The sequence below is a fragment of the Dreissena polymorpha genome, chromosome 10, assembly GCF_020536995.1.
Source record: "Dreissena polymorpha isolate Duluth1 chromosome 10, UMN_Dpol_1.0, whole genome shotgun sequence".
Lineage (NCBI taxonomy): Eukaryota > Metazoa > Mollusca > Bivalvia > Myida > Dreissenidae > Dreissena > Dreissena polymorpha.
Genome location: NC_068364.1, coordinates 45,872,841 through 45,944,929, shown reverse-complemented (window position 1 = coordinate 45,944,929; position 72,089 = coordinate 45,872,841). Strand labels below are relative to the sequence as shown.

The following is a 72,089-nucleotide window of genomic DNA, read 5'->3' as shown; positions in this document are numbered from 1 at the left end:
TTACACAGTGCTAAGAACCTTTACATTTAAAATATTTTCATAATTTTTTCTGTTAAATATTTATCGTAGTTAGCGGATGCAGGTAAAACAAAAATCCGTCATGACGTAGTGACAGTCCTATTGTATTAATTAGTTTACATAACAACATATTTCAAACAAGCATTTTCGTTGAACAAAAAAAGGTTTAATAATGTTATCGAAAAATAATAACAGTAGAGATTTATGCTATAAAGTGAAATATATTTATCAATCATAATCACGTATGAAGAGATAGCAAAATGCATACATACACAGTTCAGTCTGCACCACGTCCGGTTTTTCACTTGTATATAATAATTCTTTACTGTAAAAGAACATTAATTCAATGTTACAGAAAATTAACAGAAATATATATCTGGGTTTTGTGCAACGGACTATGTTTAGTCTTTAGGCCACCTTTACTTTTATGTTACTGGGTAACTCGTACTTTATCAGAGTAAAATTAAAATTAAAAATGCACACTTATTGTAACAGATATTATGTCGTTGAATTGGGTGTGTGTGTTCTGAGGAAAATAATTTGGCACCAGCCGTGGTTGTGAAAATCGGAGTTCAAGAGGTAGATGACGTTGACGACACGGAGACTATGAATGAAAAATGATATAGTACCGAAAATGTGTTTTAACTATTTAAATTTTATTAATTATCACCCTCGTATATTTTATTTTTCAAACTTAAGCAAATGTGTAAAATTAAAATTGTAAGAAAATCATTATCTTGTATTTTATTAATAAAACATAAATGAACGTCAAATAATTGCAGTTTTCAGTTAAAGAATATCAGAACATGATGTGCTATGCATAAAACATAACCAAACGCGAAATAATGCCAGTGTAAGAATATCAGCCTATGATGTGAAATTCCTCAAACATACCTAAACGCGACAAAATGACAGAGTTAGAATATCAGCCCATGATGTGAAATGCCTCAAACATAACTAAACGCGAAAAATGACAGTGTAAGAATATCCGCCAGTGATGTAAAATACCTAAAAATAGGCATCAGTTCAAACCAAACTGAACGTAACACAATGACAATTTAAGAATATCCGCCCATGATGTAAAATACAGAACAGAACGTGAAAGAATGATGGTGTAAAAATATCAGCGCATGATGTGAAATGCTTCCAATAGAACAGAAATTGAAAAAATTATAGTGTACGAATATAAACCCATTATGTAAAATGCCTCAAACAGAACTGAACGTTAAAGAGTGTAACAATATCAGCGCATGATGTTAAGTTTGATGTTGCATCTTTTGATGATCAGAGTTATTACGCGCTCGCATTTAAGAATGTATCGCTCTATTGACAGCAATTATTTCCGTCCTTTAAAGCTAGATCGAAAACAGTCCGATAATTCAAAAAGTCGATCTAAGCAATCGAAGGTTTAAAACGGCGAAAATCGATCGATTTAAAGTCGACAAGGTAAATGTAATAAGCAGTACATTTATTGATGCTTTCTATAAAAAAGTCTTAGACTGTGTATACAGCGTTTGCTGCTTTTCTAGTATTGCTATTGATTTCCGATGTTGCTCAGAACATTTTAAGAGAAAAAATATAACAAATGTATAAAGGTGTGAATAAGCCGTAGCAAACAAAGTTTGTGATACTTAAAGATGCTGAATCTGTATTTTTTACATTTTCTTATGTCTCACGTTTCATCTGATTAATTTGGCTCTGTTTATATTCTAGAAAGGACAGTTTTAAACGTTTAAGCATAAATTGAAATTAAACGATAACATGCTGCCCACTAAACATACATATATCATCGCAAAAATTATGATTTTTGTCCCCACTCTATACTGGGGGACATATTGTTTTTGCCCTGTATGTTTGTTGGTTTGTTTGTTTGTATGTTTGCGTCAAACTTTAACATTGGCCATATCTTGTGCATTATTGAAGATAGCATCTTGATATTTGGCATGCATATGTATCTCATGGTGCTGCACATTTTGAGCGGTGCAATGTCAAGGTCAAGGTCATTCTTCAAGGTCAGTGGTCAAATATATGTGGGGGGGGGGACATAGTGCTTCACAAACAAATCTTGTTTATTATTTATTTTAGCACGTATGACTTCAGTCCAACGTTGTGATAACGCTTCAATATAACTTTCTTGGAACGTTGTAAAGTAACGTTGTCCTAAAGCTTAAACGAACTTAATCATTAAGTTGTAACAAAAACGAAAGACATACAAATAGTCTGTTTGGAATGGTAAACCAGATTTTACTTTTCCTAGATTTTTTTAAACTGGGTTTATATCATTCTATGACACGTAAGGTCAAATAATTTTATTGAGCTCAAATTTTCATGTTAATATTTTGGATTTCAAAATGGCCGCCACGGAAATTCGTAGCACAATTGTAAAACGCTCGTTACTTGGACATTTGTGGGTATAAAATGTCAAAATGCTCATTATAGAGTGTGTAACATTTTCGTGCAAATTGGCAATGTTATTGATTTGGCGGCCATCTTGAAATTCAAAATGGCTTCCACGAAAATTGGTAAAATAACAGAAAAACACTCATAACTTGGACATGAATGGGTATAAAACAACCAAAAAAATGTCAAAATGCTCACGAGACTCTTAGGAACATTTCTGTGTCAAATTTGAGTGTCAATGATTTGGCGACCATCTTAAAATGGCCTCCATGAAATTTGGTTACAAAACAGAAAAACTCTCACAACTTGGACATTTGTTGGTATAAAATGACCAAAAAAGTGTCTCATTGTTAATACCACACTGTATAATAATTATATGTCTTTGTTATGATTTAATAATTGATTTTCATATGAAATAAATTAGATATTAATATAATTGAATTGTCACGATATAACAGTATAAGAAACAGTATTTCTACAATATTTTGTAGTTAATTTAGAGTGTCAAATGTCACTGAAATGGAAAACTAGATATACATGCTTTGGATAAACTTGTATTGTGTTGATTAACAATATGTAAACTAGAGTTTTATCTCTGTTTGGTTAATACTGTGAAAGGTAAGACACACATTGGTTAATAACTTAATGTATAAGTCTTCCTCCAATATTGCATGTGTGTTCAAGCAGTCCTCATTACCAGAACATTTACACAGCTCAGTACATGTATAATTGTTTTGTCGACATGTGCACCTTCTTGCCCATTTGCTGATATCACAACTACATTTTACTAGCTGTGCTAGAGTGTTGCAGCAATAGAATCAAAAGACAAAACAGGCCGCAATTTATCATCAGACACTTCCCAACCACACTTCAATGGGTATAAATATACTGGGTCGACACTTTATCCTGAAGCCAAACATTAGTCCTTTAGGGTCATAGAATGAAATAAACACTGTTTAACAAAATCTAGGAAAAGTAAAACCTTTGACCTAAAAATTAACCATCTTAAATGGACTAAAAGAACAGTATTCTATTTTACAAAACATTTATTATATCAAATGCTTCTTTATTGTACAAATACATATTTCTTTCAATGAAGTTGTAAATGGTTGTGGTCCAAACGTTTCTACAACGTCTTTATGAGGTTATTTCTAAACCTGGTAAGAATAAAACCACATCGCACAGTTGTAATACCTGTATGTGCTTGATGGGTTGATTAAAAGTGGGTTGCTTATTGCACTAAATAAAATATAAACATTTTTAAAGAAAATAAAAATCCTAACGACATCGACATTATACGAATAAATATTATTACATTTTGATTGATAACAAATTGATAACAAATACAACAATCTATGTATATGAGTATTTAATATTCAACAATATGTCCGAAACCTGACAAAATCGTGTATCACATGGTGTGTTAGAGAATAGAGATGCGAACAAATCAAACAAATAACGTTTTAATTCAATTTCCCTAATGCCATGCAGATGTCACTTATATTGATCCCGGGTTAAATATGGGGTAACACCTTTAAGTTGCAGCTGACCTGGATTTGTATCAAATTTGTTAACCTTTGTTCATCAAGAGACGGGTATTTCAACTGAGATATCAATATACCATTGACAACTATTGTCAACAAATTTAAATAGAGCTTTAACATATTCGGCATTTAAATGGACGGCTACCAAGTCCGGTAAACAAAACAATTGCATACTAGTTAATGAACATTACATTTAACATCGATGCCTATGAATATATAGAAGTGAAACTCCAGCTGCTGGAGCAGTATTGCATTCTCATTATATACAATTAGGGGTAATTTACTTGAGGCAAGTGGCCCATTGCCAAAACAGTATGAAACAGCACAATACGAAACAACATACATCATAATAAAGCTGGGGTCGCCGCCTTGGAACGGTCAATGCAAAGCATTAGGGGTTTAAACCGGTTTTAGAGCGCTCAACCTCACACTTGGCCCAGCAATATTCATGATACATACAAGTGTAAAAAAAATTTAACCTCATAGCATTGCAAATCAAATAAAACAATAATAAAAAGGAATAAAAACGCATTCAGTGTTATTACCATTTAATTACTCAATGGTAGGAAGGAGACCAGAACAACAGAGTTTCAGCTTTTTGAGGAACGATGCAATGAAATTACGAACAAGTGTCAACTACATCCATTCTTTTTAGAAAAAAGATTAGGAATATAGCATCAAATAGTGAATATTTCAAATCATCATCGTGCAAATGCAAGTGTTCATTATCAATGTTAATAACGAGCGTAGGTCGCCATATAACGTATTAACAAAAACATTTCAATGGAATGCTAAGCATGATCAGAAATTAAACTATGCTATGATTTTTAGTAACTTGTCTGTTAGAATAAAAAGCTATGTCTTATATTTGTTGAACGTTCATTCATACACGTTTCCAGATGTTTTATGAATACAACAACAGGAACTGATTCACGTGTACGTTCACTTTTCTAAATAAGGTTAAGACTTAATTTAGCTTTGGATGACACGTTTGCACCAAAGCTAAAAATAGCCGAGGATAAATATTTGTAACACATCAGATAGCAGAAAACTTCAAAATTGCAATGGGCATCAAAGAAAACTATTCCTAGCCATAACTTGATATAAACATTTTGTTCACAATCAAGGTATTATGTGTTGACACATTTGCAGCAGCCAGGGAAGGAGAACAAATCTATCTCCGTGTCGTCAAGGTGAACCGCCTTTTGAACTCCGATTTTCAAAACCACGGCCGGTACATACATTTTCTCTTGAGAACACACACACCCACGGCAGCCTATCAACGCCCTTAAAATAAAATTATCACAGCTTAGTTGTTAATAAACACTTTTCGGTCAGAAGGGAAACAGGGCTTATTGTATGTGCGTACAAAATCTTTTTCCAGTGTTTAATCTTACGCTTTGAACGGTGTATGAAAACATTGTATGAGTCACATGTCGAAATTAATACAACAAGTAAGGTAAGAGCGTAAGGTTGACTATTAGAAATAAAATAAAGTATAAAAAGAGTGTTTATAATGTGAGAGCAATCTAAGTTTTGATATAAAGCTACGCGTGATCCAATTGAAATTGAAGAAATATTTTTGAATTTGATGCGGCCGACAGTACGAATCTTTTGTACTAAATAAACCATATAGCTGTTTTTAAAATACTCACGTGCATGATTGATTAGTGAAAAACTGTCTCTGTTTCTCGTACTGCAGGAATGAGCGAACCTGTCCTTTATGGTTGGTGTGATTTGTTGGGACATAGAACGTGGCCCTGCTGTAAGTGTAAAAATTGAATACATTTTTAAGTGTTATAAACATTCTTTGCTTATGAAATAATTAAGCATACATATGAGACATACTTATGCTTAAGTTATGTATTGCTTTAATTTTAAATTATTTATGTTTTAATATATAGGGATTATTTGTATTATATCAACATTGAAAACATACAATGTTAAAGTAAGATATTTGTTTTGTTTATGCAAATCTTTATTTGTTTGATACGAGAAGATTTTCTTTATTATAAGTTATATTGTGTACTTTATCTTGAAAACCACAGAAAAGCCAAAACGTCGTTTTTAATGTTTTGTTTGGCTGCTGGGGTTATTGCTAAACATAATATTGACAATTCTGATATTTATAAAAATATATCGTAGATACGTAAAGAATTAAAAAGAACAAGAACACATTCAAATTATTTAGTCTATAATTCATTTATGCTTCAAAAATTGAAGCAATTAGATCGTTCGTCCAGTATATCTAATTGTAAAGTAAACCAAGTATTTGGTATGTCACTGTTGCAGTATGGCATTAGTGTGTGCACTTATAAACAAATAAGTCGGGTTGTTTTTTTCGTTTGAATTGATTCCATATTTGAAATGTATTCTGATAAAATCAATGCCCTTTTTGCTGCATTTATGCCTAATGTATATGTTCCGGTAACGTTTTTTTATTAAGCAATCGTACTGAGCTGTAGACAGATAAAAAATGCTAAAATTATATATATAATTAATATTATGAATATTCAAAATAACCGTCGACATATATATTAATCATCATATAATGGCTCAGATTTAACTATTTTTTTCCTGTTTATGAATGCCTTTCTTAATGTCAGTGTAAACCTTAAAACTGAGGCTCATCTTGCAGTGTTAACCGGACCATGCCGTTAAATACACCACGGAAAAGGTTTAATAGACAGGAACAATTAATTAATGGTGCTCTCAATCCGTGAAGTAAGTGTACTTACGATGTACAACATCCATGCTTTAGTTCGATAGTGCTCTGCCGTTTTTTTCTTCCCGTGGAGCCGGGAAAACACGTGAATGAACATGTCTAATTACTGTTCACGGTCGGTTGTATAACCGTTCTATTGAAGTAGAAAGACTGCTGGAATGATTCTTTGAACACGCGTTGCTCTTCTTGACTCCGGAAGAAGGCTGGGTAAAGATCCTTAACGGTGTTTTCGTTCAGCTCTGTCCACATGTCCGCATGTCCACCCCTATAAAATGTTTTTATTATTATTATTAAACATTCAATGTATGTAAAGTAGGTTAATATGTCCGTGATTTTGAATAACTGGGTCAAGCACTAGTCAATCCGCATGTGGATTAAAAGTATGAACCATAACCTAATGAACATTATTTTTATTGATAATGCGGCTGCCCTTTAACCTTTTTCAAGATTCGAAGTGGTCGTCGATAAGCTGTATTCAACCGTTGCAATATGTTCGTGGAAAATCCATTTATCGATGCTAATCGGTTCCCAAACGGACACTTTGTATAATTCGCTGCGGCAGTGAACTAAGCTCGATTTCAGTAGAAAAACTTGTCAAACTGAAGTAACGATACCATTATTGAAGAAATAGTAGTGCTAATAACAATTTTTATCAATCGTTCACGTGTCCATTATTGCAAAAACCTTACTAGCATAAGTAATGAATGTTTATGTGAAGTACACTAAAAGTCAGTTTTAGCTTCAATTTAAGATATTGTTAAAAAAGACACTGATCGAATTTGCCAAATCTTTGGAGCTTCTTATAAGCCCTATTACGTTAACATCAGAAAATAACGTGTTTTTAAAACAAATATTATGATTCTCAATGTGTTCATTATTATTTTGTACTTCATATTCAAAATAATTTTAAACGGCAATAAATTTTGATTAGCATGTTCAATAATAATTACATAATGGCCTTTTCTTGCTGTTAACTGTAAATATAATTACAACAATAGCCCGGAACATTTTTCATTTTTGGATGATGATCACTTTCGTTTCTCGATATATCATAAAAACGAATTATGTGTGCGTCTCAAAGTTTATACCTGCGTCTACTTAAAATATGCAACCTACATTTGATCGTTTATGCTCCTTGTCTCTCTGTAAATGAACGCAGCAACAACGGCTGCCAAAACCAAGACAAGCGCAGCAACCACCACTGACTGAAACGATATTAAATATATATATATATATATATATATATATATATATATATATATATATATATATATATATATATATCTATATAAATATATATATATATATATATATATATATATATATATATATATATATATATATATATATATATATATATATATATATATATATATTAAAAATAACGAATACTTTTTCTTTATTTTAATTGTTGTTTTCGATTCTGAAAAATTATTCGGTATACTTTATACAATTACATGTATGTGACAAATTCAACTGCCTTATATATATCGTTACCTATTAATTGGTTTTACATGTTTCACTTGTAATGTACTACTAATATACTGTAACATATTCATTATGCAATCGATGAACATACCAATTAGTGCCTGATGCATTTAACGTGTGCCTTAAAATGCCAACATGTCTGAACATTAACGATGAAAACTTTGGATACAATCGAACGCGTATTATTTTACCTGCATTTTATAAAGTGTAACGTTTTTGATATAAAGCTCTGCATTTTAATACATTTTTCAAACTGTACACTTTCATTTTAAATTGTTCTTATTTAAAGTAAATGCATGATGTTAAAATGAGTTGACATTAATTATATTTTAAAACGAGATAAAACATAATTACCAGAATTCTTGTCTTGTGACACGTCTCGCCCATTGTTTAATTAACCTGTAACAAATAAGTATATCCTAAACGAGAAACCAACACGATTCAGTTCAAAACAGACGCTTTTATGTCGATCTTATTGTACGAACAATCTATACCTTGGTAACACGTAATTTACCTACAAATGTTTATATTATTTTGACGATACGATTGGGTTTTTAAAATATTTAATTAATCAATGTTGTTGTTAAGTTGTTTCCACATTTGTCTATAAATGGTTAAGTTAAAATGAAACTGTCAATAGCCTAACTCCCATACACGTTGACACTGAAGAGTTGTATTTCCAATGATCTGAATACGCTTTTATATAGGAAGTTGTATAAAGTTTGAGCTCATCGCTCAAATTACTCGTTTATATATAACCACTGTATTAAGGAATGCGTCAGTTAATTGAGTTCACTGGTGTATACCCTGTGTGACAGCAAGATATGGTTGATGATGCAAAACAAGCATCTTTTTTAATGTAACACATTAAAGCAGCCGCAAACTAACCAATGATCAGCGCTAATGTTCAGCCAATCAAACACGGAAGTTCACTAGGATTCCTCAATGCAACCGTTGCGCAATGTAGATACTTATGATTAAACAGCGATTGCAAACAAATTACTTAATACAACATTATGTCTTCTTGCATACTCGTAGCTAGGGGGGTGGGGGGGGGGTGCGTTGGGTGCGTTCGCACCCAATCTTTTTTGACGAGTAAAAAAATATTTTAACTACACGATGCACCCAACTTTATTCGACGCAAAAACAATTATTTATCTTTTCTCGGAATCCAGTGAGTCTTCGTATTTAAGCGTTACACCAAGATAAGTATTGATGCAAAGCATCAAAGGACGTCGGAAATTTCAGTGTAAAAGGCACTCAATGAAGTTACATGGAACGATTTTTTTTCTACTGTAAATATTCATATATTGGCCGATTATGTTAGACAAAATAGAAAAAGATACTGGTATAACCATTATCTATGATTTTGTGTTATAACCCCCAACTAACCATTATCTATGATGTTGTGTTATAACCCCCAAATAACCATTATATATGATTTTGTGTTGTAACCCCCACATATTTCACAGTTCATTTTATTTAAATTGGTTTCCTTGTTTTACTGGCATACGTGTGCAGTTTTCATTAATGGAACAGAACTGTGTAGGTTTTAACAAATCTGCTTCATCTTGTAAGCGTAATTTCATATTTTTCTCAACTTCAAGGGAAGATGATTCTGAACTTATTCTTACGTTGCTCATTTACGATAGGGGTTGAGTACTCATTGATATGAAAACAGTGTAAAAGTTTTAATGCGTTTACGAACCCTCCCCCCCCCCCCGACCCTCTCACACATGGGCATTATAAAAACAAATAAAAATGGTTACAATAAAACAGCATATTTACTTAAACTCAAATGTCTACATCAAAACAAAAAGTTAACATAGAACACAAACAAAATAATTTGATTCTACTGGGGCTCGAACCTTGGGCCTCTCACATGTGAAGCGAGCGTGTAATCACTACACTACGGAACCGCTTGCAAAATCACCTAACTAAGATATTAATAAGTGACTGTAGTGTAACGGTTATCAATAAAGCGTAAAATTGAAGAAAATACGCGTTAACCAAAACTCGAACAGCAAAAGTCTGCGCTTTTGTTAGAAAAACCACAAAATAAATATATTTTGATTATGTTTTGTTTTAATACAAAACCAGAAAGTTTCACCGGTTCGCGAATTTCCCAGTCCCTGTGATCTTTTATTATTGCCCAGTCCCTGTGATCAGTTATTAATTAAAAGAATTAGCTTTGCGTTATTGGCAATAAATGTTGGAGTAAATGTAATAGGCACAAATGCAGTACTTATTTACACTTATTTACACAAAAAATCACCACTATGCAAGATATTCTGACAACAAAAATATATACATTGATCCTTAAAATAACTTCTCCTCCCATAAGCGAAAAAAACGTATTACATACGAGTCGACGCCAATAATGTTGAATTTAATATGCTACCGACAGGAAAGAGAGAAAATTTAAGATTATTATTAACGGAATGTTATGCCAGCTTCCGAAAATGACGGAAATCAAAAGACACTCGTCGACTATTGCCAAAGACTAATGAGTCACTGGTTAATAATAATAATTGCATTCACCACGATTTATAGCAATTAACGATTGTACACGGCATTTTCGACAGACTGCATTGTCTTTTTGTTATATCCCCGTACAACCGTTTTCGGATCATTTTAAGGGTTTTCAGACAAAAAATATCAGCTATGCTCAAGACAGGATAACTTTTTGTTGTTGTATGGCAAGAAAACAAAATCATTTCTACAAAGCAATGTACCTTTTTGTAGTTTACCAACACCTTATGGCATCTATTCTGCCCCACAGACAGGACTGCCCACAATGTTTTAATTATGTCAAACTTGGCACTAGGAAATATGCCATACTCTGAAACAGTTGTTATAATGAGTTTAAAACGTTATAACATATATGATCAGGTGGACGTTATTGTTATATGTTCATTAACTCTGAAGGATCTTGAACTTACGGGCAAATAAGTCCATATTTTTTCTTCAGCGTCCTGTTAATTAGACAGTAACACACGACAGAGCTGGGCTGGGCGTCTAAAATCGGCCCGCTGCCGACATAACGGCCCGAGGGCCATTATTCGGCAAGGGCCGATTGTAGACGCCCGGCCCTGCTCTGTCGTGTGTAATCGTTTAAATATCACATATAATACTTGTTTGGTCCTTCACGCACATTTATACAGAAACAGCTTTCCGTACTTTTATTTTCATTCAATTGATTACGCAGTTTATGACGTACCTCATGCGACGTCATTTCAATGACGCAACTACCTAGAGTCTCTGGATTTTAGGACAGCAACAAATCGGACTTGGAGTGTTTTATTTAACAGTTAAATATTGTGTTAAGCATCGAACGATTAGTGTGTGTGTTTACGATGGATTAATATAATATTTTGAATGTGAATAACAGTGTTGGGATATAAAACTGGAATGAAACTGGTGAGACTGCATTTTCGATTTCGTTAAAATGTCGACTCGAATAACGCGATGTTTTGTTGAATAAATTGATGGATTATGCCCAAATTTAAGATAAGCGTCAGTGAATGGTTCTTTAACTGTTTGAAGGAAATCGATGTTGAATTAAAAGGGTAATTTCTTTGATGAAAACGTCCTTCCTTTGTCAGTCGATTATTGCCTGCTTACATCCAGTCCTTTTAAATGGAAAAGATGGATGGCGATGAAGAAATGTGTCCAGAATTTACTTCGTCATGGAGGCAAATTAAATTTTACGAAAATAAGCATGGTTATAACACAACTTCGGTGAGTAGAACAATAACCAGTAGATGATGTTTTACTTCTTTATGGCTAAGACTGAATTAGATTGGTTAACTCCCCTTATCTTTCGCTACTCTCTATATTATAGTCAACGAAGTCAACGGTTATATGCAACGGGGGACCAGTTAAAGACTGAATGTGGACGCCATATTGTTCAGTATTATCCGCGCGATCCCATTCTTTTCTGATATGAAAAATCGGCCCTAGGGCTGATATAATTTATATTGGCCCGCTAGATACTAATAACGGCCCGCTCGCGACGTTATTTTGTTACTAGTTATAGTAACGATATGTGATATACATTTATAAGGGCTTTGAGACGATAGGACCAGTTGTTTGTGGTTAAAGGGTCTTTATGAAGCCTTAAGTGTTGTACTCTGAAATTCGTTTGAAAAATAATAACAGATTTGATAAAAATAATTTAAAAAAAATACAAGTAACCAGTTATAACATTTTTTATTTCTGTTCAGTATTGATGCAGATTAGAGAAGACCCAGTTTTGTTAATCAGTGTTTGTTGTTCAAAACACTATTATCACGTTTAGAGCAATGCTAGACCTCAGGTACTATCTATAGTAGCAGGCAAACAGTTGTTTTGAAAAAAGTCAAAATTTTCCTTTTAATTTGCTTGATTTAGGTATGGTAGAATTTTGGAACGGTGAAATACACCAATGTTATCAAGATTCCAATAAATAATGATATTGTATACCGTTCTTATTATTGATTTTATATTCTATCAATGTGTTGTTGAATATGTAAACAAAGTGTGTGCTCGCATACTAGCTTCGGGTATAAAATAATGTATTTCCGTGACTGATCAAAAAAGGTGGTTATTGAAAAACGGCTGTATGTATGTTATATCATATTCATGTCGATCAATCACTGAGTAGAGTCAATGAATGTGAATTTTCATATAAAAATGCTCTATAACTCCAGTCTCTGAATTCAGATAAAAAGCAACCAAAATGCAGGATTTTACTTTTCCTTTTCAAAATTTTCTAGAGGGAGGACCTCTAAACCCCCGATTGCAGGAAGGCAAAACCCCCGATTGCAGGAAGGCAAAACCCCCGATTGCAGGAAGGGGACAACCCCTCCCCCACCTACCGCTTCGCCACTTCGTTTCTCAATAACACTCGTTGATAGGAAAATGCGCACCCCCCTTTTCAAAACTCTGGCTACGGGCCTGACTTGCAAGGGGAAAAAGATTTGTTCTAAATATATTAATATGTGTCTTGCTAGTTGTATTGATTTTTTTTAAGTTTTCACTAAATACTTAAAGTTATGGTGCACTCAATTTCTACATAAACTTGTATAATATTTGCTGATATCAATAAGTTAAAACCTTGCACATAACACTCAGTATGTGTACCGAACACATGAACATACACAAAAATTTCGTGTTAAAGAAAAGTGAATGAGTGTATGCTACCTCCATCATTTAATTTAAAGTAGTCACATGCGAGACTCGCTTCCTCTAAATTGTATCGTGATCAAAACATATCTGTTCAGCACATCTACTTTTAGATGACTCATTTGGTTAAATGGTTTTCCTATCGAATGATTATCGGCTGAAAACATGGAAATATATTGATGTTATTAAAGGGGCCTTTTCAGAGATTTTGGCATGTATTGAAGTTAGTCATTGAATGCTTTATATTGATATATTAAAACATTGGATTTTAAAATCCCCAGGAAAAATTCAAGAATATAATAAAAATAAAAATATATATCTCTCAACAGGGCTCGAACCACTGACCCCTGGAGTCCTGGAGTAAAAAGTCCCCCATTTCGACCTATCGGCCACTCGTGCCCATACAATGAGTGATGAAATTTATACTTAATATAAGCAATTCTCGTAGTTTCACAAAACATAACGACAAAAACAGAACTCTCCAAATCATTCAATCGTTTCGCGCTGCAAAGCTTTATAATTTTCCGATAAATCGTCAAAAGATGAATATTATGGCTATTTGTGAGCATGGTAAATGTTCAGTATTACTGTTTTCTCACAAATATCATAACTAAAAAGAAAATTTGCTAATCTGAAACATTTTATTTTGTCAATTTTCCAAACTGTGAAAAGGCTCCTTTAACTTAAAAAAAGTAAACGAGCCATTGATTATATTTCCTGTATAATTTTGAAGGATATTCATGATTTTTTTTCCATTACACACATGATTATGATTTTGAGCCGACACTTTATGTTATAATAATAATAAGAAAATTCAAAAAGTGTATAAGTGAACACATAAAACTTTTAAGATTTTTTTTCTTCATTGTTTTCCATATATTTGACTTTAAGAAACTGCGTGTGAATTGCATTATGATTTCCATGCGAAGTTCCATACTTTTTTTGTATATGTCAGCTAATAGGCATTCATCGTTTGAAAAGTCAATGCGCCATAATTTTATACCATAAGATCACATTTAGCGTAGTCAAATATTGAATAAAGGACGATGCTATCATACTTAAACTGAAACGGTAAAATGTGAAAAGCCCTGTTTTTAAAAGAAGTTTGCTTTCAGGGCTCAATTTAACTTTTCTTTCTACTAGCAAAACATTGCGAGCAGCTTAAATACCAGCTCGCAAAATCAAAAACATTCTCGCAAATTTTGCTGGAAACATAAATAAAAGCGAGTTTGGACATTAGTTTAGTACTATTAAAACTAAATAAAATATGACATCAACCACAAGTTTTGGTGTTATATATGAAATTCTTTTTCCCACTTTTTCACTGTTTTCGTGGAATAATTCACTTTCCGTTTTTTTTTCTCTCAACTCAACGGTTTACTTTGCTTTATATTTCGTATTGTTATTTCAATCTGTGGGCAAAAAGAAACAAGTTATTTTTCGCTTCGACGACATGACTGTTCAGGTTTTTTGTCTTTTAATTTGAACATGTGTGGATAATCGACTGTTTCATGTTCTTTGTACCAATACCATCCGTATATATGTACTATAAGCATACCAGTCTACATACAAGGTGCGAGCTTCCGCATATGGGTATTCGGACGTTCTATTAATTGAACTGCGGTTTAGCGTTCACAACGTCGAGCGCATTTAGCAATATAACTCTTTTTTTTTCACTATTTCTTCACTCGCAAAACAATTCTAGTGGCTTAAAACTTAACTCGCAATCGGTATTTTTCACTCGCATTTTTGCGAGTGTGCGAGTGTTAATTTCAAGCCCTGGCTTAACATGTGTATTAGTTAATACTTAAATTAAAGCCCGAAGCTATGGTATCGTATCTTTTTAATCTAATTGGTACTCAATGAGATAAACCCGTCTTGATAATGTACGGTGCTATAATTTAACTATGCATTTATTTGAATTTTGTAAGGAAACTATGCTTTATTCACCGTGGTATATGGGTGACCTTATATTTATAACATTTGGAAAAGCAGCGGTATTTGGTTGATATGGATTAAATTATTTATTCACAAGGGCTGTTTGTAAAACATGCATGCCCACATATGGGCTGTCAGTTGTACTAGCAGCCATTGTGTGAATACGTTTTTTGTCACTGTGACCTTGACCTTTGACCTAGTGACCTGAAAATCAATAGGGGTCATCTGCCAGTCTTGATTAATGTACCTATGAAGTTTCATGATCCTAGGCGTAAGCTTTCTTGAGTTATCATCCGGAAACCATTTTACTGTGTCGAGTCACCATGAGCATGACCTTTGACCTAGTGACCTGAAAATCAATAGGGGTCATCTGCGAGTCATGATAAATGTACCTATGAAGTTTCATGATCCTAGGTGTAAGCGTTTTTGAGTTATCATCCGGAAACCATTTTACTGATTCGAGTCACCGTGACCTTGACCTTTGACCTAGTGACCTGAAAATCAATAAAGGTCATTTGCGAGTCATGATCAATGTACCTATGAAGTTTCATGATCCTAGGCATAAGCGTTATTGAGTTATCATCCGGAAACCATTTTACTGGTTCGAGCATCGTGACCTTGACCTTTGACCTAGTGACCTGAAAAGCAATTGGGGTCATATGCGAGTCATGATCAATGTACCTATGAAGTTTCATGATCCTAGGCGTAAGCGTTTTTGAGTTATCATCCGGAAACCATTTTACTGGTTCGAGTCACCGTGACCTTGACCTTTGACCTTGTGACCTGAATATTGAAAGGGGTTATCTGCGAGTCATGATCAATGTACCTATGAAGTTTCATGATCCTAGGCGTAAGCGTTCTTGAGTTTTCATCCGGAAACCATTTTTCTGTGTCGAGTCACCGTGACCTTGACTTTTGACCTAGTGACCTAAAAATCAATAGGGTTCATCTGCAAGTCATGATCAATGTACCTATGCAGTTTCATGATCCTAGGCGTAAGCGTTCTTGAGTTATCATCCGGAAACCATTTTAATGGTTCTAGTCACCGTGACCTTGACCTTTGACCTAGTGACCTCAAAATCAATAGGGGTCATCTGCGAGTCATACTCAATGTACCTATGAAGTTTCATGATCCTAAGCGTAAGCGTTCTTGAGTTATCATTCGGAAACCATTCGTTGGACGGACGGACGGACCGACCGACCGACGGACCGACATGAGCAAAACAATATACCCCCTCTTCTTCGAATGGAGGCATAAAAATGTACTCGTGCATTGATGAACAACAGCAGTTGTACATATTGGAGCATAATGCTTTAATTACAGTTGTTTTAGTCATGCGGTATTTTGCAAGTTGTTATATTACTTAAATGTGGTGTACGCAGTAAAGTAAAAGCATGTTATCATAAAAAATACGGTAATATTGTAAGTTTTCGGGCACCCTCTTTTTAGCTCCCCCCCCCCCCTCCCCCAAATAATAAAATATTTTGTAACTGTTTTCGGACACCTAGAATGTCTCGTTATATTCACGGCTTTAAATAATGGGACATTTGCATTTCCTACAATTCCTCCTATTTACGTCGATTCGTTGACACGTCGCAAAAGTGTATATATAACCGAGTGACGGTCATAAAACCTGAAAGAAGTTTGCAAAGAGTCAGTTGGCCGTTATATTAGCGTTGGGTACAAAGACACGTGAACCTTTCGTAGGGTAGAAAATTAATGCATCAAGCTCGGAAGGAACACATAAACTTCTAAAGACACACGCATAGTGTATTTAATGTTTCAGTCGATAGCAATTATCATATTTTGCTTTATAAGTGTATGTATCTAAGTTTTCAGACTTGACACAATGAAAATATTTTTAATTGCCCGTAACTTATAGTAATTATTCTTCAATAAAACAAACTTCAAACACACTTAGTATCTTTTCAATGTGATTCTTTGTGTAGACATACAACATCCCTTAAAGGAACTTGTTGACAGATTTTCGTATTTTTGAAAAAATAAATATGTAAACTAAAGAATATATAATGTTTTTGAGTAGCTTTTTAAAGTGCAAAAAATAGATACAAATTATTGCCGTCTTCGGGATTTAAAAGCCAATGCGATACCACTGAGCCACGCAGAATTCCGTGTTGATACACACAAACGCCTCATTCTATACATTGATGGTGACGTCACTACGTTATTGTCACCTCTATACTACGACGCATCACATTGTCCCTGGTTTGGGGAATTATGCTTCCGCCAAAGTAGTTCTGCGTAGGAATGAAAATGTTAATAATGAAAGAAAAATCGTAATTTAGTATTGTTTAAAACGGAATGTTTTTTAAAGAAATGTTATTTAATTATGTTTACATGTGATTTGTAATCTCTATTAAGACTGATAGCGATTATCGGAAGCACGATTACCTGACCTACTTTCGCTTTCACTTTTCACTCGTGAAAGAAGTGCTACCCACAAGTCCTTTCGCGTTAGTACACAGGTCAGTAAGACCGGTGTGTACACAATTTTGCTTGCTTAAACATTATGCATACATGTTTTAATATATGACAATTATTATTAATTTACCAGACAATTAAAATATCTAGAACTGGGTTTTAAATTAATGTCTAATTAGGTGTTCATTGACACAAGTCATGCAATTGTGAATACTGTTTTTTTTTTTCTTTAAGCACTATTGCGCAGTGAAAATTAAAAAAACAACAACATAATTTCCCTTTAGCAATCTTCACGCTGTCTGCTAGCACAATGTTGTTTTGGTTACATAAAGGGGAGTTTACAGTATTCCGTTAATACCATTTTGTCGACCTCGGCATGCAGGTGCGAAAACGCCAGACCACGATTCCAAAGCACAAAATAAAGACTTGATTACGCGAGATCACGATTCAAACTCGTGATAGAATAATAGGTTAATATCGCGATCTCCCATCGTGTTCTCAAAGTGTTGACCTTTGTATTTACGATTTCTAAATGGAGGTCCAATAACAGAATAAAAAGATGTGTAGTAAAATTGTATACATAGTATTTGCATTTATATGTTATCAGATAATTCATGCAAGTATCTAGGAATCATGAGCCCAAGTTGTTGCCAACATCTTGAAAACAAAATGTTAATACCAGAGCATAAATTAAGTATATGCGACCAGTGTTTAAATATAATGTAGCATATTCTTATTTAATGTTACACTCAAGAAAATGATTTTTGTTAAATTTAATAAAGAGTATAAACTAATAACATATCTAAACCTAGATCTAGTACTTAATGCTTATTTTTCTTCCCGTGTTTTTTTGTTAAAACTCTGCTAAAAATTAACAAATTTATATGGTTTTCAGTTATACCTCAGAATGTTGCTTGATCAGTGTGTGTCGTTTTTTTTAAATCTTTGATGTCTTAATTATATCAAACAATCTCAAAACACGTATTTTATTTAGTGTAAAATCAATCACAATTATACATAACAGTGAAGACATCAAATTAACTATTTCCAGAAAAATATTTACGATTGTAAGACGTATTGGTTAGTATCAGTATCATACCTTGCCTAAACAGACCTTAAAACAAAGGCTTACACGCTATACAATTATTGTTCAACGCTTTGTCGTTAGGTAATGTTTATATAAACACATATTGAGCACAGACGAATAAGATTTATGTATTTAATATATTCAAATTAATATAAAAAAACACATAGCAGTTCATTCCGATTCCAAACTTTAAAGTAATAGTGTGGAAAGAAAGACTTGGTCCACATTTAAAAACATATTTACATCGTTTAAAACAGATCAATAAAAACTTTAGTTTTATTTTCAATTTTTATTTATAATTCATATTAACAAATATAACATCTGTATCTAAATTGGATGCATGTATCTTTTACCATTACGTAACATTACAATATGTGCTACGATAACTCCCTGTTCTTAAACTATCCTCACTTTCTAGGAATATCATTTTCCATCCCAGTATTGGTAAATGTTTTCAGCAAAAAAAACCGACAAACCGATCAGTATTACCAACATTGCCGCTGTTAACGCGCGTTACGGATGTCAAATACATGAATATTTTATGAGAATTGTAACATCGACCTGACCTAGATTTTTATACAAAAAAATCAATAAAATGTAACAGAAACGAACAAACGGTAAAAGATACATGATGAAACGACCGCCCTTTACCTGTCGAATTACATGATCCTTTGATACATTGATGTTGTTTGATAGTTTACGGATTTACTTAGCTATATAGGGTGTATAATTTATATACTTAGTGTCATATTTCTCATATACATATTAAAATGATAACATTGTAACATTGTATAAAGGCGATTATTTCACACCAACGTCGTCATATGGATATAGACATTTAGTAATTGATCAATCTCTGTTTTAAATTTTATTTTTTAAACAACTGAATATTTCGCCCGTGATTAATTATCACGTACATATATGCGTAAACATACCACTATACGATATATTTCAATATATGCATTTTCTGAATTATTCCTTTAAAGCAATGTGTTTACTAACGCAGAAAAATAAACAAATTGTCTGCCCCTTAACAGTCAACTGGAATGTTTGCAAACCAAAATTTCGAAACTTAAAGCACATTTTCACTGCAAAAATAATACTTAAGAATGGAAATTAACATACTTTCAAAAACTAACATTTTGCAACGAAACCAATCACAACAAAACAAAACACTTATGACAACATTTGATATTCACAACATAATCAGGCATTCTTCTTTAATATACATAAGGAATATCAATGTAAGGGAATGATTATATATAACTATATATAGTTTATATACAATGATAATTGATTTGTCAAACAAGTAAAACATCAGCAACATGAATAAATACTACAAAATATAATAATATTCTAAAAGTGTACCTAGAATGCGCCCCAAAGTAGGCATCTCCACAAATGTCCTTCCATCCTCAGCCCTACTGCAGCAACGAATGATTGCAGGAGCTCTTTGACAACAGCAGGGTCGTATGGCTCCACATACCGAGACAATAGCTAGGAAACCCGGCGACGTCAATTATAAAATATTCAAGCTTTCAACCAGGCGTTTAAAACTCCAACTGGGATATATTATTTCAACCATAGTGCTTAGTAATCAAAATGAATATTTTATGAAACGCTATTGACTAGTCAGTGGAACGTGGAAAGTCGTATTTCACATGTTAACAAACATAATCAAAAGGACACACATTCAGATGTCATACCAGACTAGTTTTGTATTGAAAATCGACAAACGACAAACATAAAATATGTTTTCATCCTTAGACATTGTTAAACCTCACCATTCTGTTTTTCGATTTTGTTCTCCAATATCAATCGGGATATAATCGAAGCGATCAGCAAAAATATCGGATTAGCAATGCGTATATGAATCTGCACATTCCGATTAAGAACAATTTATTCTTATAAATGGTAAGATATAGCAAAATTCCTTTTAATATTAAGCATTAAAAATGAATATATTTATATTTTCGTTTTCATGTTGTATCTAAAACATAAACATAATCGTATGGATCGAGTAAGGTCTTAATTTTAACGCCAAGCCTTTGCATTTACAACAACTGATTTCCAGTCACGAAAAGTTAGTGTTTATTGTTCAATAATCAATAGGATTGCAGTAGGTTCGTGTTTACGATCACTTTGTGACATGACACTTAAACTGTTCTTTGATGTTTTGGTTGTATACCTTGCGAACGTATGTGTTCCGAAATTGGCATGCATAGCCAAAAAGTAAAACTTTCTTGTTCGTGTTTTCGTTTTTGTCTTCAAATCTGAATTCGATTATCAATAGTATCGTTCAACTCACATTTATGTGTATACGATTTCATTCGAGCAATATTTGTAAACATGCAACTCCTAAAGGAAAAAAGAGTTAAGCATTAACATGGGGTAATGAAATGTTAAACATTGTTTTGAGTATGAATCATATAAAAACAAGTTTATCAGTTCATAACTTATATTTTTTGTCAGGACGTTCAATTAGATAAACGTGTTATGCACATACGTCAGACATACAGTCACCGAAATTACCAATATGTTCATTATAATATGTGTTAAATATTTAATCACATATCCAAGAATACAATATCTGCGAGATATTTATGAATGCAAATAATAAAATATATAATACCAAAGCGGCATACATTATTCCTTTTAATATATGCTTGGCGAATAATCACATTGCTGCACTAACGAAATAACATTTACACAGTGCGAAACTTAGTGAATGTGCTGTTGCGGTTGTTGTTGTAGCTTTAAATTCACAATCACTACCTTATATTCAGTTATAACGAAATTTGAGAAATGTATGTTATACATTGAAGTCGTTTACGATTATTTCATGAAGGACTGTTATTGACAGTTCAGCTATATTGTCTGCTTTACTGCCACGCAAGAAATTGAAACAAAACATTTACGTTAAATGAAATTATAAAACCGTTATACGTGTTAATATGCGAAACTGTATCATAATTTTTATTGTTATGCTATCGGTATTGATTTTATGACAATACACTCTATATTGATATAATAAACAAATAGATGATGACGAAAGCATAATATAACTAAAAAGTAAGTCAGAGTCCAATACATGCTAAATTATGTTATGTGATATAACCAGAGAAAACATAATTCAGAAGTTTTAAAATTTTACAGAAATACTTGGTCCCATTCCCCAACAAATCACATCAACCTTGAAGGGCAGGTTCGCACATTTCTTCAGTACGGCACCAAGAAGCGGTATTTCACCGTTCATGCATTCACGTGAGTATATGCAATACAGCATAAATGTTTATTTACTACAATGGATTGTCACTACCGATCACATCGTCTATTAGAGCACGTGAATCATTACACAATAGCTTCGTTTGCTGCCGGAGTATGTAGGTAAATGAATTGGAGCACTATTGTGAACACTTGATGTTATCTTTTGCTTTATGTAAGGCCTAACTTTTATCCGTTCCATTCGATAATAATACACTCATTTCACCCCGAATCGACAACGTGATGGTGAATTGTAATGTTCAGTGCCTTCGATGCGTAACATGTTTTTAAGTTGCTAGTTTGAGTTTGAATTTTTGAATCAATTAATTTGCTTTTAGTTATATTGAGCTTTTTAATTACCTTTTATTACCAAACTCTTGTAAGTTGATGACAAATATCGTCAATAAAATATAGAAATGTATTGGTGCTCTGAGCATCAAACACTTGATGCAAACAGTAAAACAAATTCCAGCTAAAACTGAAAATCGATGTCAGAGTTTTAACTATTATTGACCACTGGCCAAATACTACATACATAGGGGGGTCACAATGATATATCCACCTTAAACGTCGTCTGTATAAATGATTTGCATCTCTACTGATGTCATAGCAACGATAAACAAAGCCGCTTTAAATAATTTATTAAACTGTTCAGTCGGGAAAGGTACATACGATAATCAACCTTCAATTCCATATACAATATATTTGTCAAATAGACCCTTTCACAATAGGCCAAAAATGATAAGAGCGCGAAGTCGCTTGACTCGCAGAATTCCAGAACGAGGCTTAACGTGTAGCCGTTACTAATATGGCGAAGCAACGCCGCTGTCTTTTTAACACTTCAATCGTTTGAACATTCGGCGACGTAACACGAGATAGCATCGTTAGAATTAGAAGTTAATGTATACTTTCCGTATCAAGTGTCAATACCTTAAATTAATTTTCTGGATTAAAGCACTTGTTTGTATTCAATGTTTTGCACAGATTCTGACACTCGTTTGTGCATTTGTATCGCGGTGTTTAATCAAAGATCAATCAACGCTCTTGTTTATTGATAAATCTGAGGTTTACTTGCCCCTGTATCGAGCAAAAACCTATTAAATCGTTATGATCAGATACTGGGCCTACACATACTTAGTAATAACATGGTGTTTCGTTCATACGTTATTTTGACAGCACGAAGATTTGTTCCAACATCATAATGACACGGTTGTTCCCACATTATTTATATCTTAGTCACCCAAATGAATATAAATATTTATTTTGAATATGTCATTATAACCATAGTGTGATAGTTTTCATATTTTTATAATATGAGAATATGTTTCTGTATAATTTAAAGATTTGTGACGTGAGCATGAGCAGGATTAAGTTAAAAATTATTCGAAAATATCGATTAACACTGTAGCACCCAAAACCTTTCAGATATTGGGTGACTTTAACCGCATACCTGTTTTTCTTCTGCGTTCAAGTAACCTTCACAGCATAGAGCAGGTTGACCGCGTTCGTTCGTTAGAAGTTCTATGTTGGAAGGAGCCCATTACTATATATACATGTGCATATAGTTTTCACAGATTAGGTATTGCATATAATTGTAAGTACCAATGTCCGGGTGTATAATTTATGTAGGAATCAATGTTCGGGACGTCAACATTATGTAGGAACGACTCTGTGATCTGTCAAAATAATGAAGAAACGTTTTTACGGGTTGTCAAAATATCTTAAGAACGAGTGTCAGGGTAGTCAAACATGTCCGCCTTGCCAAAATTAGCCTACTAACGATTGTCCGTGGGAACGAAAGTCCGGATACACAACACAGTGCTAAATATCTTTACATTTTAAATATTCAAAAAATTTACTGATAAATAGTTATCGTATTAAGCGGATGCAGGTAAAATAAAACTCCGTCATGACGTAGTGACTGTCCTATTGTATTAATTAGTTTACATAACAACATAATTAAAACAAGCATGTTCGTTGACCAAAAAGGGTTAAATAATGTTTCCGAAAATAATAACAGTAGAGATTTATGCTATAAAGTTAAATATATTTATCACTCATAATCACGTATGAAGAGATATCAATATGCATACATAGACAGTTCAGTCTTCACCACGTCCGGTTTTTCACTTGTATATAATATTTCTTCACTGTAAAAGAACATTAATTCAATGTTAAAGAAATTTAACATAACTATATATCTGGGTTTTGTGCAATTGTCTATGTTTAGTCTTTAGACCACCTTTACTCTGATACTACTGGGTAACTCGTATTTTATACCGGATAAAATAAAAATAAAAAATACACACTTATGGTAATATATATTATGTCGCTGAATTATTACTAAGGTTTATTTTTTTTATCAAATAATTGACTTAACACATGCGTGTATGTATATGTTTGTCGTTATTGTGACCAGTGTAAATGCTTCTGAAAATCCCGAATGTAATCAATAAAAATAAAGCAAATCATCGATATTTTTCGCCTAAGAAAATTACACGTTCAGCCTCTTTCTGAAATTCGAAAAGTTACGTGATATCTTAAAAAAAAACAGTGGTTGTATTGTGAAACTGGTCTATTTCTGTCATGCTACGTCCTATATTAATGTGCACCCGCTATACATGCGTTTAAAATAAGTGCTTAGATTTATATTTGACGTTCATAAGGGAATACCGTTCTTGTTTCGATATATTAACACTTAATTGCTATTTTTACTGCGTACCTGTTATGAGCGGACTTCTATACATATATACAGACGTATTTGTCGATGTTTACTTCTTCATATAATTTTGGTTTAAAAGTACTTTCAAAGTGAAACTAAAGTTCCTTTTTATTATTTGTTTAACTATATCTTAAAAGATTAATTGCATTTCGATTACTTTTTATTAAATTATATGTGTACAGTTTATTTATAGTATATATAAGGAAATCACTTCTAAACGAAAGCCCAGCATATGTGAAAAGTGCAGTCCCTGATAAGCCTGTACGAAATGTAAAGGCTAATCCATGCAGCCCACTTCTTCTAGTGAGCGACTAGTGTATATTAACAATCGTGTTTTTACAATTGTATTTTTAAGGGCGTTGATGGGCTGCACATGGTGTGTGTGTTCTCAAGAAAATAATTTGGCACCAGCCGTGGTTGTGAAAATCGGAGGTCAAGAGGAAGATGACGTTGACGACAAAGATATAGACTATTTCTACTTCCCTGGCTGCTGCAAATGTGTCAATATCTGATAAATTACTTTTGTCAAAAAAGTGTTGTCGATATAAGGATTTAACATGGACTATTGTTTTTTGATGCCTGTTTCGCAAAGATAAATGAAAAATGATATGGCACCGAAATTGTTTTTGAACTATTTAAATTTAATGAATTATCACCCTCGTATATATTATGATTAAAGCTTAACCAAATGTTGCATTTTATTAATAAAACATAAATGAACGTCAAATAATTACAGTTTTCAGTTGAAGAATGTCAGCACATGATGCGCTATGCATAAAACATAACCAAACGCGAAATAATGACAGTGTAAGAATATCAGCCTATGATGTGAAAGGCCTCAAACATTACTAAACGCGACAGAATGAAAGTGTTAGAATATAAGCCCATGCTGTGCAATGACTCGTACATAACTAAACGCGACATAATGACAGTGTTAGAATATCAGCCCATGATGTGAAATGCCTCAAACATACCTAAACGCGACAGAATGACAGTGTTAGAATATCAGCATATGATGTGAAATGCCTCAAACATAACTAAACGCGACAGAATGACAGTGTTAGAATATCAGCCTATGATGTGAAATGCCTCAAACATACCTAAACGCGACAGAATGACAATATGTCCGAAACCTTACAAAATAGTGTATAACATGGTGTGTTATAGTATATTTACAACAATGTTAACGAACTGGTGTTAAATATTTTTTTAATTCATGCCCGTATTACTTATTTCTTGGACTAAACTCAAGCTTTCATTTTTTCGACACACAATTTTGTTGAGTTGCAACTTTTCAAATAATCAACATATTATATGTCGAATGTAGATGCCTTTTCATACAAATTGTATAAGTAATACATATGAATACTAACCACTAAGACCTGTATATAGAATCTTTCTTGAAAGAGCACCTGTCTGCTATTGTACAGAAAAATGGGCGTTTTCAAAAGGTATCAAAGAAAAAATAGCCCCACTAATACATTGATAACATCAACATGTTTGTAATTCAATCCATTATTATAACTATGTGCTGAAACATTTGAATGTTTGATTGTTGAAACTGGATTCAGCGAAGCCGAAGTGGTAATTCACCTGTTGAACTTCATGGTTCACAACCACGACTGGCTTTACTCTTGTGAACACATATACCAGCCAATACCAATATCCGGTGGTATTTGGATAATTAATATTGCCAACGCATACTTGTTGACATATTTGTAAAGTCCTCGCATAGATTTAATGTATGTGACTGATGACCTTCTTAAGCATGCGCTTAGATAGCAGTATGTATGCACTGAAGAATGCAATTGATTGGTGATTGATCTTTTTATTTTTTCAATGTATTACCATAGGAAGGTTTACAACACATGTACATATATTTTCACAACGTATTTATAGAGGTGACACATTTATAAGAGAAGTAGCCTGACCTTCCTTTGACCTTTAAATCGTCTTAAGAAGTCATTCTCAATTGAACGATGTATTAAAATCAAGGTAAACGTCCACGTTGCCATCAATAGAGATGCGAACAAATCAAACAAATAACTTTTTAATTGGAATTTCCTAATGCCATGCAGATGTCACTTATATTGACCCCGTGTTTAATATGGGGTAAAACCTTTGAGTTGCAGCTGACCTTGATTTTTATCAAATTTATTATCCTTTGTTCATCAAGAGACGGATTTTCAACTGAGATATCAATATACAATTGACAACTGTTGTTAACAATTTAGAAATAAGTGTAAACATATGTTGCATTTAAATAGCCGGCTACCAAGTCCGGTAAACAAAACAATCGCATACTAGTTAATGAACATTTCATTTAACATCGATGCCTGTGAATATAAAGAAGTGAAACTCCAGCTACTGCAGCAGTATTGCATTCTCATAATATACAATTAGTGGTAATTTATTTGAGGCAAGTTGCACAAACAGTACGAAACAGCACGATACAAAACAACATACACGCATAAAAGAATAAAGCTGGGGTCGCCGCTTTGGAACGGCAAATGCAACGCATTGGGGGTTTAAACCGGTTTAAGAGCGCTCAACCTCACACTTGGCCAAGCAATTATTTTGATAAATATAAGTGTAAATCAAATTTAACCTCATAGAATTGCAATTCAAATTAAACAATAATAAAATGGAATTAAAATGCATACAGTTTTATTACCATTTAATTACTCAATGGTAGGAAGCAGACCAGAGCAACAGAGTTTCAACTTTTTGAGGAACGATACAATGAAATTACGAACAAGTGTCAACTTTACCCCTTCATTTTAGAAAAACAAGATTTAAGAATATAGAATCATACAGTGAATATTTCAGATCATCATCGTGCAAATTCAGGAATTCATAATCAATGTTAATAACGAGCGTTGGTCGTCATATAAAGTGTTAACAAGAACATTTCAATGAAATGCTGAACATGATCAGAAATAAAACTATGCTATGATTTTTATTTACGCGTTATCTGTTGGATTAAACGGCTATGTCTTGTATTTGTTGAACTGTCATTCTTACACGTTTCCAGATGTTTTATAAATACAACAGCAGGAACTGATTCCCGTGGACGTTCACTGCTCTCAGTAAGGTAAAGATTTAATTTATCTTTGGATGACACGTTTGCACGAAAGCTAAAAAAAGCCTAGGATAAATTATTTGTAACACGTCAGATAACAGAAAAATTCAAAGTTACAAATGGCATCAAAAAAACTATTCCTAGCCATAACTAAATATAAACATTTTGTTCACAATCAATATATTATGTGTTGACACATTTGCAGCAGCCAGGGAAAGAGAAAATATCTATCTCCGTGTGGTCAAGGTTATCCGCCTTTTGAACTCCGATTTTCAAAACCACGGCCGGTGCATACATTTTCTCTTGAGAACACACACACCCATCGCAGCCAATCAACGCCCTACAAATAAAATTTTCACAGCTTAGTAGTTAATATGCACTTTTCGGTCAGAAGGGAAACAGGACTTATTGTTTGTGCGTACAATATCTGTTTCCAATGTTTAATCTTACGCTTTGAACGGTGTATGAAAACATTGTATGCGTCAAATGTCAAAATTTATACAACAAGTAAGGTTAGAGCGTGTGGTTGAATATTGTAAATAAAATAAAGTATAAAGAGAGTGTTCATAATCTGACAGAAGTCTTAGTAATGATATAAAGCTACGCGTGATCCAATTGTAATTGAAGAAATACTTTTGAATTTGATGCGGTCGACAGTACGAATCTTTTGTACTAAATAAACCATATCACTGTTTTTAAAATACTCACGTGCATGATTGAACAGTGAAAAACTGTTTCCTGCTCCCGTACTGCAGAAATGTGCGAACCTGCCCTCTAAGGTTGGTGTGATTTGTTGGGGCATGGAACGTGGCCCTGCTGTAAAATTGTAAAAATTTAATGAATTTTTAATTATTATAAAAATTATTTGCTTAGGAAATAATTAAACATACATATGAGACATACTTATACTTCAGTTATGTAATGCTTTAATTATATTTTTTATGTATTATTATATAGGGAATATTTGTATTATATCAACATTAAAAACATATGATGTCAAAGTATGATATTTGTTTTGTTTATGTTTACACATCTTTATTTGTTTGATGCGAGAAGATTTCCGTTATTGTACGTTATATTGTGTACTCAATCTTAAAAACCACAGAAAAGCCAAAACGTCGATTAAGGTCTGTTTTTAATTATTTGTTTGGTCGATGTAGTAATTGCTAAACATATTATTGACAATTCTGACTTTAATAAAAATATAACGTAGATACGTACAGAATTAAAAAGTACAACAAAACATTTAACTTACTTAGTGTATAACTTATTTATGTTTCAAAAATTGAAGCAATTTGATCGTCCATCATATCTTATTGTAACGTAAACCAAGTATTTGGTCTGTAACTGTTGCATTATGGCATTAGTGTATGCATTTATAAACAAAAACGAGTGTTTTTTTCTCGTTTGAATTGATTCTATATTTGAAATATATTCTTATGAAAGCAATGCCCTTTTCGCTTAATTCATGCCTAATGTTTGTTCCGAAAACGTATATTTTACTAAAGGGCCTTTTCAGGTTTTGGTAAATTGACAACATTTAAAAAAAAGTTGTTTCAGATTCGCAAATTTTCGTTTAAGTTATGATATTTGTGAGGAAACAGTAATACTGAAATTTACCATGCTCTAAAGTAACCATTATATGCATCTTTTGACGATTTAAAAAACCTGAACATTATAAAGCGTTGCAACGCGAAACGATTGAATAATTTGGAGAGTTCTGTTGTTGTCGTTATATCTTGTGAAATAACGAGGATCGCGTATATAAAGTATAAAATTTCTCCTATATTGTATGAGCACGGATGGCCGAGTGGTCTAAATGGTTAACTTTTTACTCCAGGACTCCAGGGGTCAGTGGTTTGAGCCTTGTTGAGGTTTACTTTTTTTCTTTTTTTAATTTTATTCTTGATTTTTTACTGGAGCTTTTTAGATCCAATGTTTACATTTATTAATATAAAGCATTTAATGACAAACTTAAATACATGCCAAAATCTTTGAAAAGGCCCCTTTAAGCTATCGTTCTGAGCTGTAGACAGATGAAAAATGCAAAAAATATTTATATAATTAATATTCAAAATAACCGTCGACATTTATATTAATCATCATATAATGGCTCAGATTTAATTAATATTTTTTCCTGTTTATGAATGCCTTGCTCAATGTAAGTATAAGCCTTAAAATGAGGCTCATCTTGCTGTGTTAACCGGACCATGCCGTTAAATACCCCATAGAAAAGGTTTAATAGACAGGAACAATGAATTAATAGTGCTCTCAATCCGACAAATGTACTTACGATGTACAACATCCATGCTGTACTCCGATAGTGCTCTGCCGTTTTTTTCTTCCCATGATGACGGGAAAACACGAGAATGAACATGTCTCACTACTGTTCACGGTCGGTTGTATAACCGTTCTATTGAAGTAAAAAGACTGCTGGAATGATACATTGAACAGGCGTTGCTCTTCTTGACTCCGGAAGAAGGCTGGGTAAAGATCCTTAACAGTGTCTTCGTTCAGCTCTGTCCGCATGTCCGCATGTCTCCCTCTAAAATGTATTTATGTATTATGCAACATTCAATGTATGTAAAATAGGTTAATATGTCCGTGATTTTGAATAACTGGGTATAGCACTTATAGTCAATCCGCATATGGATTGAAAGTATGAACCATAACCTAATTAACATTATTTTTAATTGATAATGCCCTTTAACCTTTTTCAAGATTCGATGTGGCCGTTGATAAGCTGTATTCAACCGTTGCAATATGTTCGTGGAAACCCCTTTTATCGGTGCTATTCGGTTCCCAAACGGACACTTTGTATAATTCGCTGCGGCAGTGAACTAATCTCGATTTCAGGAAAAAAAACCCTTAACGATACCATTATTGAAGAAATAGTAGTGCTGATAACAATTTATGTCAATCGTTCACGTGTCCGTTATTGCAAAAACCTTACTAGCCTTAGTCATAAATGTTTATGTGAAGTGCATTAAAAGTCAGTTTTAGCTTCAATTTAAAAGAAATTGTTAAAAAAGACACTGAATTTGCCAAATCTTTCGAGCTTCTTATAAGCCCTATTACGTTTACATCAGAAAATAGCGTGTTTTAAAAACAAATATAATGATTCTCAATGTGTTCATTATTATTTTGTACTTCATATTCGAAATAATTTTAAACGGCAATAAATTTTGATTAGCATGTTCAATAATAATTACATATAATGGCCTTTTCTTGGTGTTAACTGTAAATATAATTACAACAATAGCCCGGAACATTTTTCATTTTTGGATGATGATCACTTCCGTTTCTCGATATATCATTAAAACGAATTATGTGTGCGTCTCAAAGTTCATTCCTGCGTCTACTTAAAATATGCAACCTACATTTGATCGTTTATGCTCCTTGTCTCTCTGTAAATGAACGCAGCAACAACGGCTGCCAAAACCAAGACAAGCGCAGCAACCACCACTGACTGAAACGATATTAAATATATATATATTAAAAATAACGAATACTTTTTCTGAATATTAATTGTTGTTTTCGTTTCTGAAAAATTATTCGGTATACATTATACAATTACATGTATATGACAAATTCAACTGCCTTATATATAGCGTTACCTATTAATTGGTTTTACATGTTTCACTTGTAATGTTCTTAAAATATACTGTAACATATTCATTATGCAATCGATGAACATACCAATTGGTGCCTGATGCATTTAACTTTTGCCTTAAAATGTCAACATGTCTGAAAATTAACGATGAAAACTTTACATACAATCAAACGCGTATTATTTTACCTGCATTTTATAAAGTGTAACGTTTTTTATATAAAGCTCTGCATTTTAATACATTTTTCAAATTGTACACTTTCATCTTAAACTGTTCTTATTTAAAGTAAATGCATGATGTTAAAATGATTAAACATTAATTATATTTTAAAACGAGATAAAACATAATTACCAGAATTCTTGTCTTGTTACACGTCTCGCCCATTGTTTAATTAGCCTGTAAAAAATAAGTAAATCCTAAACGAGAAACCAACACGATTCAGTTCAAAACAAACGCTTTTATGTCGATCTTATTGTACGAACAATCTATACCTTTGTAACGCGTAATTTACCTACAAATGTTTATATTATTTTGACGATACGATTGGGTTTTAAAAATATTTAATTAATCAATGTTGTTGCTAAGTTGTTTTCACATTGGTCTATAAATGGTAAAGTTAAAATGAAACTGTCATTAGCCTAACTCCCATACACGTTGACACGGAAGAGTTGTATTTCCAATGAGCTGAATACGCCTTTATATAGGAAGTTGTATAAAATTTGAGCTCATCGCTAAAATTACTCGTTTATATATACCTACTGTAGTTAGGAATGAGTTTGTTAATTGAGTTCACTGGTTTATACCCTGTGTGACAGTAAGATATGATTGATGATGCGAAACAAGGATCTTTATTTATATAACACATTAAAGCAGCCGCAATCTAACCAATGATCAGCGCTAATGTTCAGCCAATCAAACAAGGAAGTTAACTAGGATTCCCCAATGCAACCGTTGCGCAATGTAGATACTTATGATTAAACAGCGATTGCAAACAAATTACTTAATACAACATTATGTCTACTTCATACCCGTAGCCAGGGGGGGTGCGTTGGGTGCGTTCGGACCCAATGTTTTTTGACGAGTAAAAAAATATTTTAACTACACGATGCACCCAACTTTATTCGACGCAAAAACAATTATTTATCTTCTCCCGGAAACCAGTGAGTCTGCGTATTTAAGCGTTACAACAAGATAAGTATTGATGCAAAGCATCAAAACGCGTCGGGAATTTCAGTGTAAAAGGCACTCAAAGAAGTTACATGGAACGATTTTTTTTCTACTGAAAATATTTATATATTGGCCGATTATTTTAAACAAAATAGAAAAAGATTCTGGTATAACCATTATCTATGATTTTGTGTTATAACCCCCAACTAACCATTATCTATGATGTTGTGTTATACCCCCCCCCCCCAAATAAACATTATCTATGATTTTGTGTTGTAACCCCCACATATTTTCTTTAGTTCATTTTATTTACATTGGTTTCCTTTGTTTTACTGGCATCCGTGTGCAGTTTTCATTAATGGAACAGAATTGTGTAGGTTTTAACAAATCTGCTTCATCGTGTAAGCGTAATTTCATATTTTTCTCAACTTCAAGGGAAGATGATTCTGAACTTATTCTTACGTTGCTCATTTACGATAGGAGTTGAGTACACATTGATATGAAAACACTGTAAGTTTTAATGTGTTTACGACCCTCCCCCCCCCCACCCTCTCATACATATATTTCATGGGCATAATAAAAATAAACAAAAATGGTTACAATAAAACAGCATATTTATTTAAACTCAAATGTCTACATTTAAACAAAAAGTTAACATAGAACACAAATAAAATAATTTGATTCTACTGGGGCTCGAACCTTGGGCCTCTCATATGTGAAGCGAGCGTGTAATCACTACACTACGGAACCGCTTGGAAAATCACCTAACTAAGATATTAATAAGTGACTGTAGTGTAACGGTTATCAATAAAGCGTAAAATTGAAGAAATTACGCGTTAACCAAAACTCGAACAGCAAAAGTATGCGCTATTGTTAGAAAAACCACAAAATAAATATATTTTGATAATGTTTTGTTTTTATACAAAACCAGAAAGTTTCACCGGTTCGCGTATTTGTCCAGTCCCTGTGATCTTTTATTATTTCCCAGTCCATGTGATCAGTTATTAATTAAAAGAATTAGCTTTGCATTATTGGCAATAAATGTTGGAGTAAATGTAATATGCACAAATGCAGTACTTATTTACACTAATTTACACAGAAAAAATCACCAATATGCAAGATACTCTGACAACAAAAATATATACATTGATCCTTAAAATAACTTCTCCTCCCATAAGCGAAAAAAATGCTACCGACAGGAAAGAGAGAACATTTAAGATTATTATTAACGGAATGTTATGCCAGCTTCCGAAAATGACGGAAATCAAAAGACACTCGTCGACTATTGCCGAATACTAATGAGTCACTGGTTAATAATTTTGCATTCACCAAGATTTATAACAATTAACGATTGTACACGGCATTTTGGACAGACTGCATTGTCTTTGTGTTATATCCCCGTACAACCGTTTTCGGATCACCTTAAGGGTTTTCAGACAAAAAATATCAGCTATTCTCAAGACAGGATAATTTTGTGTTCTTGTATGGCAAGAAAACAAATCATTTCTACTAAGCAATGTACCTTTTTTGTAGTTTACCAACACCTTATGGCATCGATTCTGCTCCAAAAACAGAACTGCCCACAATGTTTTAATTATGTAAAACTTGGCACTAGAAAATATGCCATACTCTGAAACAGTTGTCATAATGAGTATTAAACGTTATAATGAGTTTAAAACGTTATAACATATATGATCAGGTGGACGTTATTGTTAAATGTTCATTAACTGTGACGGATCTTGAACTTACGGGCAAATAAGTCCAATTTTTCTTCAACGTCCTGTTATTTAGACAATAACACACGACAGAGCTGGGCCGGGCGTCTATAATCGGCCCGCTGCCGACATAACGGCCCGAGGGCCATTATTCGGCAAGGGCCGATTGTAGACGCCCGACCCTGCTCTGTCGTGTGTTATCGTTTAAATATCACATATCATACTATTTTGGTCCTTCACGAACATTTATACAGAAACAGCTTTCCGTACTTTTATTTTCATTTAATTGATTACGCAGTTTATGAAGTACCTCATGTGACGTCATTTCAATGACGAAACTACCTAGACTCTCTGGATTTTAGGACAACAACAAATCGGACTTGGAGTGTTTTATTTAACAGTTAAATATTTTGTTAAGCATCGAACGATTAGTGTGTGTGTTTACGATGGATTAATATAATATTTTGAATGTGAATAACCGTGTTGGGATATAAAACTGGAATGAAACTGGTGAGACTGCATTTTCGATTTCGTTAAAATGTCGACTCGAATAACGCGATGTTTTGTTGAATAATTGTAATTGATGGATTATGCCTAAATTTAAGATAAGCGTCAGTGAATGGTTCTTTAACTGTTTGAAGGAAATCGATGTTGAATTAAAAGGGTAATTTCTTTGATGAAAACGTCCTTCCTTTGTCAGTTGATAAAAGAATGTCTATCCTCAAAGAATTGCCTGCTTACAAGTTACATTCAGTCCTTTTAAATGAAAAAGATGGATGGCGATGAAGAAATGTGTCCAGAATTTACTTCGTCATGGAAGCAAATTAAATTTTACGAAAATAAGCATGGTTATAACACAACTTCAGTGAGTAGAACAATAACCAGTAGATGATGTTTTACTTCTTTATTGCTAAGACTGAATGTGGACGCCATATTGTTCAGTATTATCCGCGCGATCCCATTCTTTTCTGATATGAAAAATCGGCCCTAGGGCTGATATAATTTATATTGGCCCGCTAGATACGAATAACGGCCTGCTCGCGACGTCATTTTGTTACTATTTATAGTAACGATATGTGAAATTTAGACAATAACACACGACAGAGCTGGGCCGGGCGTCTATAATCGGCCCGCTGCCGACATAACGGCCCGAGGGCCATTATTCTATTTTGGTCCTTCACGAACATTTATACAGAAACAGCTTTTCGTACTTTTATTTTCATTTAATTGATTACGCAGTTTATGACGTACCTCATGTGACGTCATTTCAATGACGAAACTACCTAGACTCTCTCGATTTTAGGACAACAACAAATCGGACTTGGAGTGTTTTATGTAACAGTTAAATATTTGTTAAGCATCGAACGATTAGTGTGTGTGTTTACGATGGATTAATATAATATTTTGAATGTGAATAACAGTGTTGGGATATAAAACTGGAATGAAACTGGTGAGACTGCATTTTCGATTTCGTTATAATTTCGACTCGAATAACGCGATGTTTCGTCGAACAATTGATGTATTATGCCTAAATTTAAGATAAGCGTCAGTGAATGGTTCTTTAACTGTTTGAAGGAAATCGATGTTGAATTAAAAGGGTAATTTCTTTGATGAAAACGTCCTTCCTTTGTCAGTCGATCAAAGAATGTCTATCCTCAAAGAATTGCCTGCTTACATCCAGTCCTTTTAAATGAAAAAGATGGATGGCGATGAAGAAATGTGTCCAGAATTTACTTCGTCATGGAAGCAAATTAAATTTTACGAAAATAAGCATGGTTATAACACAGCTTCGGTGAGTAGAACAATAACCAGTAGATGATGTTTTACTTCTTTATGGCTAAGACTGAATGTGGACGCCATATTGTTTAGTATTAGCCGCGCGATCCCATTCTTTTCTGATATGAAAACTCGGCCCTAGGGCTGATATAATTTATATTGGCCCGCTAGATACGAATAACGGCCCGCTCGCGACGTCATTTTGTTACTATTTATAGTAACGATATGTGCTATACATTTATATTACACCTCAGAGATATTGGTCCTTCTATATCTATATGACCGGTTTCAGTCTATTAAATGCGATAGAGGAACCTAAAAGTATATGGACCGGTCACTATTTTTATATATGGACCGTTCGGGGTTACACACCACTAAATTTGCACTGTTTTACGATGACAAATGATGGCGTCATATTTTAACGAAATGACGTCATTATTCCTGCGAAATTCTTCAGTTTATCTCTTTTTGATCTAAACCATAAACAATCGTACAACACTGTACAATAGTAAAGGGGAAACTCTTCGGTGTAATATAAGAAATAGTAAACTCCACTTCGGTCCCAATGGCATTATAGTGGCCAGCCAGGCAGCCACAATCTGTATATGGACCTCAGCCTACGGCTTCGGTCCATATACGGTTTGTGGCTGCCTGGCTGGTCACTATAATGCCATAGGGACCTCAGTGGAGTTTACTATTTCTTAAATAAGGGCTTTGAGACGATAGGACCAGTTGTTTGTGGTTAAAGGGTCTTCATGAAGCCTTAATTGTTGTACTCTGATATTCGTTTGGAAAATAATAACAGATTTGTTAAAAATAATTTTAAAAAATACAAGTAACCAGTTATAACATTTTTATTTCTGTTTAGTATTGATGCAGATAAGAGAAGACCCAGTTTTGTTAATCAGTTTTTGTTGTACAAAACACTATTATCACGTTTAGAGCAATGCTAGGCCTCAGGTACTATCTATAGTAGCAGGCAAACAGTTGTTTTGAAAAAAGTCAAAATTTTCCTTTTAATTTGCTTGATTTAGGAATGGTAGAATTTTGGAACGGTAAAATACACCAATGTTATCAGGATTCCAATAAATAATGATATTGTATACCGTTCCTATTATTGATTTTATATTCTATCAATGTGTTGTTGAATATGAAAACAAAGTGTGTGCTCGCATACTAGCTTCGGGTATAAAATAATGTATTTCCGTGACTGATAAAAAAAAGTGGTTATTGAAAAACGGCAGTATGTATGTTATATCATATTCATGTCGATCAGTCACTGGGTAGAGTCAATGAATGTGAATTTTCATATGTAAATGCTCTATAACTCCAGTATCTGAATTCAGATAAAAAGCAACCAAAATGCAGGATTTTACTTTTCATTTTCAAAATTTTCTAGAGAGAGGACCTCTAAACCCTCGATTGCAGGAAGGCAAAACCCCGATTGCAGGAAGGGGACAACCCCTCCCCCACCTACCGCTTCGCCACTTCGTTTTTCAATAACACTCGTTGATAGGAAAATTCGCACCCCCTTTTCAAAACTCTGGCTACGGGCCTGACTTGCATGGGCAAAAAGATTTGTTCTAAATATTTGTATTATGTGTCTTGCTAGTTAAATTGAAAACTTTTAAAAAGTTTTCACTTAATACTTAAAGTTATGGTGCACTCAATTTCTACATAAACTTGTATAATATATTCTGATATCAATAAGTTAAAACTTTGCACATAACACTCAGTATGTGTACCGAACACATGAAAATACCACCAAAATTCCGTGTTAAAGAAAAGTGAATGAGTCGATGATACCCCCATCATTTGATTTAAAGTGGTCACATGCGAGACTCGCTTCCTCTAAATTGTTTCGTGATCAAAACATATCAGCACATCTACTTTTAGATGACTCATTTGGTTAAATGGTTTTCCTATCGAAAGATTATCGGCTGAAAACATGGAAATATATTGATGTTATTAAAGGGGCCTTTTCAGAGATTTTGGCATGTATTGAAGTTAGTCATTAAATGTTTTATATATATGTATAAGTGCACACATAAAACTTTTAAGAAATTATTATTTTTTGATTGTTTTCCATATATTTGACTTTAAGAAACTGCGTGTGATTTGCCCTATGATTTCCATGCGAAGTTCCATACTTTTTTTGTATATGTTATGCTAATATCGTTTGAAAAGTCAATGCGCCATAATTTTATACCATAAGATCACATTTAGCGTAGTCAAATATTGAATAAAGGGCGATGCTATCATACTTAAACTGAAACGGTAAAATTGCAAAGCCCTGTTTTAAAAGAAGTTAGCTTTCAGGGCTCAATTTAACTTTTCTTTCTACTAGCAAAACATTGCGAGCAGCTTAAATACCAGCTCGCAAAATCAAAAACATTCTCGCAAATTTTGCTGGAAACATAAATAAAAGCGAGTTTGGACATTAGTTTAGTACTATTAAAACTAAATAAAATATGACATCAACCACAAGTTTTGGTGTTATATATGAAATTCTTTTTCCCACTTTTTCACTGTTTTCGTGGAATAATTCACTTTCCGTTTTTTTTTTCTCTCAACTCAACGGTTAACTTTGCTTTATATTTCGTATTGTTATTTCAATCTGTGGGCAAAAAGAAACAAGTTATTTTTCGCTTCGACGACATGACTGTTCAGGTTTTTTGTCTTTTAATTTGAACATGTGTGGATAATCGACTGTTTCATGTTCTTTGTACCAATACCATCCGTATATATGTACTATAAGCATACCAGTCTACATACAAGGTGCGAGCTTCCGCATATGGGTATTCGGACGTTCTATTAATTGAACTGCGGTTTAGCGTTCACAACGTCGAGCGCATTTAGCAATATAACTCTTTTTTTTCACTATTTCTTCACTCGCAAAAAAATTCTAGTGGCTTAAAACTTAACTCGCAATCGGTATTTTTCACTCGCATTTTTCGAGTGAGCGAGTATTAATTTCGAGCCCTGGCTTTAAATGTGTATTAGTTAATACTTAAATTAAAGCCCGAAGCTATGGTATCGTATCCTTTTAATCTAATTGGTACTCAATGAGATAAACCCGGTATTTGGTTGATATTGGTTAAATTATTTATTAACAAGGGCTGTTTGTAAAACATGCATGCCCCCATATGGGCTGTCAGTTGTAGTAGCAGCCATTGTGTGAATACGTTTTTTGTCACTGTGACCTTGACCTTTGACCTGGTGACCTGAAAATCAATAGGGGTCATCTGCCAGTCATGATCAATGTACCTATGAAGTTTCATGATCCTAGGCGTAAGCTTTCTTGAGTTATCATACGGAAACCATTTAAGTGTGTCGCGTCACCGTGACCTTGACCTTTGACCTAGTGACCTCAAAATCAATAAGGGTCATCTGCGAGTCATGATCAATTTACCTATGAAGTTTCATGATCCTAGGTGTAAGCGTTCTTGAGTTATCATCCAGAAACCATTTTACTGGTTCGAGTCACCGTGACCTTGACCTTTGACCTAATGACCTGAAAATCAATAAGGGTCATCTGCGAGTCATGATCAATGTGCCTATGAAGTTTCATCATCCTAGGCATAAGCTTTCTTGAGTTATCATCCGGAAACCATTTTACTGGTTCGAGTCACCGTGACCTTGACCTTTGACCTAGTGACCTGAAAATCAATATGGGTCATCTGCGAGTCATGATCAATGTACCTATGAAGTTTCATGATCCTAGGCATAAGCGTTCTTGAGTTATCATCCGGAAACCATTTTACTGGTTCGAGTCACCGTGACCTTGACCTTTGACCTAGTGACCTGTAAATCAATAGGGGTCATCTGCGAGTCATGATCAATGTACCTAGGAAGTTTCATGATCCTAGGCGTACGCGTTTTTGAGTTATCATCCGGAAACCATTTTTCTGGTTCGAATCACCGTGACCTTGACCTTTGACCAAGTTATCTGAAAATCAATAGGGGTCATCTGCGAGTCATGATCAATGTACCTATGAAGTTTCATGATCCTAGGCGTAAGCGTTCTTGAGTTATCATCCGGAAACCATTTTTCTGTGTCGAGTCACCGTGACCTTGACTTTTGACCTAGTGACCTAAAAATCAATAGGGGTCATCTGCAAGTCATGATCAATGTACCTATGCAGTTTCATGATCCTAGGCGTAAGCGTTCTTGAGTTATCATCCGGAAAGCATTTTACTGGTTCTAGTCACCGTGACCTTGACCTTTAACCTAGTGACCTCAAAATCAATAGGGGTCATCTGCGAGTCATGCTCAATGTACCTAGGAAGTTTCATGATCCTTGGCGTAAGCGTTCTTGAGTTATCATTCGGAAACCATTCGGTGGACGAACGGACCGACCGACCGACGGACCGACATGAGTAAAACAATATACCCCCTCTTATTCGAATGGGGGCATAAAAATGTACGCGTGCATTGATAACTACAGCAGTTGTACATCTTGGAGCATAATGCTTTAATTACAGTTGTTTTACAGTTGTTTTAGTCATGCGGTATTTTGCAAGTTGTTATATTACTAAAATGTGGTGTATGCAGTTAAGTAAAAGCATGTTATCATAAAAAATACGGTAATATTGTAAGTTTTCGGGCACCCTCTTTTTAGCTCCGCCTCCCTCCCCCAAATAATAAAATATTTTGTAACTGTTTTCGGACACCTAGAATGTCACGTTATATATATAGGCTCTAAATATTGGGACATATGCATTTCCTACAATTCCTCCTATTTACGTCGATTCGTTGACACGTGTATATACAACCGTGTGACGGTCATAAAACCTGAAAGAAGTATGCAAAGAGTCAGTTGACCGTTATATTAGCGTTGGGTGCAAAGACACGTGAACCTTTCGTAGGGTAGAAAATTAATGCATCAAGCTCGGAAGGAACACATAAACTTCTTAAGGCACACGCATAGTGTATTTAATGTTTCAGTCGATAGCAATTATCATATTTTGCTTAATAAGTGTATGTATCTAAGTTTTCAGACTTGACACAATGTAATTATTTTTAATTGCCCGTAACTTATAGTAATTATTCTTCAATTAAAAAAACTTCAAACACACTTAGTATCTTTTCGATATGATTCTTTGTGTAGAGGTGTACAACTTCCCTTAAAGGGACTTGTCGACAGATTTTCGTATTTTTGAAAAAATAAATATGTAAACTAAAGAATATATAATGTTTTTGAGTAGCTTTTTAAAGTGCAAAAAAATAGTTCGATACAAATTATTGCCGTCTTCGGGATTTAAAAGCCAATGCGCTACCACTGAGCCACGCAGAATTCCGTGTTGATGCACACAACCGCCTCATTCTATACATTGATGGTGACGTCACTACGTTATTGTCACCTTTATACTAAGACGCATCACATTGCCCCTGGTTTGGGGAAATATGCTTCCGCCAAAGTAGTTCTGCGTAGGAATGAAAATGTTAATAATGAAAGAAAAATCGTAATTTAGTGTGTGTTTAAAACGGAATGTTGTTTAAAGAAATGTTATTTAATTATGTTTACATGTGATTTTGAATCTCTATTAAGACTGATAGCGATTATCAGAAGCACGATTACCTGACCTACTTTCGCTTTCACTTTTCACTCGTGAAAGAAGTGCTACCCACAAGTCCTTTCGCGTTAGTACACAGGTCAGTAAGACCGGTGTGTACACAATGACAAACGCCTTAGTTAAAATCTGCATATTTTCAGAATTTCGGAGGAAAGGGGTTACAATCCCTTTATTATTTTACCGCTTTTGAATGATCCGTTAATGAACCGATATCTTAGCATTTTTTCATAGCCAATAGCGTTATTTTGCTTGCTTAAACATAATGCATACATGTTTTAATATATGACAATTATTATTAATTTACCGGACAATTAAAATATCTAGAACTGGGTTTTAAATTAATGTCTAATTAGGTTTTCATTAACACAAGTCATGCAATTGTGAATACTGTTCTTTTTTTTCTTTAAACACTATTGCGCAGTGAAAATTTAAAAAACAAAAAACATAATTTGCCCTTAGCAATCTTCACGCTGTCTGCTAGCACAATGTTGTTTTGGTTACATAAAGGGGATTTTACAGTATTCCGTTAATACCATTTTGTCGACCTCGGCATGCAGGTGCGAAAACGCCAGACCACGATTCCAAAGCACAAAATAAAGACTTGATTACGCGAGATCACGATTCAAACTCGTGATAGAATAATAGGTTAATATCGCAATCAACCATCATGTTCTCAAAGTGTTGACCTTTGTGTTTACGATTGCTAAATGAAGGTCCAATAACAGAATTAATAAAATGTGTGGTAAAACTGTCTAGTTTATATTTGCATGTATCTGTTATCAGATAATTTATGCAATTATCAAGGAATTACGAACCCAAGTTGTTGCCAACATTTTGAAAACAAAATGTTAATACCAGAGAATAAATAAGGTATATGCGCCCAGTGTTTAAATATTATGTAGCATAACCTTATTTAATATTATACTCAAGAAAATGATTTTTTGTTAAATTTAATGTAGGGTATAAACTAATAACATATCTAAACCTAGATCAAGTACTTGATGCTTATTTTTCTTCCCGTGTTTTTTTTTGTTAAAAATCTGCTAAAAATAAACTCCTTTATATGAGTTTCAGTTATACCTCAAAATGTTGCTTGATCAAGGCTTGTCATTTTTTTTGAAAGCTTTGATGTCTTAATTATATAAAACAAACTGAAGAAACGTATATAATTTAGTGTAAAATGAATAGAATAACAATTATACATAACAGTGAAGACAACAAATAAACTCTTTCCAGAAAAATATTTACGATTGTAAGGCGCGATATTAACTTTTGAATCACTTGTCCAGGCGGATAAACGACAGAAAATTTGACTTGTCCTGACCTTAAAATGTAAATACATGTTAATCTACTATGTAAACTTTTAGTTATTTTACAACACATATACAGTATCATTGCACGACTAGAAAAGTTTAATCCTAGTGTATACCTCAATCCTTCAGTAATATTGAAACATACGCTATAGTCCGTCTATTCTACCACGTAAAGTAAGAAAAGCAGAAAACCTTTTAAATTCATATAACTGCTTAAAGCTTACCTCTAGTTTTGCTGCTAGCACAAGTTCTTCAGCACGCTATGTTAAGTAAAACATTGAATTAATAGCAAAACGAACAAAGAACAAGGAACAACAAAATGCCTTAATGCCTACTATATTTTTCACACATAAAAATCCAAATGTCAGGTATAATTAGCATTCTTTTGACTTGTTTTATTCATTCCAAAGTATACCATTACACAATTTCACGTGATGCAATTTAATAATCGTGAATAGTGTATTATCTAAAATTTTAATGATATTGTATTGCTATGTTCGGCAATTGAATGCGTTGGAATTCATAAGATTTAAATTGATGGCATTGTAATTAAATGGTGTCCAATGATCATTTGTGGCACAAAACAAAATTATTCGATCTTGGCAGCTTATGAAAGGGCACAATTTTTTCAGTCGATAATGTATTCAGTATACGAAATGATCACTCAAGAATGATAACGAAAAAACAAAGTTAACACCTCTATAAGTTACTCATAACTGAGATAACCTTGTATTCATGTTAATTTATTCCCAAATATCCCCTTTATTAAAAAGATGTATTGTTAAATGTGTTTACATTATCAATTTGGCAATGCATGCATGTATGTGTGTGTGCATGCGTGTAGGTAGGTAAGAAGGTTAGGTTAAGTAGGGTAGGTTATGTATGTATGTATGTATGTTGATGTATGTATGTTGATGTATGTATGTATGTATGTATGTATGCATGTATGTTTATGTATGTATGTTGATGTATGTATGTTGATGTATGTATGTATGTATGTATGTATGTATGTATGTATGTATGTATGTATGTATGTATGTATGTTGATGTATGTTGATGTATGTATGTTGATGTATGTATGTATGTATGTATGTATGTATGTATGTATGTATGTATGTATGTTGATGTATGTATGTTGATGTATGTATGTTGATGTATGTTGATGTATGTTGATGTATGTATGTATGCATGTATGTATGTATGTATATATGTATGTATGTATGTATGTTGATGTATGTATGTTGATGTATGTATGTATGTATGTATGTATGTATGTATGTATGTTTGTATGTATGTATGTTGATGTATGTATGTTGATGTATGTATGTTGATGTATGTATGTATGTATGTATGTATGTATGTATGTATGTATGTATGTATGTATGTATGTATGTATGTATGTATGTATTTCTGTATATATATATTGTTGTTTGTATTATAGCTTCAGTTTCCAGCTATTTAGTTGTTACTGAAAGCTTTTCAATTTTGGTGTGATCTTGTGTTGTAGGGGAAAGCCGGAGTACACCGAGGAAACCCCACCTGTCCGGTATGGTGATCAACAACCAAACTCTCATTCTGCTGGGAAGGGGATTTGAACCCGGGTCGCCTAGGTGAGAAGCGAGTGTACCAACCACTGCGCTAGCCAGAAAGCCCCATTTATGTTTTTATTCAAATTACTTTTCATGGTGTATTGTTTATACCACGGAGCGTATATTGTCATCTAGAGTCCGTGTTTATATATAGCTTAAATTGCTCTTCCTTTATTGCAGGCACACTCTGTAGCTCCTGTTTAATGCTATGCATGAACTGAGCTTAAAATAAATAAACTTGAAACATGTACGCTCAGGTGAACCATACCTACATAATGCTTCGCCTTGGCAAGATTTCACTTAATTGAAGTTCAACTATAAATTGTCAGAACATTAATTTATGGTGAATATAAATAGCATCATAATTTACAACACTTAAACAAGCACAATATTTATGCACAGAATATGCACATTAATGTTGACTGCACGGTGTTTGCCACCATGCAATATGGACAACATTTCACATAAACAGATATTTACAAATGATATTCAAAACAGCTTCAGCACTCTCTGAATAGTTCAGATCCATTTCTTTATAATCATCGTCCTGAACAATATGCTCCAAAGTTTCCTTTATTCTTACAATATCAAAGAGTAAATACTTGATGTTCTCTGACTTGATGTTCTCTGAACCAGAAACAGTGTCTGTCGGATCTATCAATATTTGAGGCAGTATTTCTTCGATAGATTTAACATCACCATTGGCAACACTTTTGGACACATTTCCAATACCAGATATATTGCATTTCAAATAATAATTCCGTTTCAAATCTGAAATAGATTGTCTACAAGTTTTATGTATCTCACTTAAACTTACATCACAACTTTCACTTTTTGTATCTGTCAATAAATGTGCAGAAGTGGAACTATTTTCGTCCGTTCCAATGTTAAATTTAGTTGTTTCCCAGCAGTCACTACAAATACCTTTTTCGTCTCTTTGGTAAGACTTGGATGACCCTAACTTTACACCCTTACTTTGTAGTGCGTGTATTCTATTGGTGGCTATTGTATGTAGCATCTTGATGAAAGTCTTGTAGTCAATACCAGCACTGGCATTTAGAATTACCTACAGCAGAATGAAAGTGATATTATGGGCATATTTCACTGTTGGATTGAACTGAAAAGAATTAACAGGTCAAAAGAGTTAGTTAAAATGTGGTAACTGACCAATTATCTACAACTCATCTTTTTACCAGTTGTTTATAAAAATATATATTATATTCGATATTCTACATGACTAACCCAGTCCTCTAAGCCGAAATGATACGTAAAACAAAATTGTGGCTTTGTGTCGTTTTAACGAATCTGCATGAAAACTACATTAAGACTCACATCGCACATCGAATCATTTCTGTCGTCAGTTGTCAAAACGAAAGTATGGTTGACATTCAAATGCATTATTTTTCTTTTTCCGGGATATTGTTTTAGTATGTTGATGCTGCATTAACAAATGTAAGTGTATATTTAGTGAAAACACCAAAAATAAAAAGGGTTGACACCTATAAACTTAGAATATACTATTAGATGCACATAATATCACTTTAAATTACATAAAAAATCACTTACCAGCTGTCAATCCAACTAAGTGATAGACTAATCATAAACCTCTAAAATTTTGACCGATAGATAAAATGTTTCTCAATAAAGGATTTAAAATTATGTGTAAAATAACAACAAGGGTTTAATACATGTGCAGAGAAAATGATTTTCTTTGTTTTTTTTATATATTTATAACACGTACACCACTGTTTGAGTGTTCTTTAGATCTCCCCTAAAGACACCAAGTACGTTTTCTAAGCCCAGGAAATGGACTCTAGAGCCTTTCAAATAAGCCTACAGCTTTGGTTGCAATCTAGCTAAAACAAGAGATTGCCAAGCAATATGGTCCTCTACCGGTGAAACTCCACTATTTTCAGATTTGTTTTTATTTGTTGCCATAGCAACCAGAATTCTTGACGTAGGAACAAAATGAAATGACGTGCAAAATGTCCTTAATGCCATCTGTCCATGTTTCAAGTTTCATGACAAATTATGAATAATTTAGAACTAAGACGTTATTGCAGGATCCAGAAAAGTGTGACAGACTGACAGACAGAGCGCAAACCATAAGTCCCCTCCGTTTTCACCGGTAGGGGGCAATAAATAGGTTTAAACTAAAGGAACGAAAATTATAAATATGACAACATAACAACTTACATACATGTGCAGAGAGAAGTATTTTCTATTTGTTTTACATATCAACTTAAGAAATATATATATATATATATATATATATATATATATATATATATATATATATATATATATATATATATCTAGGATATATAAACATGAAACTTATATCAGAGACAGATTAAGCAATACCTGCACTTATGTGTTTGCCTGACCAAAGGGCATACACACCACAGTAAAACAAAAATCACTTTATTATCTGAGAATTCATCAAGGATGCAAAGATGGACCGATTTCGTTCACCTTTTAATCTTCATTCATAGATATTTAAAAATACTGGTATATTACAATATAAGTGAATATAAAGTTAAAATTAATTGAAACATCGGGTATGGTAAAATTGTGCAGGACAACTTTATAATTAAACACACCAAACATTTCATCTGAATGGTTTCAAGGGAATTTTTTTTGAAGTTTTTATATAATTAAAAAAATATAAAAAAGAGGGCCATGATGGTCCTTTGTAGCCCTTTATCGCACACCTGATAAACATTGCTCCTATGATATATCACTTTACTGAAAATCAACCATTGCATGAATTAATGATCTTAACTGACCAAAGACATTTTCAACATGATTTTCACCTATTATTTGATCTGGTGACCTTGTTTTTGACCCTAATGACCTAAATTTAATGCTGGCTTACACATTGTCAAGATAATGTTTTTGACTTATTGTCATCGTAATAGAAACATAAATTTGACTTCTTGAGGGGTAACAAAATTTGTGTAACAGTTGACCTTGAAATAAAGTTGTTAACCCCAAACTGGGTTTAAACTTGGCCTTGATATTGTCAAGATAATAACTATTTACTTCATCCCGAGTGAGTCAAAAATGTTGCCTCCAGAGTGATTACAGGCTAAATATTGCGATAACATGGTTTTTCTCATAATTGACCAAATGACCTAGTTTTGGGATACACATGACCCAAATTCAAATAAATTAGATAAATATTGCAGATAACTTTATTTATCAAAGATCTGACAAGGTTTCCTAGTTTTTGAGCACACATGACCCAAATTCAAATAAACGAGATAAATATTGAAGATAACTTAATTTATCAAAGATCTGACAAGATTACCTAGTTTTTGAGCACACATGACCCAAATTCAAATAAACGAGATAATATTGACGATAACTTAATTTATCTAAGATCTGACAAGCTTACCTAGTTTTTGGACACACCCGACCCGAATTCAAATAAACGAGATAAATATTGAAGATAATTTATCAAAGATCTGACAAGATTACCTAGTTTTTGAGCACACATGACCCAAACTCAAATAAACGAGATAAATATTGACGATAACTTAATGTATCTAAGATCTGAGAAGGTTACCTAGTTTTTGGACACACAGGACTCGAATTCAAATATACGAGATAAATATTGAAGATAACTTAATTTATCTAAGATCTGACAAGTTCACCTAGTTTTTGGACACACATGACCCAATTCAAATGACTGAACGTGGTCAGATGAACATTAAGACCATCAAGGTAATTAAGATTTCTGAAAAAAAAACATGGCAACTAAAGTGAAAACCAGCTAAACGTTGATAATATACTGGATGACATACAATTGTGGACATCAGGTGATGACTGAGCAAAAATGTGTGTTGGTCCATTCTAAATATTACATCTATAGGTCGTGTCAATGTTGAGAATATTAATTGGTTTACATAAGTAATATATATATATATGTTTATATATGTGACCCTGAGGAATGGTCAGTTATGACTCTGGAGCTTTTTTGAGCAAAATTTTTGAAGAAACATTATCTGATGTCATATACCGAATATCATCACTGTAGGCCTCGAAGTTTCAGATGAGATTTTTCAAAGTACCATAACACTGCAATATACTACATGTAGTAAGTCATTACAGAAAACGGGCACATTCGTCCCACTGTCATAATTGGCTTATAATAATTGACCCAATTTTTCTTAAATATATGTACATGATCAAGCATTTGTTCGAATCTTAACGCATTTTAATCACAAACAAGATATTTTTTGGACAAAAAAAGATTACAATTGAGCAATAAATCTGATATTTAAAACGTTACAAGCCTTCATAAAGGACATGCATTTTTCAGACAGCTGCACACCCAATATTTGAACTTTAAGCGCAATAATAAATTATGCTGTCATAGAAAAAGAAAAAACATTTCACAAGCCCAGAGCAGTTGAGCTTATAGTTAGCGTGAAGACTGTCCACACCCATCTCTGTGTCTAACATAAAAGTGTATATTCTATGTGAACACCCATCTCTGTACCTGTCATAAAAGTGTACATTTTATTTGTGTAATTAAAATTTAAAATTCATGCAGATTTAAAAAGCATTTAGCTGCATTTACAGAAAAATACTCCATAAGCAGGGAAATAGCCAAGCTATTTTCATAAAATGAAAGCTTCTTTCAATAAAGGTGAAAGAAATAGTACACAAGAGCTGTGATTGTGAAACACAATGCCCCCTACTGCCCTTTGGAGCCATATATTTGACCTTTGACCTTGAAGGATGACCTTGACCTTTCCCCACTCAAAATGTGCAGCTCCATGAGATACACATGCATGCCAAATATCAAGTTGCTATCTTAAATATTGCAAAAGTTATGATTAAGGTTTAAGTTTTGGTACAGACACACACATACACTGACAGACAGGCCAAAAACAATATACCCCCGATCATTCAATCTGGTATATTCTGGTAATCAAACAATTTTTGACATGTATATAGATGTGTTTCTCTCCTTTTTCAAAATTATTTGCTAATTTTCTCAGACTGCTACAAGCTCAATGTCCCTGTACCTGACATTGCTGTGCCCAACCCTCCATGTCCCGGCAGTCTGCAATCTCCAGCTGTACTGCTGTCAGACTGGACTGCAGATGCTTCCAGCAGAGGTCAATGTTGCTGGCATTCAACCAGTTGTGGTTGATGGAAATTGTGTCTTCCTTAGGAAACGTCAAATATGGAGTTTAAGTTAATAGTAAAAAGTGTAAAAATTCAGTTGTTTCAATATTTGTATTTACAGTTTTTATATAAAACCCTTTGATTTTGAGCGTACAATAAGGTTAGCCCTTTTATTTTCTAATTATTTTTTCCATATAAAAATGCTTCATGATATTGATATGTTCATGAAATTTTCTTGTAAAAAAACATCTTGCTGGCTAATTTTCTTTAAATTCCTTGTGCAAATGTGAAAGAAACAATAATTGTTAAACTCTTTGAAAAACCATCTTACCAGATTTATAACCTGATGGTGCCAGCCGCTAGGTACAAACATCACTTGACCTTGAGTCTGGATAACCTCAATCCTACGACCCTTGACCTCTGCAGCATGTGGAAACTTTTGGGGATTTTCCAGGTCACTGCATGTGATGTCATACACCAGATTTCCAAGTGAGTCCTTCAGGCTTTCCTCACACCCTGTGCAATCAACACTCTCGTATTACATAAAAGTGGCTTTAATTTGTCTAATTTTTGTGCTGCCACAATATAGCATAGGCTGAATTGCATATCATTTAAGGATATAATTTAATTGAATACTTGGGTTTGGTTCAATTACTGCATACCTCCCTGTATTTATGCTATGGCAATGAAAACATGTCAAGGCCAGATAAGACATTGGATATTAAAAGTGCACTAACCTGGTGGATAGAAGATCCACTTCTTCTTTCCACAGATGTTGGCAGACCAGCTATGAGATCTGTACACGTCAGAGTGGAAAGGGGTCCTGTAAGGCAGGTAAATCAGAATTACATTGTTAGTTTGACAGATATTGACCTTGGTGTGTGGTTAACATGATTGTGTTAAGCAAATGAAAGTTTGTTCATAAAATAACTGTTACTCAAGAAATATTAATATATATATAAGAGCATTTTGAAAGCTGACCATTTAACAAGAAGATAATGATAATTCTTTACAGCAATATTTTTAAAAAATCTGTGATTTTTAACACAGATCTTTAATTTTATGTAAAGATTTCAAAGATTTCTTTCAAATTACTGACCCGTGTTTTGTAGGGTTTTTTACCCATTGTCACATAAAAAAAATAATATAATTTTGTAGAGACACACTTAAGAAAAAGTTATGGCAAATGTTAAAGTTGGAGCAAACAAACACACAAACCAACCAACCAACAGACGGGGCAAAAACAATATGGCCCCCACTATAGTGGTGGGGGACATAAAAAGTCTTGATATTATTTTAAAGACTGATTTTTAATATTTCATCATCATTATCATAATCATCATCATCATTATCATCATAATCACCATGACAACCGCCATCATCATCATCATTATCATCATCAATCCATTAACCGCTTTGGCCATTGAAAAGAAATGAGGGACGTGGATACAGAAATCCTTCTCCAGTCAGGTCTGATGTGTGCTGCTGAGAGTAATTCATCCATCGGGAGAGATTTCCACTCTTTTACATTGTCCATAAAGCTTTTTTTCTGAGGGCCTCAATGTTGACCTCTCTCTAGCATGCTCTGGAGAACATTATTGCCTGGTGACTATCTAAACCAAGCCAGCTTTTGTTGTTTGACAGTTGCAAGTAAGGGGTCCTTGTGGACCAACAAGTGTTTCAGTCATGTTCCGGACGTACTGGTTGGTCTTGTGCCCCTTATAGGAGTTGTGGAGCAGTTTTCTGAGACATTTATGTTCAAATGCCTGTATCCTGTGTTTTGTGTCTGCGTGAAGGGTCCAGGTCTCAAGGCTGTAGAGAAGGATGGAGACTACAAAGGACTTGTTGAGTGAGCCTGTACTTGGTGGCGAAGCTGATGGAACTGCTTGTCAACAACCTACTCAGTCTGGCCATCGCTGCGGTTGCCATGGCAATTCTTTTCGCACCTAATTTTAATGTTTGCTCCTTTTTAAAAGGGCCTGTGCACAATTTGGTAAGTTAATAAAATTGAAAAATAATGAGTCAGATTTTCATGATTTTGTTGCAGTTATATTATTTGTGAGGAAACAATAATACTGACTATTTACCATGCTCTAAACTATCCATTATATGCATATTTTGACGATATAAAAACTTTTAAAAAATTACAAGAAACAACTGAATAATTTGGAGAGTTCTTTTGTAATTGTTATATATAAAGTTTAAAATAAGTTATGAACCGTAGCAGAACAGATGACCGGGTGGTGATAGACTTGTACTCCAAGGGTCTGTGGTCCGAGCCCAGGAGTGGATAACTTTTTTTCTTTCTTTAATTTTATTCTTGTTTTATACTGGAGCTTTAAGTTCTGGTGTTTACATATATAAAAATAAAATATTTAATGAAAGTCAAACTTTCAAAACATGCCAAAATTTGTAAACCAGTCCGTTTAAAGTTTCAATTTTTCCTTCAAACTTTAGGTAAAGGTCCATCCAAGGAACATTCGTCAAAATCCATGAGCCAGTTTCACAGAACAGACCTCTAAGTATGACCTTGTTTTTATAATTCCGTTTTTACTGCTGCACAACATAGTATATTCAGTTTGTGCCATTAAGGAAGAGTGACAATAACCTTTTTTTAAATTTGAAGTCAGAGATGGGTGTCTAATATTTGGGTGAAAATTTGTGTATGTTTCTTTTTTGCGAACATTTGTGGTGAGTGGTTATAATTGCATAATAAATGGTCCAGACGAGCTCACACATACATGCATATAAGAACATACGCAATTTGTACTTCCAAATCAAGCTACATATGTATCCACAAGCATCGTCAACAAAATAGGGTCAAGTGATTATTGTCGTGCAGGATTAGCGACGAGGAGGCCCATAGGTATTTGAACTTATTGGGCTCACCCCTAATTCATACTAGAACGCCAGTGCCCAGTCGATTTTACTTGTTAAGATAAGTTTACCAGTGCCAAGCAACATTACATTGATATAAAATAATTGGCTTTGTAATAAGACTAGGCTTAGAAAGTAAGTAAACAAGAGCACCGCCTTGCGGGTGCAGACCGCTCATCTATTTTCTTTTTAAAGGTGAAGGAACTCTCATTTTCAATCACAAAGGAGGGAGGGGTGGAGTGAAGAGGGGTGTATAGTGTGGGGGCGTGGATATTTATTACATTATCTTCCAAAAATGCGAAAAAAAAATTCGGGTGGGGGGGGGGGAAGATTCTTGGGTGCGATGGTTGGACGGTATTTCAAACATAAAATAATAAAAATAAATATTTGTGTTTTTAAACCGTTTCAAAAAAAAAAATTTGGGGAGGGGTGGGGGGGGGGGGGGGGTATAGTGTGAGGGTGTGGTGGTCATTTGTGTGATGATCTTAAAAAAAAAAAAAAAAAAATATAGGGGGGGGGAATTCGGGGAGGGGGAGGGAGTGGGGGGGTATTCTTGGATGCGATGGTTGGACGGTATTTCAAACATAAAATAATAAAAATAAATATTTGTGTTTTTTAACCGTTTCCCAAAAAATAAAATTGGGGGGGGGGGATGGGGTTGGGGGGGGGGGGGGGGGTATAGTATAGTGTGAGGGTGTGGTGGTCATTTGTGAGATGATCTTAAAAAAAAAAAAAATTAGGGGGGAGAATTCTGGGAGGTGGGGGTATTCTTGGGTGCGATGGTTGGACGGTATTTCAAACATAAAATAATAAAAATAAATATTTGTGTTTGTTAACCGTTTCAAAAAAAAAATTGGGGTGGGGTGGTGGGTGGGGGGGTATAGCATAGTGTGAGGGTGTGGTGGTCATTTGTGAGATGATTTAAAAAAAGAAAAACAATTTAGGGGGGGGGATTCGGGGGAGGGTATAGTATAGTGTGAGGTGGTCATTTGTGAGATGATCTTAAAAAAAAAAAATTTAGGGAGGTGGGGGATTCGGGGGGGGGGGGGGGGGGATAGCATAGTGTGAGGGTGTGGTGGTCGTTTGGGAGATGATCTTAAAAAAAAAAAAAAAAAAATTAGGGGGAGGAATTCGGGGGGGGGGGGGGGATATTCTTGGGTGCGATGGTTGGACGGTATTTCAAACATAAAATAATAAAAATAAATATTTGTGTTTTTTAACCGTTTCAAAAAAAAATTGGGGGGGGTGGGGTGGGTATAGTATAATGTGAGGGTCATTTGTGAGATGATCTTAAAAAAAAAAAAATTAGGGGGGAGGGATGAGGGGGGGGATGAGGGGGGAGGGCACGGGGGATGGTTTGGGTGGAGTCTATTGTGGTATGTCAGGTAAGAGTAGTTTTGTCAAAGTATCAATCAAATCTAATTAAAAATAAATAAGTTATGGCATTTTTAGCAAAATTTAATAATTTGACCTTGACAGTCAATGTCATTCAAAGGTCAAGGTAAAATTCAACTTGCCAGGTACAGTAACCTCATGAAAGCATGAAAGTATTTGAAGTTTAAAAGCAATAGCCTTGATACTTTAGAAGTAAAGTGGATCGAAACACAAAATTTAACCATATAATCAAAGTTACTAAGTCAAAAAAGGGCCATCATTCCGTAAAAATGACAACCAGAGTTATGCAACTTGTCCTTTTACTGTACCCTTATGATAGTATGCGAGTGTTCCAAGTATGAAAGCAATATCTATGATACTTTAGGGGTAAAGTGGACCAAAACACAAAACTTAACCAAATTTTCAATTTTCTAAGTATAAAGGGTCCATAATTCCGTCCAAATGCCAGTCAGAGTTACATAACTTTGCCTGCACAGTCCCCTTAAGATAGTTAATAAGCGTTGCAAGTATGAAAGCAATAGCTTTGATACTGTAGGAATAAAGTGGACCTAAACACAAAAATTAACCATATTTTCAATTTTCTAAGTATAAAAAGAGCACATAATTCTGTCAAAATACCAGTCAGAGTTACATTACTTTGCCTGCACAGTCCCCTTATGATAGTAAGTAAGTGTTGCAAGTATGAAAGCAATAGCTTTGATACTTAAGAAATAAAATGGACCTAAACACAAAACTTAACCAAAATTTTCAATTTTCTAAGTATAAAAAGGGCACATAATTCTGTCAAAATGCACGCCAGATTTATCTGACTTTGCCTGCCCAGTCCTCTCATGATAGTAAGTAAGTGTACCAAGTTTGAATGCAATAGCATTGATACTTTGTGAGAAAAGTGGACCTAAACGCAAAACTTAAACGGACGCCGACGCCAAGGTGATGACAATAGCTCTTTTTTTTTTTTCAAAAAATAGACGAGCTAAAAATCGTTCTTCTTGGTTTCATTGGGCCCCAAAAATTTGCGGGGCCCATAGGCATTTGCCTACTTTGCCTAATGGGTAATCCCGGACTTATTATTGTTTTCACTTTTTAAGTAATCTCTACTGATATTGCTACAAACCAGGTGCCCTTAGGACCCATATAGACGAATCTGTAGTCATCACGTGGCAGTGTATCCCAGAATTCATTGAGCCAGTCTGACTTGAAATAAACAGGCGTTGTGTAAGCCCCATAATCCGGGTAGGCCCTGAAATAAAAGGTTTGGTTACACCTTTTTGTCCCAATGAAAAGTGGTAAAGTCTCAAATCTGTAATATGCAATATCGCAATTCATAATATTATAGCATTTACAATCAGAGCGTCATAATTGTCATTCCCTTAACACAAAAATGCTTTTAACAAATTATTCTAGCAATGTGTTAAATTACCTACTAAAATGGATCATTGAAAAGTTTATTACACTTATATGTACGCTCACTTTTGACAAACCAGACCATGTAGCAAAAGACAGAAAAATATTTTTTTCTTTAAATTACCTACATGTATAAACCTTAAAATTCAGGAAGTGAAAATTGAATAGTAGTGAGACATGAATATGAATGACTATTTTTCCTTTCTTTAAATTACCTATAAACCTTAATATTTAGGAAGTGAAAATTGAATACGAGTGAAACTTGAATATGAATGACTATTTTTTACTACCAATATGTTGTTCTGGGAGGTATTTATTTCAAAAAGGAGAAATTAAGTGTTTTAATAGGAATTCCTTCAAAGAGGAATAATATTAGGGTTAGATGTGTATTGGTTTGAAAAGTTAAATGGTCAAAAGAACCAAACATGTTGCCTATTATTTGTCTTGTACTAACTTTTGAAAATGCCAGTCCTTAAGATAGAGACAGGGTTCTTTCTCTGGATAGCTGCAAGCCCGGTATTTGTCCCAGTAGTCCAAGTATTCACACATCTTCATCTCACACTTCTTGTGTGACTGATAGCATTCTTCATTACAGTTTGCCACTGGCACAACTGCTTCACCTATCATCAAAGTCAATAAAACTGCCATATAAAGATTTATACCTAAATAGTCTATACACATATAATTATACATATATGTGCAACACTATTTTAATGTAAGTCAGTTCACAAGTGTGCTTTTAAGAAAGGTAGTTGCACAGGTAATAGGCATAACTCTATTAGCCATTGAGCACAAAGTAAAACTTAAAACATCCGTTGTAGATTGAAATTACCATCAGATGTCTACTACGTTTTGAGCCCATGTCAAGATAGCTTGTTCTCATTCAACAGCAACAAGCCCATGTTTCATCCTTTGACCTTGACATTGACAAAATGGGCACTTGGTCACATGACATGCCTTCTCAACATTGTGAATTGTTGGGGTAAGTTATTTTAAGTTGCATGATGAAGTTGAAGTGAGAGTCTGGATACACTATATATTGCTAAACTTGCATATATTATTCTTTTATACTTGGTTTTTTGGACCATGACCTTTAAAGATACATCCCATACATCCTGATTCTAGTCCTGATTTAAGAATGTTTGTGCTACCAACCTGACAGAAGATGATTGGACCAGACAATCCAACAAGAGCTGTCAGAGGACAGCGCGCTCGACTATTCGAGTGCTTGACAGTATAACGTAATCCATCATGGAGAGGGGGGGGGGGGCGTATAATGTGGGTGTGTGATCATTTAATGGATGATCTTTCAAAAATAAGAAAACACAAAAAAAAAAATTGTTTTTTTTTTTTGGGGGGGGGGGGGGTTCTAGGGGGGCGTGGGGGGCTGGTTTGGGTTGAGTGCATTGTGGTATGTCAGGTAAGTGTTGTTTTGTCAAACTTTAACATAGATTTATCAATAATATGCATATTCTAAGTATAAAAGGGGCCATAATTCTGTCAAAATGCTAAATACACTTGTCTGCTCTTGTTTATAGGTTGGGTTCATGTTGGTAAACAAGTATGCAAAATATAAAAGCAATATGTCAAGGGACACAGGAAATATTTGGGGCAGTACGCAAACTTTAACATAGATTTATCAATAATATACATATTCTAAGTATAAAAGGGGCCATAATTCTGTCAAAATGCTTGATACAGTTGTCTGCTCTTGTTTATAGGTTGGGTTCATGTTGGTAAACAAGTATGCAAAATATAAAAGCAATATGTCAAGGGACACAGGAAATATTTGGGGTAGTACGCAAACTTTAACATTTGCACGCAAACGCCAACGGGAACGGCAACGCCGGGGTGAGTAGGATAGCTCCACTATATATATTTCATATATAATAGTCGAGCTAAAAATGAGTAGCAATTCACAGTCTTTTTTCTCAAAACTTAACTATCTTTTTATACCTTGCATATGGCAATACTTGCCATCTAGGGATACAGGTCTTACATGTACCACATTGACACCATCTCTCAATGGTGAAAATATATGGGAACTTATTTTAAATGCATGATGAATGATAAATTTACAGTTTGAGCTGGATCTTTGACCTCTTTAGTGAGCCATTGAACTTTTAGTCAGAGACATAGGTCTTATAAGCAACACGACATGGATATGGTGTCCGCCTTGCGACCAAGAGGTCACTGGGTCCATCCCCACTGTGGGACCGTTCTTTAGATCTCCCACAAAGACACCAAGTACTGGTTCCAGGCCCAGGGAAAGGACTCGAGAGCATTTCAAATGTTAAAATAGTCATTACTTTAAATGCTATCAAGCTAAAATATATAGGTTGAAACTAAACTTATCAAACGGGCCTTTTAAGAAAATCTAAACGGGCCTTTAAGAAAATCTATCCATATTATAAATATATACAGTCATGTTACTATTACCGGATCAGTAGCATAATAAAGTTGTTCTGGTGAAAAACAATAACTGTTTTGAGACTTCTTTTACACCAGTTTGATTAAATATTACCTTTGCTAACTGATTCAGCACATAGTCTTATTTGTAAGCGCATGCAAAATGCATGTGTGATACCTTTGTTTTTGCCGCAGAATTAATGCATTAACGGATCAGTTGTAGCCATAACGGATCACGTGATCGAAACCACTCAGGGGTCATCTAATGAGCTATTTGAACTGTCGAAACATGAACTGTGTTGTTTACAATGAACAAGTTACAATGCCATGTATAAATTCTATTCATTTTTTTGTTATTAAAGGGATCTTTTCACGCTTTGGTAAATTGACAAAATTGAAAAAAGTTGTTTCAGATTCGCAAATTTTCGTTTTAGTTATGATATTTGTGAGGAAACAGTAATACTGAACATTTACCATGGTCTAATATAGCCATTATATGCATCTTTTGACGATTTTAAAACCTAAAAATTATAAAGCGTTGCAACGCGGAACGATTGAATAATTTGGAGAGTTCTGTTTTTGTCGTTAAATTTTGTAAAAACTACGAAGATTGCTTATATAAGGTATAAAATACGTCAAGTTAGTGTACTCGGCGGAATAGCTCAGTAGGCTAAAGCGTTTTTACTTCAGGACTCTGGCAGGACTCCAGGGGTCACTGGTTCGAAACCTGGTCCGGGCAATGTTCTTTTCCTTTTTTTAATTTTATTCTTGATTTTTTACTGGAGCTTTTACGATCCAATGTTTACATTTATCGATATAAAGCATTTAATGAATAAGTTAAAAAATGCCAAAATCTGTGAAAAGGCACCTTTAATTGTTGCCTTTATGTAATCATGTATCTCCACTTTACATATGTTGTTCTTGTGTGAATTATCTGTTGACAATCTTAAATAGATCGAAAAGCTATGGACATCTTATAAACCATGTAAATTGTATGAATCATATCTAATCATCGATACTGAACATGGAAAATAAATAAAACATTAAGGTTGAGACTATTTATTGTAAGAATCAACAAGATTTGCATATATTTTAATATAATATATTATCAATATGCATATTATCAAACTTGATCCGTTATTGTACTAATTCTTCATTTTATGTAAGGTGTTGCAAAATCTTAAATACGAATCAAAACTTAAATGGACTTTTGAAGACAGAAATACTACTAAATGGACTTTAAATTAATTCGTAAACTTCTTACTTTCCAACAGAGTTATATCATATGGCCGCGAAAAAATGTTCAACCTCGATTTTGTAACGAGACAGAAGTCAAAAGAGTTGTATATAAATGTCAGCCTTACTTTCCAACAGAGTTATATCATATGGCCGCGAAAAATGTTCAACCTCGATTTTGTAACGAGATAGAAGTCAACAAAGTTGTATATAAACAGGCCCGTATCCAGGCACTGGGCCCAGTGGCCCGCCCCCCCCCCCCCCCAGCTGGCTGTCAAGTTATGACTTTTTTTAATAATGGGCCTACTGCAAATTTTTCTCATATGAAAGGGCCCATAGTACACTTTCCCGCAAAACAAATGCGCAGATGTGTTTTATTGCCCCTGATACACAAGGGGATTAGCGCTAATTTACTCGCCGGTGGAGATAAGCCCCTAGGCTATGTTTTCTTTATTACGTACCATGAGGATCTAAAGTCACGAATTCTTCCTTAGGAATATAGAAATCTTCCTAAGGAAGAATTAAATCTTATATAGTCTGTAACCTTCAAATTAAAAACCGTGAACGAATTAATGACGTTCGTTCATGAAAATCGCGCGATTGTTCAAGATATTATTGACCAACAAAACGGCCATTCATGTCTTGATATAGGATATTACATGTACCTCTATACCTTTCTAGTCATTTGATTGACTTCCGTTCACTGGGAAAAAAATAAGAGCAGGAAATGGTATTCTAACACAGTACCTCAATCCGGTTTAGTGCCATATTATCTGAGTCGTGGGCGATATATGTTTTCAAATATCTAGGATTGGATGTTTTATCATAATTTTTGGGTCAACGTTTACATTGTGCTACATCCTCGTGTCATAATATCAGATTACAGAAAGCACAGCAGAGGATATCCGTAGAACGACTGTTCATAATAGATGTACATGTAGCTGATGACGCACATCAAGCGCAGGAGGGAAAACTAGGTGAATATTTTAATATTCATGTATAACAATTTATTCATACATACATTTTCCGCTGATGAAGTGCGGCGTAAACTGTATAGTAATTTTTTTATCACGAAGGATTCTGTGTGGTTTGTCAAGTTGTACAATTTATGTACAATTATAAACTGAACTCCGACATAAAATTCATAAAATTATATTTACTTATAGCTATTTTGTGGTAGTTTTTTTTAATATATTAAATTAAGCCTCGTTCTGGGAAAACTAATCTTAATGCATTTGCGTGGAGTTTCGTCCCATATTAGCCTGTGCAGTTCGCATAAGCTCGTCAGGGACGACAATTTCCGCTCTTTTGGTATTGTTTGTTTAAAAGAAGCCTCTTCTTAGCAAAAATCAAGTTAATGCGAACAATGTTGTCCCTGATTAGCATGTGCGGACTGCACGGCTAATTTGGGACGTCACTTTGCGCACTTGCATAAATATTATAACAAAACATAAGCCTCAGTATGTGCAGGATCTTTGTGCATTATGATATAACTTGTTATGACTAAACACCTTTCTACCGTCCCGGTTATTTCGCTGACAGGACCGGGGGTCGACCAGTGTATTCCGACCTGTGTATTGGTCTATCGCAGTGGCACATAACAGGGGTTCAAACAAAACCTGAATATACGGGAACCCCTAAAAGGGTCACTTTTTGAGACCTTATTATTACAAGACCATACCGTCTTTAACTTGACAAGTTTTGAGTTAACCAATACAATTCGTTCTCTGTTTTTGCTATGATTTAAAATCACTATATCATACGTTTTTTAAACGTAATTTACACATACTTGTGAAATGTATGTAATTAAAATGTATATACTATGAATTATTATTTTGTCCTCTGAGTGACTTTATCAGTGTTGAAAATATTGATTTATTGATTGATTTTGTTTAATATAGTCGGATTGCCATCTGTGTTCCCTGATAGAAAAATTTATCGCACCACTGTTTGTGAGTTAAATGTTGATGTTGTGAGCCTCTTTCTGGGCTTTATGCATGTGCGTTAAGTGTCAACCCAGATTAGCCTGTGCAGTCCGCACATCATAATCAGGCACGACACTTTCAGCTTGAATTATATTTTTCGTTTAAATGAGTCTCTTCTTAGCGAAAATCAAAGGCGGACAGTGTCGAAACTGGGATGACACTTTAAGTACATGCATTAAGCCCCGTTTTCTCTGAACGAAGCTCGTATGTGCAGAGTGTCATTTTGTTTATAACATTAACAGTTTCATATTAAACGTAAACAAAAATATTTTAATGCGTAATAGTTGTCTTGAAGCTATTTAAAATGGGAGTTATGTTAAAAATACGAAAAAAAAGGAATAACAATAAAAGAGAAAATACTAGTTGGGTATATGTCAGTTACTGACATATAACCATAACAGTATTTGCCCTTTGAAATCAAACCTCCTCTAGAGTCATACTTTATGTTACATTTTTGTGCAAACTGTGTTGTAGATGATAAACATGTTATCATTTATTTACTTTGAAACTTTAGAGAAGGTTTGATTTAAAAGAAAAAATACTAGTTTGGTATATGTCAGTTGCTGACATATAACCATAATTGTATTTTCTCTTTGAAATCAAACCTCCTCTAGAGTCATACTTTATGTTACATTTCTGTGCAAACTTAAAACTGTGTTGTAGATGATAAACCTTTTATTATTTGTTTACTTTAAAACTTTAGAGGAGGTTTGATTTCAAAGAGAAAATACAAGTTGGGTATATGTCAGTTACTGACATATAACCATAATAGTATTTTCTTGTTGAAATCAAACCTCCTATAAAGTCATACTTTAAGTTACATTTCTGTGCAAGCTGTGTTGTAGATGATAAACAATTTACTATTTATTTACTTTAAAACTTTAGAGGAGGTTTGATTTCAAAGAAAAAATACTACTTGGGTATATTTACTGACATATAACCATAATAGTACTTTATCTTTGAAATCAAACCTCCTCTAGAGTCATTCCTTATGTCACATTTATAAATAAAGGTTTTTGATTTTCAAAGGTTGCTTTTCCTTCTTCACCAAACATCATACATTTCTGAAATCATTATACTTCAGAAAGATGTTGATTTACTTGTAATATACCATAACTTTAGATCACAAAATAAGGTTTTTATACGCATTCAAATTCACCTTGAACAGTGACAAATAAAAAAAAAATATAATCATGCGAAGGCTTTCTCACAGAATATGAATGTTTAAACGCTTTAAAAGAGATGGATAATAATAAAAGTCCGGTTCAGATGGTTTATCCGCAGAATTTTACAAGGTATTTTGGGAAGTTATTAAAACACATTATATTAATTCAATTAACCATTCATTTGTTAATGGACAATTAACCCAACTTCAAAAACAAAGTATTCTTACACTTATTCCAAAACCAGGAAAAAATCTAGATACACTGAATAATTGGAGACCATTAAGTTTATTAAATGTTAACTATAAAATAGCGACCAAAGCAATCGCAAACAGGATTAAAAAAGTTATTTCGTCTGTTGTTGAGCCAAGACAAACAGGATTTATAAAAGGTAGATTCATTGGCGAGAACGTACGCACAATTTTTGAATCCATTCATTATATGAATAACAATAATAAGCCAGGACTTCTTTTCTTTGCCGATTATGAAAAAGCATTCGATAGTTTAGATCACGACTTCATGTTTAAAAGTCTCAAACAATTTAATTTTGGAACTGAACTCATACAATGGATTAAATTTTTTTATACTGACATAAGTACCATAATTATTAATAACGGACATTTATCTGAACCTATCCCTATTCAAAGGGGCGTAAAACAAGGCTGTCCATTATCAACAACTCTTTTTGTATTAAGCATAGAAATATTGTGCAACTTTATTGAAAAGAATGAAGACATCAAAGGGATAAAAATAAAAGAACAAGAAATAAAACAAACACTTTTCGCAGATGATACAACTTATATGACAGATGGAACGCTTAATTCGTTTTCAACATTGATAAATACTATTCAAGACTTCAGTGAAGTATCTGGACTCAAACTAAATACACAAAAATCCATCGTAATGCGTGTTAGTTCACTTAACAGCACACAAATTATATTTAACAAATACAAATATTTTTCTTGGACCTCTGAAGAAGCTAAAACACTGGGTTTTTATTTCACCAATGATGAACATCTCAATAAAGACAAAAACTTGCAACCAAAATTACTTGCCTTTATAAATTGCTTAAAACAGTGGCAACACAGAAAATAAACACTCCTTGGAAAAGTCACTGTGGTTAAAACTTTTGCCCTGCCAAAGATTATGTACACATTGTCAGCACTCCCAACCCCTAATCATGAAATATTACAAACAATTAATAAATCTATATTCCAATTTGTATAGGATTGCAAACCTGAAAAAATAAAAAGAACAACCCTAGTTAAACCAATAGATAAAGGAGGGCTGAAACTCACCGATAATTCTGCTCTAATACATGCTAATAAGGCCAGTTGGGTCAAAAGATTAACAGACTTAAACAATCAAGGGCAGTGGAAAATTTTCTATCAGAATGAACTTAATAAATATGGTGGAAATCTAGTATTTGAATGTGCACTTAATGAAAAACATATTGTTTCCGATTTTAAAAATATATTCCTCAGAGATGTCATTATCTCTTGGAACAAGATTAAATCGAAAGAAAAAGAAGGGCATGTAAATAAAACGATTATATGGAATAACTCGAGGATAGAAAAAAATAACCAACATACCTTCTTCTACCTAAACTGGTTTAATAAGGGTATAAAATTCCTCGAACACATATACGACTTTAGGTCAAAAACCTATTATACATTTGAAGCTTTTAAAACCCTATATGAATTACCCTCAACAGATTATCTTAAATATTACACACTAATCAAAAGTATCCCAATAGCTTACAAACAACAACTATCTCAAATGGATTTTGTCAATTTCAATCAAAACACATTACTTGAAAAAGTACAAAAATCAAAAACAGTGTGTAAATATTTATATAATCTACAACAAACCTTAGAAGAAAATAAAACTAAACAAGAAAAGAAATGGGAAGACATAATGTCCCCCTATGAACAAAGTATCGACTGGAAACATGCTTATTTAACACCATTTAAAGCCACCATAGATAACACTTAACGCAATTTTCAATACAAGATTCTACAGTGCATACTACCAACTAATTCATATTTGTATAAATGTAATCTAATATCTTCAAGTTTGTGCACTTTTTGCGCAAGTTGTAAGGAAACAATTATACACGTTTTATATGAATGTAATTTTGTACAACCCATATGGCAGGAGCTGACGTTGTTATTAAATAGAAAAAAATTACACATAGAACTGAATGTAATTGATATTATTTTTGGAACTAAAAAAGGAGGCACTCATAATCAAGTGATTAATTTTATAACTATCCTTATGAAATCTTACATACATGTATTCAATACCAAATCAAAAGCCGAAAAGCCAAATATTGAGACCTTTAACAATGCTCTAAGAATGAAAATTATATTAGAAAAGCAAATTGCCTTCGAAAAAGGCAAAATTGATCAACATAATAAAAAATGGCACAACTTTGAAATAACTCATTAAGAATCTTGCCTACATCCCCGACACTTTAGGATTTTTCTGTTTAATCTTTCTTTTTAAACCGCTAAATGTTTCTCTTTATTTATGTCAAATTTTGTGAAATATGTCAAATATCGCGGGCCTTTTGATTTTTGTTTGATATATATTTAATTATTTTGCACTTAATTATTTTTTTATATTAAAATAATTAATCAATGTTAAAACTCTCTTATTATCAAATCTAGATTTTCCCCTCCCTCTCCTTTTCACTCTTTAGAAAATAACATAGCATCGTCTCAATAATATTTTTCTGGTAACAATTTTAAGCAATACCATGTTCATACCTAAACAAATAAAGTGTGTGTTTTTTTCTCTTAGTATATACATAAAACATGTATAAGTGCAGACATAGTCAATGCATATGATACTTTAGTATATGTAAGAGACCAAAATGTTTTGTTGCTTCATATATGTATTCATGTTGTAATAGAGATGTTTGTTGAAAATCAATTAAAAAAAAAATAAAAAAAATAAATAAATAAAAAAATATAAGGGAGGGGAAACCCCTCCCGCACCATCCCAATTTTGGCCCCCCAGTTAAAAAATCCTGGATACGGGCCTGATAAATGTCAGCAAAACGTACCGAAATGTTTGACAAAGAGTAGCACCGATTACGACTCAATCAATGTGTTTTAAAGAACATGCCTTGAAGATGCTGTGTGCAAAATATCATCTTAAAATGTCAACTATTTATCAACGCAGTCTTGAGCATCAAAGTGATCAGCTATGGGTACTGATACGGTAATGCTAACTTGAATGTAAAAGGATTGTAGTGAAATAAGGTAACTTCCAACAGCCTTGCTGTTGGGCTAGCTCTTTAGCGACGTGGTAAAAGTGTCTGACTACCACTCTGGAGGTCGTGGGTTCAATCCCCGGCCTGAGCTCAGTATTTTCACATTAATGGCGATGAGGCAAAAAGAACTGTGAATTCGTGGATGGGTCTGAGCTGTTTAATGGTTTCTGGGAGGGCCATGTGGATGCAAGACATGCTGTAGCGGGCGTGTCTGGGCTTTTAAACAATAAAAGGGGGAGGAGTGTAGTGAAATAAGGTCACATCCAACAGCCTTGCTGTTGGGCTAGCTCTTTAGCGACGTGGTTAAAGTGTCTGACTACCACTCTGGAGGTCAACTGTCAAAATGTCAGCACAACCCCATGGTCTGAACATAGTCCACGTCCAGATCCATCTCACAACTCACCAAATATTTCTCTCATGTACTGGAAGCTAGGACAACCATCCTCTGTCACCCAATCATTCCTGCTTTTCCACCGTTGTGTCAATCCAGACGAAAACACGCATGGCTTGTTGGGCAATAAATACTTCTTGAAAAACTCATCATAGCTAACTTCGCTTAATTCATCAAAACATTCTGAACTATATGATAATGAGTGAAGATGTGATATTGAAGAATCACAAATATTTTCCATAAGTAACAGTTTTCTCACAATCTGAACGCATCGGACAGTGGGCTACACCACACCGTCTCTCTGATGTACGTAGGCGGCCGTCATATTGGATTTGGAACTACTTTAGAAAAAAAGATGGCGGCCGCCTCGTAAAGAGGAAAAATTTAAATGTGTGTTTTAGCTCGTCTTTTTCAAGATTACAAGTGATATTTTTAAGTCATAAATTAATGTAGATCTGTGAATTCCCACAACGTACTTAAAAACTTGTTAAAATTTAAAGATGCCATTACTGACATACTGATAGGAGTACTTATAGTTATAGAATTGACAGCGAGTTCATTAAAAAAATTAATCGACTGTTTTCGTTATATTTTGTGAGATACGAGGATTGCTTACATAAACTTGATAAAGTATGAAACACATCACTCATGAGCATGGAGGGCCGAGTGGTCCAAACGGTAGACTTTTACTCCATGGGGTCAATGGTTCGAGCCCATTTGAGGGTTACTTATATTTTTTTATTCAATTTTTTTTTTTTATTGCAGCTTTTTAGATCCAATGTTTGCATTTATCAATATAGCGTAGAGTCTATAATGAAAAAAATAATTTGGGGAGTTCTTATGTTATAGTTATACAAGGATTGCTTATATAAAGTATAAAATAAACCACTGACTATATGGGAGCACTGATGGCCATTGGTTTAAGCTTTTACTCCAAGGGTCAGTGGATCGAGCCCAGTTAAGGAAGACTTCCTTTCTTATTTTTAATTCTTTTCTTTTATTGAGGTATTTTGCTCAAATGTTTACGTATCAATATAAAGTATTTAATAACAAACTTCAATACATGTCTAATTTGTGAAAACGTCTCTTTGAAATTGCTAGTTTTCCTCTTACATGCCCTTGTATTTTAAGATAGAATACTTTCCTCTCCAGAGGAAAGAGGTATGGGTTTGAATCCCATCGGGGGCTTCAGAGGATGATTCATTTTGAGAGAAATGCTAATATTTGCTTTAGTGTATCCCAAAATTAACCTGATATTAAAGGGGCCTTTTCACAGATTTTGGCATTTTTTAACTTATTCATTAAATGCTTTATATTGATAAATGTAAACATTGGATCGTAAAAGCTCCAGTAAAAAATCAAGAATAAAATTAAAAAAAGGAAAAGAACATTGCCCGGAGCAGGTTTCGAACCAGTGACCCCTGGTGTCCTGCCAGAGTACTGAAGTAAAAACGCTTTAGCCTACTGAGCTATTCCGCCGAGTACACATACTTGACGTATTTTATACCTTATATAAGCAATCTTCGTAGTTTCACAAAATTTAACGACAAAAACAGAACTCTCCAAATTATTCAATCGTTTCGCGTTGCAACGCTTTATAATTTTTAGGTTTTAAATCGTCAAAAGATGCATATAATGGCTATATTAGACCATGGTAAATGTTCAGTATTACTGTTTACTCACAAATATCATAACTAAAACGAAAATTTGCGAATCTGAAACAACTTTTTTCAATTTTGTCAATTTACCAAAGCGTGAAAAGATCCCTTTTTAAATATATAACTGTGAAAGATAATTCAAAATAATGTTTGTTTCTATATACATTGTGATCCATGGACATGAACATTCAATTATGCAAGAAACATGTATGATTTGAGGAAAGAATACAACAGCAAACTTAGAATGGACATTCATTTTTATTTTTAAGATTGTTAAATAACTAAAACTATAAATGTTGTAAAGCTTGTGTATGACGTCCTTGCTTCTGGGCAGCAGAACAGTTTAGGCATATATGATTACTCTTTTTCTTTAGAATCAACATTGATGCATTATTACTTAAGCAAAGTAAATCTTTTTTAAAACTCTATGAATTGGGAACTGAATTTGTCATGTTCGTTGCTTGCATTGTACTGAACATAATGTTACTGGTGAACAAATGCCTTCTCTCTTTACACTTCACAGGGAGATGGTGTTTTTCATAAATGTCCAGGTTAATTTGTATAAATACCGGGTAAGACCTCGTATCATATTTATATACATGAAAGCTATACATTTATGATCAGGGATTGAAACTAATCCTTACTATTGGTGGCCCGCACGGGCAACCATCTTTAGTACTTTGGTTGCCCAGATAAAGAATAACAAGCCCAGAAGTATGTACATGCGTTAATTATACATTCTTTTAATAAAATAATAGATAATTAAATAAAATTGCTGACATTACACATGTTCAATGCATGATGTATTATTATGAGCCTGAATTGAATCATTTCCTATTCCAAAATAATGCATGTTATTTAACTTGTATTGATCCATGGTGGTCAATTGTTATTCAATTTTTTTTGCACTGAATTGTTTTCAGCTTTAAAAAAACAAGTTGCCTGGCCGGACTACCAACTTTTGAAATTGAGTTGCCCAGGCCAAAATCTACTTGCCCCGGGCTCACGGGAAACCACTAATTTCCATCCCTGATGATGATGACATTTTGTGTTTCGCTGTAAATTTACAGAGAAAATATACTACAGCCGCATGTCACCAGAGTTGTTAAAAGGGCATTTTGACAGTATTGTCCCTAACTTTTGCCAATTTTGACATATTCTCATAAACAAGAGGACCACCATGGCCCTGTATCGCTCCACTGCTGAAAAAAGGCTGAAACAAATATTCTCGGCATGTGCAAATACTTAAATATAGGCCCTTTTTAAGCACATGTTCACTTTTGTGACCCCCTGGGCTGGGTCAAATTTAACCCCAGGGGCATAATTTGAGCAAACTTTGTAGAGGACTACTATACCTCACTACATACAAAATGTGGTAGCCCTAGGTCCTAGAGTTAAGGATAAGAATATGTTGACAGTTTTCACAAAATAAGCAAGATATAAGCGTATATAATGTTCAATTTTGTGACCGCGGGTCAGGGTCAAATTTTACCCAAAGGGCATAATTTGAACAAACTTGGTAGAGGACTATAAGATGTTACTGCATACCAAATTTGGTAGCAGTTGTCCGAATGGTTTTCAACAAGAAGATTTTTAAAGATTTCACAAAATAGGCGCTTTATAAGCGTTTATTCAATCTTGTGACCCCCGGGGCAGGGTCAAAGTTGACCCCAGAGGCATTATTTGAACAAATTTGGTAGAGGTTCACTAGACGCTACTACATACCAAATTTGGTAGCCCTAGGCTCAATGGTTATGAACAAAAAGATTTTAAAGTTTTCACAAAATAGGCCCCATATAAGCGTATGTTCAGTTTTGTGACCCCCCGGGCAGGGTCAAATTTGACCCAAGGGGCATAATTTGAACAAACTTGGTAGAAAACTATAAGATGTCACTACATACCAAATTTGGTAGCCCTATGCCTTATGGTTAAGGACAAGAAGATATTTAAAGTTTTCACAAAATAGGCACTATATTAGCATATAATCGATTTTGTGGCCCCCAGGGCAGGGTCAAATTTGACCCCTTGGGCATAATTTGAACATACTAAGTAGAGGACTGTACAATGTCACTACATACCAAACTGTGTAGCCCTAGGCCTAATGGTTATGGAAAAGAATTTTCTTTTAAGTTTTCACAAAATAGGCATTATATAAGCATATGTTCAATTTTGTGACCCCTGGGGCAGGGTCAAATTTGACCCCAGGGATAAAATTTGAACAAATTTGGTAGAGAACTATAAGATGTCTCTACATACCAAATTTGGTAGCCCAATTTTTATGGTCGGACAAGAAGTTTTTAAAGTTTTCACAAAAAAGGCTCCATATAAGCGTATGTTCAATTTTGTGACTCCCAGGGCAGGGTCAAATTTGACCCCAGTGGCATAATTTGAACAAACTTGGTAGAGGACTATAAAATGTCACTACATACAAAATTTGGTAGCCCTAACCCAATTGTTATGGACAAGAAATTTTTACAGTTTTTACAAAAAAGGCCTTCTATAAGCATATTTTCAATGTTGTGACCCTCGGGGCAGGGTCAAACTTTACCCCAGGGGCATAATTTGAACAAACTTGGTAGAGGACTATAAGATGCCACTACATACCAGATTTGGTAGCCCTAGGCCCAATGGTTATGGACGAGATTTGTAAAGTTTTCACAAAATAGACCCTATATACGCATATGTTCAATTTTGTGACCCCCGGGGCAGTGTCAAATTTGACCCAGGGGCATAATTTGAATAAATTTGGTAGAGTACAATTAGATGTCTCTACATACCATATTTGATAGCCCTAGGCCCAATGGTTATCAACGAGGAGGTTAAGAAAGTTTTCACAAAATAGGCCTTCAATAAGCAATTTCCAATTTTGTGACCCCCAGGGCAGGGTCAAATTTGACCGCAGGGGCATAATTTGAACAAATTTGGTAGAGGACTATTAGATGTCTCTACATACCAAATTTGATAGCCCTAGGCCCAATGGTTATGGACAAGAAGATTTTGAAAGTTTTCACAAAATATGCCTTAAATAAGCAATTTTCAATTTTGTGACCCCCAGGGCAGGGTCAAATTTGACCCAGGGGCATAATTTGAACAAATTTGGCCAGTGGAACTAAAAACTGATTCTTTGTTTAGCGTGCAAAGGGGATGGAGGAACATTTGTTGGTGCCTTTTTAAAAAGTTGTTTAATTGTGTGGAAAATTGAGTTTAAAAATGTATACACAATGCCTAATATGTGGCAAATTCCAACAATGTCTGTGGTTTTTCATGTAAAAACAAGAGATGTGTTTGTCAGAAACATAATGCCCCCTATTGCGCCGCTTTGAAGCCGTATATTTTACCTTTAAGGATGACCTTGACCTTTCAGTACTCAAAATGTGCAGCTCCATGAGATACACATGTATGCCAAATATCAAGTTGCTATCTTCAATGTTTCAAAAGTTATAGAAATGTTTAAGTTTTCAGACAGACAGTTAGCACATATAAGTTGGTTTTACAAATTCACTGAGTGTAAACATTGGGCACTTATATAGCTCAAAGTGACCGGGAAACAAATTCTTGTGTTCTGATTTACATGCATGTATTTACACTTGCAAAATTCAAAGTTAAGAATGGTAATTGTTCTCTTATTGCCAACAACTGCATAAATCTTAACATTGTAAACTGGTTGTTTTGTCTTTTTTACTACTTTTGTACATTCTTTTGTATTGCCCTCTTTATATTAACTTTCAACATATATATTATATCAAGTAATTGTAGATATCATATGTTTTGTGATGTAAATGTGTAGGGTTCTTGTTACTTGTCACACCCATTTCCATTTCATAATGCCTTAACACTGATATAGGATATTAGTGATTTTTGATTATTGTATTTATGTAAACTTATTCGATATGCTGATGAAAGTGTCATCCTTTATTTTCACAAAGATCCTAGTATCAGCAGTAGTGTTGTTTGTAAAGAACTTGAAAATTGTATTAAATGGTTAGTGGATAACAAACTGTCTTTACAACTTGGAAAAACTGAATGTATAGTGTTTGGTTCCAAAAGGAAATCTAAACTTCATAATTTTAATGTAAAATGTAATGATCACACTATTGTTTCTCAATCATCTGTTGATCACCTTGGTTCAATATTCGACACTGATCTTTCTGCTACATCTATTGTTAATAATATTATTAAAAAGGTGAACTCAAGAATAAGATTCTTCAGGGGCGTAGCTAGCATTTTTTGAGCTGTAGGCCCAAATATATTACATAAAAACAGGATGTGTGTGCAGGGGTCCTCCCCTGGAAATTGTTTAAATCCTATAACGCCTGTGGTGATATTTAAAGCATATCTAGACAAATAATAAGTTAAGAAATTATAAGACTTTGGTCTGTATTTCTTTGATATTTTACTGTTTTATCTCAATGTCAGAGAACTAAATTTTGCTGTATTATCTTTATACCAGAGAACTCAATTTTAAAACAATATGGAACAGAGAAACATTTAAAATTGTAACACTCACTTATTCACAAGACAAAT

At 33.9% G+C, this 72,089-nt stretch overlaps 3 protein-coding genes across 3 annotated transcripts; 1 reads left to right on the top strand and 2 right to left on the bottom strand.

Annotated features, from left to right (window-relative positions):
• Positions 1–11,813: 11,813 nt before the first annotated feature.
• On the top strand, positions 11,814–25,404 carry LOC127847464 (uncharacterized). Its single transcript, XM_052379388.1, has 3 exons — positions 11,814–11,916; positions 21,966–22,073; positions 25,151–25,404. Exons 1-3 carry the CDS (start codon positions 11,828–11,830, stop codon positions 25,305–25,307), a joined length of 354 nt encoding a protein of 117 aa, XP_052235348.1. The 5' UTR covers positions 11,814–11,827; the 3' UTR covers positions 25,308–25,404.
• Positions 25,405–26,152: 748 nt separating this feature from the next.
• LOC127847462 (uncharacterized) lies at positions 26,153–32,161 on the bottom strand. The gene is made up of 5 exons (XM_052379386.1): positions 31,840–32,161; positions 31,258–31,346; positions 30,171–30,422; positions 28,586–28,693; positions 26,153–28,217 (listed from the first exon to the last, which is right to left on the bottom strand). Exons 1-5 carry the CDS (start codon positions 31,870–31,872, stop codon positions 28,061–28,063), a joined length of 639 nt encoding a protein of 212 aa, XP_052235346.1. The 5' UTR covers positions 31,873–32,161; the 3' UTR covers positions 26,153–28,060.
• A 12,844-nt stretch (positions 32,162–45,005) lies between these two features.
• Positions 45,006–66,195, bottom strand: LOC127847450 (2-oxoglutarate and iron-dependent oxygenase JMJD4-like). Its single transcript, XM_052379370.1, has 7 exons — positions 65,920–66,195; positions 55,898–56,063; positions 55,154–55,279; positions 50,505–50,590; positions 50,099–50,283; positions 49,665–49,808; positions 45,006–45,691 (listed from the first exon to the last, which is right to left on the bottom strand). Exons 1-7 carry the CDS (start codon positions 66,146–66,148, stop codon positions 45,086–45,088), a joined length of 1,542 nt encoding a protein of 513 aa, XP_052235330.1. The 5' UTR covers positions 66,149–66,195; the 3' UTR covers positions 45,006–45,085.
• Positions 66,196–72,089: the final 5,894 nt, after the last annotated feature.

What these genes read in the sequence shown, in the direction of transcription:
- LOC127847464 (XM_052379388.1), top strand. Translation starts at nt 11,828, where the DNA reads ATGGCGATGAAGAAATGTGTCCAGAATTTACTTCGTCATGGAGGCAAA. An exon ending in ATGGTTATAACACAACTTCG is followed by an intron (nt 11,917 to 21,965) that starts GTGAGTAGAACA and finishes AAAATTTTACAG; the next exon opens with AAATACTTGGTCCCATTCCC. An exon ending in TTCACCGTTCATGCATTCAC is followed by an intron (nt 22,074 to 25,150) that starts GTGAGTATATGC and finishes TGTATTTTTAAG; the next exon opens with GGCGTTGATGGGCTGCACAT.
- LOC127847462 (XM_052379386.1), bottom strand. Translation starts at nt 31,872, where the DNA reads ATGGGCGAGACGTGTAACAAGACAAGAATTCTG. An exon ending in AGGAGCATAAACGATCAAAT is followed by an intron (nt 30,423 to 31,257) that starts GTAGGTTGCATA and finishes AATACATTTTAG; the next exon opens with AGGGAGACATGCGGACATGC. An exon ending in CAGCATGGATGTTGTACATC is followed by an intron (nt 28,694 to 30,170) that starts GTAAGTACATTT and finishes ACAATTTTACAG; the next exon opens with CAGGGCCACGTTCCATGCCC.
- LOC127847450 (XM_052379370.1), bottom strand. Translation starts at nt 66,148, where the DNA reads ATGGAAAATATTTGTGATTCTTCAATATCACATCTTCACTCATTATCA. An exon ending in AAGGACTGGCATTTTCAAAA is followed by an intron (nt 55,280 to 55,897) that starts GTTAGTACAAGA and finishes CTTTTATTTCAG; the next exon opens with GGCCTACCCGGATTATGGGG. An exon ending in ACCATCAGGTTATAAATCTG is followed by an intron (nt 49,809 to 50,098) that starts GTAAGATGGTTT and finishes ACGTTTCCTAAG; the next exon opens with GAAGACACAATTTCCATCAA.